General features: G+C 51.5%; 2 protein-coding genes and 1 long non-coding RNA gene across 9 annotated transcripts; 1 reads left to right on the top strand and 2 right to left on the bottom strand.

Annotated features, from left to right (window-relative positions):
• The first annotated feature begins 7,107 nt into the window (after positions 1 to 7,107).
• Positions 7,108 to 33,764, top strand: DTX4 (deltex E3 ubiquitin ligase 4). Of its 6 annotated transcripts, none has more exons than XM_043549304.1 (11): positions 7,109 to 7,221; positions 7,800 to 7,904; positions 9,058 to 9,275; positions 15,690 to 16,413; positions 20,936 to 20,997; positions 21,448 to 21,609; positions 21,880 to 21,920; positions 22,788 to 22,940; positions 25,248 to 25,409; positions 28,700 to 28,789; positions 30,380 to 33,764. In XM_043549304.1, the coding sequence occupies exons 2-11, from the start codon at positions 7,900 to 7,902 to the stop codon at positions 30,611 to 30,613; spliced, it is 1,851 nt and encodes a 616-aa protein (XP_043405239.1). In that variant the 5' UTR covers positions 7,109 to 7,221; positions 7,800 to 7,899; the 3' UTR covers positions 30,614 to 33,764. The 6 variants fall into 6 exon arrangements, with proteins under 6 accessions (XP_037755239.1, XP_043405239.1, XP_043405238.1 ...); XM_043549303.1 differs by having other exon boundaries at positions 7,111 to 7,221; positions 21,880 to 21,941; XM_037899311.2 differs by lacking the exon at positions 9,058 to 9,275 and having other exon boundaries at positions 7,108 to 7,221; positions 7,800 to 8,779; positions 21,880 to 21,941.
• Positions 33,765 to 37,702: 3,938 nt separating this feature from the next.
• On the bottom strand, positions 37,703 to 40,904 carry LOC122466462. Of its 2 annotated transcripts, none has more exons than XR_006291955.1 (3): positions 40,779 to 40,904; positions 39,192 to 39,269; positions 37,703 to 37,794 (listed from the first exon to the last, which is right to left on the bottom strand). It is a non-coding gene; the product is annotated as an uncharacterized LOC122466462 (long non-coding RNA). The 2 variants fall into 2 exon arrangements; XR_006291956.1 differs by having other exon boundaries at positions 37,717 to 37,794; positions 39,177 to 39,269.
• Positions 40,905 to 43,040: 2,136 nt separating this feature from the next.
• On the bottom strand, positions 43,041 to 52,301 carry LOC102936075 (lectin). The gene is made up of 6 exons (XM_007068457.4): positions 52,099 to 52,301; positions 50,200 to 50,318; positions 46,843 to 46,989; positions 45,641 to 45,755; positions 44,545 to 44,617; positions 43,041 to 43,865 (listed from the first exon to the last, which is right to left on the bottom strand). Exons 1-6 carry the CDS (start codon positions 52,145 to 52,147, stop codon positions 43,844 to 43,846), a joined length of 525 nt encoding a protein of 174 aa, XP_007068519.3. The 5' UTR covers positions 52,148 to 52,301; the 3' UTR covers positions 43,041 to 43,843.
• Between the last annotated feature and the right edge of the window lie 14,327 nt (positions 52,302 to 66,628).

Raw genomic sequence — 66,628 nt, 5'->3', positions numbered from 1 at the left:
CCTGCCAGAAACTGAAGCCCTCAAAATTGCTAATCGCTTCTGAAAATCATGGCTGTAGTGTAGACGGAGGTGGAACCAGCCAGTGAGCCTATACAATGGTCACTGGCACAGAATCTCTAGGGTATTTAGGTGCCTAACTCCTCTTGAAACCAGTGGGAGTTAGGAACCTAAATACTTTTGAGGCTCAGGGCCTTTGTCCTCACTCTAAGTCTTCTCGTTGCTTCCAGAGGGCTTTGGCTCAGGCCCAGTAGGGGAGATCTGCAGGCTTGAGTGTTAGCAAAGGGCTAGTTCCCCCCTCAGAGCTACAATGCTTGCCTGCCTGCAGACTCAGACTACCGGGCAGCAGGCTCATGGTTCCTTACAACCAGAAGAGCTCATAACTGTAAAGTGAAATCCTAAATCCTGCAGCCTATCTATGAAACTTATCTGGGGGGACCTGGCATAGGAGGAGGGGAGATGGGGGGGGGTCCAGAACCCCTGGTCTGAGCAGGGAGGCAGGCAAGTGCAAAGTGCCTACAGTAGAGGGGGATAGGTGGGTGGTACCCAGGGAGCTTGTGGGGGAAGGGTGAGATGGAAGGAGCCCCATTCCTGGGGCGTGCAATAAGCTCAGCTGACAGACGCTGTGATGTGTGTGACCCCTTAGAGTAGTCATCCTTGCACACCCCTGTCAGGCTGGGCAGTGCTATTCTCCACTTTGTTCAGCGGGAGAACTGAGGCATAGAAAGGCTAAGAGCCAGACTCTTGGGGAGTTAGGCACTTAGGGCCAGAATTGTAAAGGTATTTCAGTGACTCGCCCAAGGTTGCACAGTCAGTCTGTGCAGACCAGGGAGCTGAACCTGGCTCTTCCGAATCCTGAGCTAGTGCTCTAACCACTGGGACATCCTTCCTCTCCCCTGAGGCACAAACCCCCAGCTAACCCCGCAAAACTCCCTCTTCACCAGCAGTAGGAAGGTAAGTGGCATTGCCAGGCTCTGGTGCCAGTTTACCCGTTGCTCAAACCCATGGTCTTGGCATCACTTGTGCCGTGCGCTCCTTTTCAGCTACCCAAGCTGTTAGCACACACCATCATCCGTATGCATGTGCCTGCCCATTAATTACACACACACGCTGGGCCTGTAACCTTTGGCAGCAGAATGCAGTGCGGAAATATGGCCCTGACCGCCAGCTTTCTCCTGGTGCTAACATAAATTCCCAGGCGCTCAGTTACTGCCACTGTAGTTTACTAGAGACACAAGGTGGGGGAGGTAATATCTTTTATTGGCCCAACTTCTGTAGGTGAAAGAGACTAGCTTTCCAGCTACCCACAGCTCTGCTTCGGGTCTGGGAAGAGCTGTGCGTCGCTCGAACGATTATTCTACAGAGCAGAACAAAGCTGGGTGACAGCTGGGTGACAGTGGCAGCTCGTGAAACTGTTCCTGGGCCCTCCAGCCCCGCAGAAACAATTCCACAAATCCATTGTCGTGTGGAAACAAGCCGGATCCATCCACAAGCCCTGGGCAGCTCAGGAGCTCCACAGCAGAGAGATGCAGCTGCTGGGCAGAGGTTCCCAAGCCATGCAGGGGTCCTGCTCCATCCCATACCTCCCCTGCTCCCTACAAATCAGCACTTCCCCACTAAAAATCCCCACTCTAGAAAGGTGCCCGCAGTAGGCTTGTCCCTTCTTAGCCATGCTAAGACCTTTGCTCCCTGTTAAGCCTTACTACTTCCCAACTCCCTCAGCCAATCCCCCCCACACTCCACCTGGCTAGCTCCCTCCGCACCTCAGCTCCCCTCCCATGGTCCCCCACCAGGCCTAACCCATCCCCCACAACTTCCTTATCCAATCCTCCCCACCTCGCATGTCCCATCCCTCTTTAGCTCCCCTGCCCCTTTCCTCCTCCGCTCCCCTCCCCAGGGTCCTCCCTACCTGGCCTGTAGAATCATAGAATCATAGAATATCAGGGTTGGAAAAGACCTCAGGAGGTCATCTAGTCCAACCCCCTGCTCAAAGCAGGATCAATCCCCAATTAAATCATCCCAGCCAGGGCTTTGTCAAGCCTGACCTTAAAAACCTCTAAGGATGGAGATTCCACCACCTAGGGAACCCATTCCAGTGCTTCATCACCCTCCTAGTGAAATAGTGTTTCCTAATATCCAACCTAAACCTCCCCCACTGCAACTTGAGACCATTACTCCTTGTTCTGTCAACTGCCACCACTGAGAATAGCCGAGCTCCATCCTCTTTGGAATCCCCCTTCAGGTATCTGAAGGCTGCTATCAAATCCCCATTCACTCTTTTCTTCTGCAGACTAAATAACCCCAGTTCCCTCAGCTTCTCCTCGTAAGTCATGTGCCCCAGCCCCCTAATCATTTTTGTTGCCCTCCGCTGGACTCTCTCCAATTTGTCCACATCCCTTCTGTAGTGGGGTGGCCAAAATTGGATGCAATACTCCAGATGTGGACTCACCAGTGCCAAATAGAGGGGAATAATCACTTCCCTCGATCTGCTGGCAATGCTCCTACTAATACAGCCCAATACACCGTTGGCCTTCTGGGCAACAAGGACACACTGCTGACTCATATCCAGCTTCTCATCCACTGCTATCCCCAGGTCCTTTTCTGCAGAACTGCTGCTCAGCCAGTCGATCCCAAGCCTGTAGTCGTGCATGGGATTCTTCCTTCCTAAGTGCAGGACTCTGCATTGTCCTTGTTGAACCTCATCAGATTTCTTTTGGCCCAGTCCTCCAATTTGTCTAGGTCACTCTGGACCCTATCCCCACCCTCCAGCTTATCGACCTCTCCCCGCATCTTAGTGTCATCTGCGAACTTGCTGCGGGTGCATTTAATCCCATCATCCAAATCATTGATAAAGATGTTGAACAACACCAGCCCCAGGACTGACCCCTGGGGCGCTCCGCTTGATACCGGCTGCCAACTAGACATTGAGCAGTTGATTACTACCTGTTGAGCCTGACAATCTAGCTAGCTTTCTATCCACGTTATAGTCCATTCATCCAATCCATACTTCTTTAACTTGCTGGCAAGAATACTGTGGGAGACCGTATCAAAAGCTTTGCTAAAGTCAAGATATATCACATCCACCACTTTCCCCATATCCACAGAGTCCCAAGTCCCATTCCCCCTCAGCTCCCCTCCCCAGGCTCACCCCAGCCGGCCTGCCCCCCTGTCCACTCCTCAAGGCAGATGAGTTGTGCGTGGATTGCATGGGCTCTCTTCTCCTAACTGTTGGGCAGGGGTGCTCTTCACACCAAATCTGGCCACAAAGGGCTCTTCTGAGCTCCCTCACACAGAAGAAGGCTGCCCGATGGGTAGGGCCCTAGCCTGGGACCTGGGTTCCACTCCCTGGATCTGGCACAAACTACCCGTTTGCCCTTGAGCAAGTCACTCGGGGCCAGCTCTGCAAAGGTATGTGAGCACCTAAAGATGCAAAGGTGTCTAGCAGATTTTCAAAAGTGCCCAATCTGGCCTTAAACCTCTCTGTGCCTCAGTTTCCTGTCTGTAGCAAGGGGGTAGATAGCACAGGTGTGATTGTGGGATGCACAAGGGATTGGGGCATAGATGACCCTTAGCTATGTAGCAGCAGATTGTTTGGTCAGTGAAGAGACATGGGTAGGACTGCTGGTTTACATGGAGTGGATCATCTCATCTCAGCTAATAACAATACGACATGGAACAGCTACGGCACCTTTTATAGCTGGATCTCAAAGCACTTTCCAAAGAAGGACCAGGTCATAGCTTCATGGCACAGAGATCCATAGATTCTAGGGCCAGAAGGGACCAGTGTGATCATCTAGTTTGACCTTCTGTCTAACTCAGGCCAGAGACCTGCCCCCAAATAATCCCTGTTTGAGCCAGAAAAACATCCCGTCTTGGCTGAAAAATTGCTAGTAATGGAGAATCCACCACAAGGCTTGGCTTGGTAAATTGGTCCAATGGTTAATTACCCTCGCTGTTAAAAATGTCCACCTTATTTCCAGTCTGAATTTGTCTAGCTTCAACTTCCAGCAATTGGATTTTGTTACAGCTTTGTCTGCTAGACTGAAGAGCCCATTATCAAACGTCTGTTCCCCATGTAGGTACTTACAGGCTGGGATAAGTCACCCCTTAATCTTCTGTTTGTTAAATTCAACAGATTGAGCCCCTTGTCTCTCTCACTCTATGGCATGTTTTCCAATCCTTTCATCATCTCAGGGGAAGGAACTGAGGCCCAGAGAGACAGAGACAGCTCCCGGCCAATGGGAGCTGCGGAGTCGGCACTCCGGGTGGAGGCAGTGCGCGGAGACTCCCTGTTCCCCTCCAGGCTGCAGGGATGGTGCTGGCTGCTTCCAGGTGTGGGGCAGAGTGAAAGAAGGTAAGGGGCCTGCTTTCGCTCCGTTGCCGTGCCGACTGTTAGCGCCCAAACTCTCCTGGTTTGGCTGAGGTAGCCTCCGGGAGACAGAGAGTGATTGCGGGAGACTCCCGGCGAAAGAGGGAGGGTTGGGAACCCTAATCCTCGGAGAGGTGGATTAACTATACTGACGGAAAAATCCCTTCCATTGCTGTAGGACACATCTATACTATGGGTTATACTGGCACAGCTGCAGTACTAGCTAGGCCACTGTAACAGCTGTAGACATGTAGACATGGCCTAAGAAGGCCCTACGCTAGAATGCCAAACTAGGCGGCACCATCTGTAACATCCCTTCCCTGAGCATACACCAGCCATACCTGGCAGTGTATTCACGTCCCTTAAAGGGAACACATCTCTGGTAACGCTTTCTCTGATGGAAGCTCTGCAGCCAGTCCATATCTGGTACAGGTGCCTGACCTGCTAGGAGCACCCCTGCAACCTACTGTGCACAAGGTGTACATGGCAGGCCCAGCGCCTCAGAGGTATTTAGCTGCCTGAGTCACCCAAGGCCTTGGAAAGAGTCCAGAGCAGAGCTGGGAGGTGAACCCAGACGCTAAACCCACTGGAAGGATGTTAGGCCTCAGTGCCGCAGCTGTGGCACTCGCTCATGGCACAGAGCGAGGTGTTTGGGGGCACCAGGGAGCGAGGTGTTTTGGGGGGGCCTAGGAGGGTGGTGAAGCACTGGAATGGGTTCCCTAGGGAGGTGGTGGAATCTCCATCCTTAGAGGTTTTTAAGGCCCGGCTTGACAAAGCCCTGGCTGGGATGATTTAGTCGGGGATCGGTCCTGCTTTGAGCAGGGGGTTGGACTAGATGACCCCCTGAGGTCTCTTCCCACCCTAATCTTCTATGATTCTATGATCTAGCTGGTTCGTGAAGGAAGGGGGAAGCTGAGATCTCAGCTGGCTCCGACCTGCTTTTCAGGGCTCATCACTAGCTCCACAATAATGATTTCCCTTGTTAGGTGAATGATAATGAATCCGAGAAACTTACCAGGTGCCCCTGCTAGGGTTTGTGGGAATTTCCTAGTGGTATGAGAGCAGCCCCAGCCAGGTGACTCAGAACATTCTGACGGGGCTGCGGCAGCCTTCGCTACTGTGAAATTATCGGACCCTTGGCTCCTGGCTTGGGGTCTCAGGACTGCGGGTGGCAGTTGTAGTGCTGCTGATTACTCCCATCCAGCTGGCATCTGCTCTCCCAGCTGCATCTACCGTGCTAGGGAGTTCCTGGGCTCTGTGCTGCTGGGGGTGGGGGGACCTCGCTCACGAGTAGGAAGTGGGAGGCTCTTGGGCAGGCGAAGAGGAAACCGGGGATGGGTCTCCTCCCCATGGTTGCGGGAGATCTTTCTCTGGGCAGCCAGCCCTGTTGGTTGGAAGAGATTGGAGACTCGTTCAGCTAAATGGGGAGCAGAGGAGGAGGGGGAATCAGTTGGCGGGGGGGTGTAACAGCCAGTAGTGAGCAGGGTCGCAGTTAGGAAAGGACTGAGATAGTTAGGGGACAATTTTCCAGCCATGCTATAACCCTAGCATCCCCAGGGAACTGCCTACGTCTTGGGGAGGCATCTTCTTGACCAAGGCAATTCCCCTCTGAGGATCCCCACTGAATGCATCCGATGAAGTGAGCTGTAGCTCACGAAAGCTTATGCTCAAATAAATTTGTTAGTCTCTAAGGTGCCACAAGTACTCCTTTTCTTCCTCTGAGGAGTGTGATTTTTACCTGTTTAACTCAAAAGCTAAGCGAACAGCTGAGAGAAACACTCGCTGTGTGAAAGTAGCATCAAGGTTTCAGGGCAGTCTGGCTGCAGGTGCTGTTGGCAACCAGTCAGGAAAAGCTATTGCAATTCACAGACAAGTGGGGCAGTGAGCTGTATGCATAACCCAGGCTAGCGGCACTCTGTCTTCCTCTAGCGGGGGCATCACTTATAGAGATTTATGACTTCTACAGCCTCGGGGCTGCAGGAGCCCATCCTTTAGCTCAGGCAATCAAAGCCCCTGCTTTATAGCTGCCCAGAGTCACGGCGACTCACGGGTTCAAACCCTGCAGTGCAGCTATCTAGGGCAGGGGTTCTCAAACTGGGGGTCAGGACCCCTCAGGGGGTCATGCGGTTTATTACATGGGGGGTTGCAAGCTGTCAGCCTCCACCCCAAACCCTGCTTTGCCTCCAGCATTTATAATGGTGTTAAATATATTAAAAAGTGTTTTTAATTTATTAGGGGGGTCACACTCAGAGGCTTGCTATGTGAAAGGGGTCACCAGTACAAAAGTTTGAGAACCACTGATCTAGGGTGTCACTGCAATGCATGCTATAGGTAAGACATGCTGGCTTTGTGGCTGTTACCAGGTGCGAAGGGCAATGGGGAGAGAAATGGGCGATCGTTGCTGGTGAGTTGAACCTTCCAGGTTCCAACTTCCAGTCACTATGCAATGGTCACTGTTCCCCTTGGGCCTACGCCCAAGTTTCTAGGAAGCCAGCTCCAACGGAATGACTCAACAACACACAGGGTTGATACTCAGGTCACTTCTCAGTAAAAGCCAGTCCAAATGGCTCTGGCTGTGGGGATCATGTTCCTTTGAAAGGATTTGCACCACTGGCATGCTCGGGTCATAAAGACCCAGACACCTGGATAGCAGTTGCCTATTAATCAGGGTTTGCAGCTGTTCAAACCAGTTCTGGCTGCGCACAGCACTGTATCTGCAAACACTAAGCAGATTGTGTTGACAAATTCTAAGGATGATTAGGAAGGGGAGTGCTGGTTGGGAAGCAGCGAACGAGCCCTGAGAGCTCCTTAAGGGAGATTCTAAAAGGGATCCTGCCAGGCTAAAAAAGCCACAGGTCTGATTTCAGAATTGAGTTAGGCATACAACTGCAGAGCCATGTGGGGAAGGCCCTGGGCTGGGATAGCAGGGGGTTGTGAGTCAGGATCAAGGGGCACAAGCAGAGCAGGGGGGGCAGGGCTGGGATATTGTGGGGGCTGCAGGTTGGGACTGAGGGGTTCTGGGGGCAGGGCTGGGATAGTGGGGGGGCTGCAGGTTGGGGTTGAGGGGCACGGCAGGCTCTGGGGGGCAGGGCTGAGATAGCAGGGGACTTTGGATTGGGATTGAGGGGCAGCAGCAGAGCCGGGGGCACAGGGCTGGCATAGCGTGTGGGGGGGTGCAGGTTGAGGGACACAAGGCTGGGATAGTCAGGGGGCTGCAAGTTGGGACTGACAGGCAGGAGCAGAGCTGGGGGTGTAGGCCTGGGATAGCAGGGGGCTGTGGGTTGGGATTGAGGGGCACTGGCCCAGCTGTGTGTAGGGGAGTCTCACAGACACCCTCAGGCCCACCCAGGGCCTGGAGCTTCCTTTTCTGGGGGGAATCCCCCCACCCCTCCTCTCTTTACACCAAAGTGCTGATAAATGGTTTAACCCCCAGGTGAAATCCCCCTCTTTTGGGGTGAGATGGTTCAACCCAACCCTGCAGCTGCAGTTCCAGCTACGTGGTCAGCAGGTGGCGTCCTGGCGCTGGGCCGGGCATGAGGTAATGTGGTGAGAGTAGGGAGGGGGCAGCGAGGGCCCTCGAGACGCTACGCTCCTGGGAGCTCGCGCTGCGGCTCAGACTCCCCGGCTGCAAAACCCAAGGAAGTTGTTTGGGGAGGATACAATAGGCAGGAGAGAAGGAAGCAACCGGGCCGTGCAATGGGGCGTCGCTTCCTGGCTTTGGAAAGGGGACGTCGAGCTGGGTGACGGCTTGCATTTCCCTGCCTGCGTCCGGGAAAGCCCGGCCACCCAGATTCCTTTAAAACAAGGAGGCAGGAGAGCAACAGGGAGGTGGAGCTGCTGCTCATCCCGTGCAAAGGGAGGGAGAAAAAAACTAGAGCATGAAATTTCGAGAAGGGCTTGTTGCAGAAAGAAGCAGGAGGCGGAGGCGCTGCAACTAGTGTAACTAAACCCCCGCCCCCAAGAAACCCAGAGCGAGCTAATCCTCCTCCCGGGAGCCCCATTGCAGAGCAGCGCCCCATAGCTGGGTCTTGGCGGAGGAGTGCAATGTCTCGGCGCTGCAGGGGAGCTCTGGGGGGGCACGCTGCAGGGAGGGGGGAGTGAGGGCGAGCTGCATCCCCCCTCAACAAGCAGCCCGGAGGGACCCCCCCCCCCCCGATTTGTTGAGGTCGCGGGCAGATGCGGCGCTGAACCCGGCCGGCGGAGCCATGCTGCTGGCCTCGGCCGTGGTGGTCTGGGAATGGCTGAACGAGCACGGCCGCTGGAGACCCTATAGCCCGGCCGTCAGCCACCACATCGAGGCGGTGATCCGGGCCGGGCCGCGGGCGGGTAGCGTGGTGCTGGGCCAGGCGGACCGGCGGCTGGCGCCCTACCTGCTGGATCTGCACTCTATGCACCAGTTCCGCCAGGATACCGGTGAGTGGGGGGCGCCCAGCGTGACCCGGATCGCCCTGCACTGCCGGGCCTGGCTTGACCCGGATCGCCCTGGGGAAGGGGAGCCCGACCCGGATTGTCCCGTCCCTGTCTCGGGTCGTTCTGTTTTCTGCCCTGTAGCGCCCTGGTCCGGATTGAGGGGCACTGGCAGAGCCGTGGCGGGAGCTGAGGGGGGGGGGGGTCGGGATTGAGGGGCACTGGCAGGGCCGGGGTCCCGAAGCGTGACAGTGCCCGTGGTTGGTGCCCGTGGTTTTTTTCAGTCCCCGAGACTTGGAGGCTGGTGTTCCCAGCCCAGGTGCACCTGGGCTCCCTGCGGGGAGGCAGCCCCCGGTTCGCAATGGGAAGGATGTGGGTGTTTCCGAGAACGGGAATGTACCCAGGAAAGGCGGCTTGCCTGGGAATCCCTGGGCGCCTGTGAGCTCACACCGAGCTGGGGAATCCCCACTGCATTCGGAGAGGAGGGGGAAAGAGGTTGCAGGTGGGGCAGCTCCCCCAGCATGCAGGGTGTGGAGCAGTGTGAGCCTAGCCTGGCACCGGGGGGCTGTGGGTGGCCAGTGCACTTGGGTGGGAAGGGAGTGGAACTGGGAGGGGTGGGGGGAAGAGATGGCAGCATGGGGAGTGCCAGCTGGGATGGGGAGACTCCTGACAGCACAGGGGCTCCCAGCTTTATGGCAGCCCCTCCCTGCTTTGTTATAAAGCGGGGAAATGCTGACTCTTGGCTGAAGCTATGCTGCTCGAAAGGGTAGAGCAGAATCTGGTTGTTGGCATGGGGAAGGGTGCTGGCTGGGGCTACTGTGGGGCCACAGTGGTTGGCTCCTCAGCTAGCCTCTCTGGCACTCTCGGCTTGGTGCCCCGTGCAGCCCCGTAGATGCAAGGGTATAAGTTGGCTGTGGGGGCCGAGCTGGAGACGTCAGTGGCCCTGCCCAGAAACAAGGGTGCAGTGGTGGCCTGTGCATGGCCGGACATGATGCTGGGGAAGATGGGCACCATGCTCCTAGCCCTGGATGTTCCCAAGCGGGATGGATCATGGACTGGCGCCGCTCCTGCTGTGGGTTCCTTTCCCCCATGGGGCGTGGCTCAGCTCCCACTCCCCATCCTTCCTGCTGGCCCTGTGTCTGCTCGGTCCAGGCCCTCCAAAATCACCCCACTCAGTGGGCTAGTCACCATGGAGAGAGAGGCAAGTTGTCTGTCCAGGTTCATTGGGGCCAGATTTTTCTCTAGAGACTGTCCAGAATAACCCCTCCACACACACACCACTCCCAGTGATGGAAGGGCCAGGCAATCCATTGCTCACGGTCTGCCCAGAAAAGTGACATGGTGAGCCAGCACGGAGGAGTGGGAGGGAGATGGTGACCCCCAGGTGGATGCCCAGGAGAGGGGCGGTGACCCAGGGTGCGGGCAGCCTTTCTGAATGGGATGTTGGTTTTGCTCTTGGCGTGACGCCCCTCCAGAAGCTACAGGTGTCCGTGGCTGGGGGCTGTGGCCCAATGGTGATTGCACCCGTCCTTGGATCCCTTTTCATTTCCCATGTGGCTGGGGAGGGCGCCACAGCCCTCCAGATGAACTGCCCCTTGGCGGGCTGGTGCTCCTGGCACAGAGAGTTAAGCCCACCCCACTCCCAGCTCTGAGATCTCCCCTGGGGTGATAGGGGAGGGGGGTTCTCCATTTTTGTACAGGCCTGAGATCTGCAGACAGCAGGGCCCCCCCATCCACTTTGGTGGGATGGGGAGTCGGTTTCCAGTGGAGGCACCCCTACATACATGGGGTTCCCAGTGGCAACCCTCTCTTTCCCCAGGTTCCAGCTGAGAGGAAGGCAGGGAGTAATAGTGAAACAGGGGCTCTGATGGAGGGAGGGGGGTGGGGTGGTGGCTGCTAGAGTGGGCCCCCACCCCCCACCCCTACTGCTGGGCTGAATGGGGAATTGTTCTGCCTCTGGCTGGCTTGCTCTGAATGTTGTTGTTTTGGGTCATTAAGGGGTTCTGATGTGGGGGGTCACGACCCCAGCTGAGCCTTGAATAGCTATTGTCCCTTTTCTTCCCTTCTTGAATGGGAGGCTGGCCGCATGTCCCTGGCTTTGGGAGGGGAGGGGGGACTTTCCCACAGGATTGCTGCATGGCGCTGGACCTGCCAGATGCTGAATGCCAGCACTGGCTCCTTCCCCTTCTCATCTGGGATTATAATAAATTACAGATGCTGTTCGGAGCTTGGTTTCTCGACCCACCCCTCCCCACACACAGCTCCCTTGGCAGTTCCCCCTTTGTCCCCCTCACGTCTCATTCTGTGGCCTTTCTTGATGGGGGAGAGTTAAAATATTTTCTACTGAAAACTCAAGACTAATTGGCTGAGGAATTCTGTCAAGCTTGGAGTTCGAAAAATCACGTGGGAAGCGTTGGAACTCCCTTCCCCTGCCATGTTAATGTGCACAATTAAAAATCCAAGCGTGACCTCCCATGGAGATATAATGAAGTATTGGAGCTGACAAAGTGAGGGGTTGTACCCCAAAATTGTAGCACTTTAACTATATACCGGTGCTTATGATGTGATAGCTGTTGCAATTTGGGAAGAGGCAGAAGCTATACCAGTATAAACCATGCTAGGGGTTGTACTGATTTAAATGTGAAGGTAGAATCTCACCAGAATAATTACAGTGGTACCAAACTGGTGTGTAGACCAGCTCTGAGACTTCCTTGTGCTTTACAGCATGCTTACGTGCATGTTACGAAGCACTGTATGTAATTACAGTTAAACTCCAGTTTATTCTTTCTTTGTTCACATGCTGAGCTGCAAAATTCAGTGTGTTCTATTCTACTTCCACCATTGCAGTGTCTGGGTGCCTCACAATCTCTAATATTTATCCACACACATCTGTGTGTGTGTGTCTGCTTTACTGATGCAGATCTGAGGCCCACAGAATCATAGAATATCAGGGTTGGAAGGGACCTCAGGAGGTCATCTAGTCCAACCCCCTGCTCAAAGAAGGACCAATCCCCAACTAAATCATCCCAGCCAGGGCTTTGTCAAGCCTAACCTTAAAAACTTCCAAGGAAGGAGATTCCACCACCTCCCTAGGTAACGCATTCCAGTGTTTCACCACCCTCCTAGTGAAAAAGGCTTTCCTAATATCCAATCTAAACCTCCCCCACTGCAACTTGAGACCATTACTCCTTGTTCTGTCATCTGCTACCACTCAGAACAGTCTAGAGCCATCCTCTTTGGAACCCCCTTTCAGGTAGTTGAAAGCAGCTATCAAATCCCCCCTCATTCTTCTCTTCCGCAGACTAAACAATCCCAGTTCCCTCAGCCTCTCCTCATAAGTCATGTGTTCCAGTTCCCTAATCATTTTTGTTGTCCTCCGCTGGACTCTTTCCAATTTTTCCACATCCTTCTTGTAGTGTGGGACCCAAGACTGGACACAGTACTCCAGATGAGGCCTCACCAATGTCAAATAGAGGGGAACGATTACGTCCCTCAATCTGCTGGCAGTGCCCCTACTTATACACCCCAAAATGCCATTGGCCTTCTTGGCAACAAGGGCACACTGCTGACTCATATCCAGCTTCTCGTCCACTGTAACCCCTAGGTCCTTTTCTGCAGAACTGCTGCCGAGCCATTCGGTCCCTAGTCTGTAGTGGTGCATGGGATTCTTCCGTCCTAAGTGCAGGTCTCTGCACTTGTCCTTGTTGAATCTCATTGAACCAGATTTCTTTTGGCCCAGTCCTCTAAGGGATCCTCTAAGCAATTAAGGGACTTGCCCAAGAACCTGCAAGAAATCTGTGCCAGAGCAGCGAATTGACCGTGGGTGTCCTAAATCCCAGGCTGGTACCCTAACCTCTGGGCTGTCCATCCTCGATGGGATTGCTAATGGGACTCTGTCATTAGTATTGATTAGTGTGGTTCCATTGCTGTGTTTGTTTGTTTTTAAAGTCTCTAGAAGCTTTTTATTTTGGGGAACGCCCTACTCGCAGAGGGCTGGGTCCAGCAGCTGCATGTTTGTTTAGTGCAATAGTGACTGGATGAGGTATCGCATACAGAGCTAAAGGTTAGTTTGTTCTTGAGGAGTTTGATCCTGCAGTGTTGAAGTCAGGGGAAATTGTACTGCTGCCCTGGGTGGTGGCAGGACCGGGCACAAGAGGGGAACCACAGCAGAGCAGTTAGTGTGCCCCAGCAGTCTCTCTCTCTGAGATCTCATGTGATCAGAATAAGCCCAGCAGGGTTTTAAAACTTAACACTGTCCGAGTTTGTGAGATTCACCAACTGAGCTGCGCTGGGTCAGAGAGGGTCCATGCGGCACCCGCGGAGTACTGGATCCGAGTGTTGTCTTCTTGGGTTCCATCGCCTAACATGGTTCGGCTTTGCAGGGACTGTAGTCCCACGTGTATTGCCTTGTGACAATTTTTTTGCATCAGTGTCGTAAAACATTTCCTTTAAAAACTAAGGAAATTCCCAAATGCACAATTGTGTGAAGGCTACAAATGGAGGTTGGTTCTTAAAATGGAAAGAGAAATTTTGTAGTAATTTTAACAACAAAACATCTGAAATTCAGGAATCTCCTGGTTTATGGAACCTCATTTAACTGGACTCTGCACTTTTACCAATGCTTGTCCTCTACCCATGCCCCACTCCCTTCTACCCCTACCCTTCATCCGCATTCTCGGTATGCACCACAAACCTTGAATTACCAAAAATACACAGAATGCCATTGCACCGTGCCAGGGATGAAATGAGTTGCTGCGGCTCAGCCCAATTCTGGGGTGCCCACACACAGAGAACTAGAGCTCACAGGGACCCTCCCAGTACTGGAGTCCTGTGAATTTTGGGTTCTGATTCATGCTGGGAATACTATCAACTACCGTAATGTAGATACGCTTCTACTCCTCCATTCTCACCTCTCTTTGGAGCAGCAACTCACACACAGACTCTCCTTCCATTCAGCCACCTGTCAACAGAGTGACACATCTCTGCTCTTACCCCTCCGCCTACAGCCCAGAAATGATGCTGCCCTGGATACCTGTGGCTTGGCTCTGCTACAAAATGTAGCCACCTCTGAATATAGTCCTCTACGACTCGCATAGCTGGGCTGGGGCTGAGTGCTATGGGCGGTGTCAAACTGCATTCAGGTCCAATGCAACTAATGTCATTGGTGCAAACAGCATTTGGAGGTGATTGTGTGGGAGGAAATCAAAACCAAGGGGACAGAAAGCTCAGGCTACCCTTTCTACCCTGTTGATTGCAATACACCTTGTATCTGTAACCTCCACATGAGCAGCAGACTCCAAAGAGAGGAGGGTAGGGAGGTGGGGTCCGAGTTAAGGCTGTTTGTGGAACCATGACTGTAAATTTTCTATCTTTTACAGAGTTAAAAAAAAAATCATTATTTATAGCCAATAAAGGCCCCAGCTCCAATTGGGCTTCATGGTGGTGGATGCTGCACAGACCCTTAGCTTGTCTTTGCTCCCAAGTTCCATTCGTCTAACTTAAATTGGGTTAGTCAAATGAGTGCAACTTTTGAGTGGACTTGTGTACCAGCTTAGTGCTGGTTATATCTGTTTAGTTTCTGCTTGTAAATCTACTGATGAGGGACAAACTACTACCAGCTGGATTAAGGCCTGGTCTACACTTAAAATATTTGCTGGCATAGCTGTGTTGATTACGAGGGGGGAGGGAGAATCACACCGCTAGTCAACACAACTGTGCTGGTAAAAGCTCCAGTGTAGACAAAGTTACACTGGCAAAAAAGGTCCTTTTGCTGGTTTTGCTTGTTTTGTTCAAAGAACAGGTATAAACTATACCAGCGGAGGAACTCTTGCTGGCATCAGCTGTATCTCCAGTAGGAGGGGTTGCCAGGATCGCTATACCTGCAAACGCTTTCCTTTGTAACAGGGAGGCTAATGAATCGTTCGAACAATTTAGCAAGTCTCGCGGTGGATACTCCATCGCTGATCATTTTTAAATCAAGATGGGATCATTTTATTAAAAGCTGTTCTCTGGGAATTGTTTTGGAGCAGGTCTCTTGGCTGTATTAGACAGGAGGTCAGACAAGATGATCGCAATGGTCCCTTCTGGTCTTGGAATCTATGAATCTGGTGGAGATGAGGCCTGATGGAAGAGAGTCCACACGCACAATTGTGCTGATAAATAAACTGGTATAAAATCAGCCCTTCCCCTTAAGCTCATGCGACTTCGTTTGAAGTGCAAGAAACACTCTTTGCCCCTAAAAACTTAAGTCCAGATCCCCTAAAAGGTATTTAGGTGCTTAATTCCCATTGATTTCAATTACAGTCTAAGGCAATGGCTCTCAACCTTTCCAGACTACTCTACCCCTTTCAGGAGTCTGATTTGTCTTGCATACCCCCAGGCTACACCTCACTTAAAAACTACTTGCTTACAAAATCAGACATAAAAATACAAAAGTGTCAGAGCACACTAATACTGAGAAATTGCTGACTCTCATTTTTACCACATAATTATTAAAAAAGAAATCAATTGGAATATAAATACTGTACTTACATTTCAGTGTAGAGTATATAGAGCAGTATAAACATGTCATTGTCTGTATAAAATTTTAGAGTGTACTGACTTTGCTATTGCTTTTTATGTAGCCTGTTTTAAAACTAGGCAAATATCTAGATAAGTTGATGTACCCCCAGGGGTACACATACCCCTGGTTGAGAAACACTGGTCTAAGGCTCTGACATCTTGCTTTGGGCTGGTTACATCTTGTATCCCCCAGCTCGTACCCCCATCCCATCCCATCCCATGGAGGCTGTGGGCCCCCAGCTTGTAACCCCCATCCCTTCCCAGGGATGCTCTTGGGGAGTGGGGTATGGACAATGTATGTAGCCTGGCTACCACAGACTCTTCTCATCTCTCTGTTTCTCCCTGCTCTCCCTAGGCACCATCCGCCCAGTGCGGCGGAGTTACTATGACCCCTCCTCGGCGCCAGGCAAGGGCGTGGTGTGGGAGTGGGAGAACGACAGTGGCTCGTGGACGGCCTACGACATGGAGGTGGGCATCACCATCCAGCATGCCTACGAGAAGCAGCACCCCTGGATCGACCTCACCTCCATTGGCTTCTGCTACGTCATTGACTTCAGCACTATGGGCCAGATCAACCGGCAGACCCAACGCAAGCGCCGCATCCGCCGACGCCTCGACCTGGTCTACCCGCTGGTCACCGGCACCCTGCCTAAGTCCCAGTCATGGCCGGCCAGCCCGGGCATTTCCAGCTCACCCCCCACCCCACCCTGCACCTGCCCCCAGTGCCTTCTGGTCATGAGTGTCAAGGCGGCGGTTGCGGCTGGGGCCAATGGCGGGACTGGCGCCGCGGTTCCCCAGCAGCAGCAGCGTAAAGCCTCCGCCCCGTTGGGTGGCCCCAAGCCTCCCATCCCAGCACCTGGGCTCAAGCCCCCGGATGGCACAGCCACCACGCGCAGCTCGCTGAAGACCCTGGCCTCCCAGGTGAGCCGGAGGCAGGCAGCCAGCACACCGGCCCTGAGCTCGGCCACCAGCCCGCCTGCCGCCAATGGGAAGACCACACGCGCCAGCCTCAACACCCTCAACCGCACCCACCTGCAGCGCCTGGCCATCGCTCAGTCCCGTGTGCTGATTGCCTCCGGGTGAGTGAGCGAGCAAGCGAGGTTCCCCCTGGGGTTCTTAATAATCAGCCCAGGTCCAGGGTACCCACATCACAGAACGCCAGCCCTCCAATAGCTGGTGCTAATCAGCTTCTTAGCCAAGGGTCAGTGAAGTGGGCTATGGAGGCCGAACTCCCTGGTGGCTGTTGGCAGGACTGTGCATGCGGGAGGGGGGAACTTGCCCTGGGGTAACCTGTCCAGTACCCACTCTGGGAATGGGCTCCGAGGGCTGCCCCACTGGCCCTTTCAGCTGCGTTCAGTTAACATCCATTGAAAGGAGAGCCTGCATCACGGGTCCCGCTGTTTGTTTCCGGTGCCCTGCACCCTCGGCCTTGTCCATGGACATCTGTGCTGCCACTATAGCATGGGTCCGTCTGTCACGGCTGCCCATCTGGGACCGTGCATCTGTTGTTTCAGTCTCGTGCTGTGTGTGTACTTTCATTCTGGTGTTGCTGCTGTTTTACTTTAAAGGCCTTCGGCAGTCAAGACACCAGGCTGGCATGGGATGGGAGGCCAAGTGTTGTCGTAGATCAAAATCTGGATAGGAGTCGGAAAGCAAAAAGTAGGGTCCAGTGGTCAGTTCTCATCCCGGCAGAAGGTGAACAGAGGGATATAATTTCCATACTGGACCGTGTGGTATTTTATATATTTATTAGTGATCTGGAAAGGAGGGTGGACAGGAAAATGTGCAGAAGACACAAAGGTATATAGGTTAGTTAGGACCAGAGAGGGCTCTGAGGAACTTCAGAGAGACCCAAACAAGCCTGGGGAATGGCCAATGTGATGATAAATGAAGTTCAGTGTCAATAAATGCCGTGTAATGCATACTGGAGGGGAAAATTTAAACCACTCGTGCACCGTAAATTAATTGTATCAGCTCAGGAATAAGTTGTCATTGTAGATAGCTCAGTGGAGACCTCTGCGCAGTGTGCAGCTATGGTCAGAAAAGCAGAAAAGCTGTTAGGATGCTCAAGGAATGGGATGGAGAATAACACAGAGACTTGTAGTGCCAATACATCAGTCAGTGGGGTGGCTTTGCCTGGATGCCTTTGACGGCACAGGTCACCCTGTCTCCAGAAGGATGTTGTAGAATTAGAGGGGTTCAGAGAAGGGCGGTGTGAATGGCTAGGGCCCTGAAAAACTTCTGTGAAGAGAGATTGCAAAAGATTACCTTAAAGAGGAGCTGTATAAGAGAGGACGTGATGGAAATATGTAAAATACTGACAGGTCTAGAGAAGGGAGATCCCTGTCTCATAACATAAGAACAAGGGCGAGTCAGTGAAACGGAGAGGGGGGGAATTCAAAATTGATGAAAGGAAATACTTTTCCACACATTTTGTCATTAGCCAGTGGAACTCACTGCCACAGGATGTCGTTGAGGCCAACGACCTAGTAAGGTTCAAAAAGGAACTGGACATTTTCACTGTTAACAAGAATACCCAGAGTTATAACAGTCAGTGATAACAAAGGTAGCAGGGATATTAAACCTCCTGCTGCAGGGTTTAAGCCAGTCTCTAGTAGAGACCACGATGAGACCTAATGTGGGGGGAAATTATAACCTGTCTGCTCCTGTAAGGCTCATGTAGCTTCTTCTGCAGCATATGGTGCCAACCACTGTCAGAGACAGGAGATTGGGCTAGCTGGATCTGGGGTCTGATCCAGACTGGCAGTTTCCTTGTGAGTCCCAGCCCAAGTGTGCAGGGTGCATTTACGCCAGGTGACTGGGGTCTAGACCATGTCAGCCAGTCCCAGGTTCCAGCCATTAAGACCTGGGAGTTTCGTTAACAATTGGCCTGGGGATTCCATAGTATCTGTGTTTTAGCTGCCGTAGGTAGAGGAAACCACAAGGTCCAGATCCCAACTGGTATAAATCAGCTTGAGCCCAGCTGGGGATCTGGCCCACTGATTCCAGTGGAGCTACATGGGCCATCGCTCCATTGACTTCATCTTCTGATCTACACCCACTGAGGATCAGGCCCAGAATCTTTGTGGTGGCTATTTGTCACCTCCAAATCTATACGGCACAAACCTCCAGGGTGGTGGAAAGTCCCTAAGGAAGAAATAAAGCCCCCTGTAACTGTAGCCCACACCTCAGCCCCTCTCTATCTCCCTCTTCCCATCCCAGCCCCTCTCTTTCCCCCTCGATAAATACCAGAGACCTCTTTAACGATAAAATGGGGGAGGCCCGCAATCCCCTTTTGAATCTTAATGAGGCTATGGGACATTCTTTCACTCGGCCCTGCAGGGGGAGGGGGGCGCTATCAAAAGGCCTATAGAAAGCTTTTCATGCCGCTGCCTGATGAGGAAAACATTTCGCCCCCCTCCCCAGAAATCCCTTTCTTGGCCATTTAATTAGCGTGGTTCTCGCCCTTTGTCTGTCTTTTCCATCGGCCTTCTGTCGCCGTTCGCCCAGGCCTGTGACCCCTCCGGGAAACTTTCCCATGATAGAGAGAAGGAGGAAAGGGCCACGGGAACAAAAGGAGCTGTGAATGGTTCAGAGACTCAGGCAGGGTTTCTAAAGATTGAGAGAAAAGGGACATGGGGAGGAGGAGCGCGGGGGGGGCATGTCTCTAGAGTAGAGGATTCTCTGGCTAGGCCTTGGTCTGTCGCTACGGCAACTGTTGTCCGGCTAGGAAGGTGCCCGGGTTCTGGCTCGCCCTCCTCTGTTGCCGCCCCCAGGAATTAAATAGATCCCCCTGCTACCCCCCCGCCCTAAGCCATGTCAAAAGTCCAGCCAGGAAATGGCACATTCCGACTCGGCCGGGCGCGCTGGTGCCCTGGCGTTGTGCCACCCGACCCGTGTCTCGCCGGGGAGCTGTCTCTCATTCCGCAGCCTCACACGGCCGTTTGTCCCTTCCAAGGCCGCAGAATGGGACACGGGCCACCCCCAGTGCAAAGTGTGTGGGGCTGTTTTGCCATCATCGCCCCCTAGAAGCCCCACTTCTTCCCCTGACTCTCCAACGCCACTTAGCCCTTCAGGGGCATAAGCATTGATGGAGAAAGTGGGCAAAGCAGGCCTCACTGGGACACCAGCAAAAAGCGCAGGGCATGGAGGAGAGAGAGAGAGGGGCACCAGTTGTGGGCTCAGGTGACCTCATTGGCAATGAGCGGTACCTGCCCAGCCAGCAGTCTGCGATGGTGCCTATGTCTGCAATTTCCTGGGGTCAACCTGGTTGGCAGCAAACACTGGACACGAGGGTGGGTGGCGTAGTGGGACCTCTGCCCCCTGGGTTCTGCCTTGTACCCAGAGTCCCCCTTGGTGGTATATTTCCCCGAGTCTTGTTGCAGTGTTGTCTTTTCCATTTCGTAAGTCCATCTCAGGTGGTGCAGTCGTTAGGTTCGGTGCCAGCCCAAGGTTTTGTGATATTCAGTCCCGGCGTCTTGGTCTGGGCCAGAACAGCACTGCCACCCCCAAAGCTTGGCTGTGCTTCCAGGTCTGAAAGATTGTAGCCCCACCAGCCCTAGAAATGATCTCTTGAATGAGTAGGAGATGTGCGTATAAAAATCCCATTGCCTGGATTATCGTGATGCTCCTGCCATGTCAGTCCTGGCGGAAGAGCTAACCCCGGAAAACAGGGCTGTGTACCATCTGGGTGTAACTGGAGCTTTCTGCTGCTCTCAAGCTGCCACGGACATGTCTGAAGTGCGTGGGTGGGTGGAGCAGTGGCCTGAGGTGATTTTTAGGGCCAGGTACAGAGGTTAGAAATACGCTGGAGTGCAGTTGTCATCAGGACAAGGAAATCTTGGGGGCAAGGCCTTGTGGGGACTAGCGCTCTCTAGCCTCTGCCCCACACTCCCCTCAGCCTGTCATTGTCTCTGGTGGCTGTATTTCCAGATCAGATGATGAGTGTCTCCCCCACCCACGCTCTAGCCCTATGCTCCTACCCAGATTGGGTGCACACCCTGGCTCGCATGTGCACATGCTGGCCCTTGCCAGACTGGGTTGGCCCACAAGGTGTGTGAACTGCAGGATGTTAGCCGGAGGTAAAACCTGCTGGTCTGGTTGGGTCACATGAAAAATAACAGCTCCCATCCCCTGCAAGGTGCAGCCTGGAGAGGAGAGGACAAGTGGCTGTGGTGGGAGCTGGGTGCAAGGCATCCTGGGAAAGGGAATGTGCCATGTACCCTTGCTTTGCCAGCCCTCTTCTCCAGTGGGAGGTGTCTTGTGAACTTCAGGCTGAGCCATATTCACTCCCTGGTTTGCTGAGCCCCTTGTCCTCGGATCGCTCAGCCTGCCCCAGCCCCAGACCATGTCCCCTGCTTTTCAGGCTCTCCGTTGTCCATGGACGTTCCCGCTCCCTCTCTGTTTGGAGGGCTCCTGTTTGCTCCTCACTTGCCCCCCCCACTCCCTAGCCAGGACTCCCATGGTGGGGGGCGGTGGCCTGAGACAGGGGAGCCTCTGGGGGGCGGTGGGTCCATGCATTGCACCAATCAGTGGGTCAGGGGCTTTCCCCAAGGGGATGGACTCACAGTGAATTCTGACCCCCCAATTCCTTCCCCTCAGGGTTCCCACCGTCCCAGTGAAGAATCTCAACGGCTCAAGCCCTGTTAACCCCGCGCTGGCAGGTGAGGGAGCCAACCGGTTGGGCCAGCCTAGTGTGACTGAGCAATAAAGACCTCCGGGGGCAGGGGTGCCGACTTACACTTCTGGGGCTGGTGTGGGGAGTGAGCTTTGAGCAGCACCTGTGTAGAAAGGGATGGGGGGTTCTGGGCAAGCCTGTACCCCAGAGGAATGGGGACAGACAGTGATATTGGTCCATTTGTTGTAAGGGGTGGGTGGGGAGGGTCCCTGTTCTAGGTAGGGGATGGAGAGCACCATTGGAGGGCAGGACAGGGGGCTCATAGGCTGCGGTTTAGGAGCGAGTGGGGTTGGGATGTCTGTTCTGTGAGGGTGCTGGGGTGCGGGGGATTCACAGGGTGGGTCTGGATCTGTTAGAGGCGGGGTGGGGCTTGTGGGGGTGCCTGAGATTCCTCGGAGCTGGCTTCTCAGGGCCTTTCCTCATCTTTCTCCGGCAGGGATCACCGGGATCCTCATGAGCGCGGCGGGGCTGCCCGTCTGCCTCACCCGCCCCCCCAAGCTGGTGCTGCACCCCCCACCCGTCAGCAAGAGCGAAATCAAATCCATCCCGGGCGTGGCCAACACCTGCCGCAAGACCACCAAAAAGCAGGCCAAGAAAGGTGACTGTGAGCCCTTACTCAGAGCCTCTGGGAGTCCGCATGCCCCTAGCGGGAGCCCCTTTCTGTCCCCATGTCCTGCTAATCTCCCCACCAGGGTGCCATTCACCCCAGCCTTATTGCACAGCTTCCCCTCCCTCCAGGGCTCTGTCCCCACTCAACCCTCCCTTCCCCATGGCGCCCCTTTCCTAGGGTGCCTCATGTCTCCCCAGACATGTTCAGGGCAGTGTAACTCTTGCTCCCATGTGCCGGTTCTCTTCCTACCTGCCCCAGGTAAAACCCCGGAGGAGGTGCTGAAGAAATACCTGCAGAAGGTGCGTCATCCTCCGGACGAGGTGAGAGCGTGGTGTGCCAGGTTGCCATCTGTTGGGGTGTAGGGTCGGTCGTCTGTCTTGGGCTAGGTCTTCACTGCCAAAATCTCTGTAGTTCTGCAGTGCATTAGCGCTCTGGCTGTACAATCCTGGAGAAGACAAGGCACAGGTAGATTTGACCTCAGTGTAGCTGGACAAAGTCAATGCTCTACCTCCGCATCCCTCAGGTGACCTCCGCCAGCTATAGCGAGATCAGAGCCACGTCTACACCAGGATCGTACAGCGAGCTGGAGCTGTCCCTGGTTGGTTATCTTGCCATGCAAACACACCCTTTTGGGTGAATTGTGAGGAAAGGTTGCTCACGCTGTATGTGAGGTGTAGGGGGTTGCATGCCGTGTGCACGTTGTCTGGGTGGGTGTAAGCACATGGCAGAGTTGCACTCGGGGCATTTCATAGCTGCTTGCTTCTGGCTGTTGGTGTGTCCTCGGGAAGGGGATCCTCGCTCCGGCAAACAGGGCTAGGCTGATGCGACTGGAGCTCACATCTGCCTGTCCTTCCACAGAGCAAGGCCAGCTCTGGCTTCCCCCGCCAGTGGGCCCTGACCCTACCCTGATGACGGGGCTCTGATTCCTGGTTAGCCTCGCTGCCCCGCTGAACCTGCGTGGCAGTAGTTCTTGCCCAGTGGGACCTGGGCTGAAAAATGCTCCTCTCTCTCCCCCCCAACGTGGCTCATTCACATTGGCCTGCATGCTCAATCGCTGCGAGCCTGGGCTGGATTCAGACCAGGTCCGTCTCTCCGTCTGACTCAACTTTCTCCTCTTACTGCCGCCGCCTCCTCTGCTGCTCCCTCCCCCCCCCCCTCCCTCCCAGGACTGCACCATCTGTATGGAGCGCCTCTCCACCCCCTCTGGCTACAAGGGACCCCAGCCAGCTGTCAAGCCCGACCTAGTGGGAAAACTGTCCAAGTGTGGCCACATCTACCACCTCCACTGCCTGGTCGCCATGTACAACAACGGCAACAAGGTGCGTGGGGGGCTCGGCCAGCTGCCACTACGGGGCCCTGGCTAGGACTGGGTCCTAGCATAGAATGTTCCCTGGGGTTGGACGCTGAGCCAATCAGATCGCTTGCCTGGGGCTGAATCCTCCCTCCTGATAGGCTGTAAGAGCCCAGTGTTCTCTCTGCCATTTCTCCTGGTGTCTTCCATTGGCTCTGTGGGACAGGAGGGCTTTGCTTAGTCACTTTGCAGTGAGCGCCGATTGACCCTTCCTGAATGCTTGGCTGTCTCAGTAAACGTTAGCAAGTCGAGTAGAAACCATTCTCAGCGTGGGTCTTCCTCATATCTGGCCATCCCTGCCCCAGACGGCCTCTTCCATTCTCTTCCCTTAAACCATCAGTGAATTTTACACAGCTTTCCCATGGTTTTATCCTGTTTCGTTAGGACACCTGTCTGTGCTGCAAAGATTATCTGGTTTGCTGCTGGGCGTGAGGCAGTAGTTAGAGATACAGATGGGGAGTCATGAGACCTTTGCTGATGTGTAGATATGGTTGGAAAATGTCCTCTCACCTGCTGGAGAATTTTTGAGTTTTTGGCAAAAAAAATCTAAAGCTAGAGTATCTTGGCTACAATCCAAATATTTCCATTTGGAAAGTAAGCTGTGGTGCCTCCTACAAGTTACTTTGTAGGTGCCTTATGATGCCATTCTCCTCTATTGGCCAGGCTACCTGCTTGGACTGTGTCTCCCCTGTTGCATCATGGCCTCCTTGTCTTGGTGAGGGGAGGCGGTTGCATCAGGACTGGTGTATAGCCACGATGCATCATGGGAGTTGAAGTCCAGCTGAGGAGCCCAGACCATAGAAGAGAATGGGAGCATGAGACCGCTGAAATTCAACTCCAGTAAGGTCCCTGCTCTGTGCTTCATTTTCCCCATCTGTACTACAGAAGGTATTGTGAGTAGAGCGGGGTGAATCACTGCATTTTTTTTGGTTTGCTGACCGTTCTGGAAAGTTTAAAAAAAAAAAAAATGGTTTGGGTCAAGCTGAATTTGAAAATTCTGAAAAAATTTGCCACATCAAAAAAGTTTGTTTTGGGTCAAATGAAATGTTTTAGCAACCCAAGACATTTTGTTTTGGGCATTTTTAAAGGCCTAGAGCAGTGCTGCTCAACCAGGGGTACGCGTACCCCTGAGGGTTTGCAGAGGTACATCAACTCATCTAGATATTTGCCTAGTTTTACAACAGGCTACACAGAAAGCCCTAGCGAAGTCAGTGCAAACTAAAATTTCATAGAATGACTTGTTTATACTGCTCCATATACTGTACACTGAATTGTGACTATAATATTTACATCCCAATTGATTTATTTTATAATTAATGGTAAAGATGAAAGTCAGCAATTTGTCAGTAATAGTGTGCTGTGACACTTTTGTATTCTTATGTCTGATTTTGTAAGCAAGTAGTTTTTAAGTGAGGTGAAACCTGGGGGTGGTACACAAGACAAATCATCCTCCGGAAAGGGGTATGGTAGTCTGGAAAGATTGATAACCACTGATCTAGAGTCACAAAATGGACAGAGAAGGAAGCATTGGTGCCACCTCCCTTAAAAGCTTTTTCCCAGGAGTTAGGACACTCCTCTGGATTGTGGGAGACGTGAATTCAGTCCTCCTCCCTCCCCACCACCTGATCGGAAGAAAAGATTTGAAGTTGGGTCTCTCACATTGCAGAAGAGTGTCCTATGGGCACTTGGGCAGGTCTCTCTCTCTTTCTTCTTGAAAATGATTCACGCAGATGACCATTGATCAGTGCGTCTTGGGAAGAAGATCCATTCAATATATTCTAGGGAAGGTTGAAGTTTTTCTGATGAAAAATGGCTTTTCAAACCAAACAAATTTTTGTTTGGTTTGAAATTTTCTGGGGAATCAAAAATGTTTTGCATCATTTTGATTTTCATTTTTGGGTTTTGTCCCCCCACCAAGAAAAGCGAGGGAAAGGCGTGAAGAAGGAAGAAACATGAAACTCAGAACAAAACTTTTCAATTTTAAATTAAATGGGGGAGAAAAGGAAATTGTTTAGTCAAAAAATCTGAAAAAATTCCATAAACGTTTTTGAAAGAAACAAAGAATGTTTCATTCTCAATCATTTTATGGGAAAAACCATTTTTGATCATTCATATTATTTCCTAGACAAGGTGCGGGGGGAGTGTGTATGGTTCAGTAGAGGGGTGTGTGGCGGGATTGGAGGAATGTCAGTCTGACAACAGTAAAAACGAAGGAGGAAGCTCTCCTGATTTGGTTTCTTTCTCTCCTTTCTTCCTTTCTTACTCTTGTTCTCAGGATGGGAGCTTGCAGTGCCCAACCTGCAAAACCATATATGGGGTGAAGACTGGGACTCAGCCCCCCGGGAAGATGGAATATCACCTCATCCCTCACTCGCTGCCTGGGCACCCTGACTGTAAAACCATTCGGATCATCTACAACATCGCACCAGGGGTCCAGGTGAGACCCCAGCTCTACAGGAGGGAGGGGGCGTGTGTGACACTTCCCGGAGTTATCTGGAGTTGGGAGGCACTTCGCTACCACCTGCCCTTAGCGTGAGGAAACCTTGTCTGTGCCTACAGGGGGCCTGCTCCCTGCCTCCACAGGCAACAGACGCAATCCCCTCTAGGCCTCGTCAGCCCTCCATCACTCAATGGCATAGCGATAAGCACACTCCAACCTTAAACCCTCTGAGCATCTCCCTGGAGCATCCAGCCCCCGCTCCACCGGACACTCACAAAATTCACAGATTCGCTGCTCCCAGTTTACCAGTTCCACCTCCAGTCACGGCTCTGTGAAACACACAGCACTGAGACAAGTGTGTCGTGAAAACAAGCCAAAGTTTATTTAACAAGGCATAAGAACGGCCATACTGGGTCAGACCAAAGGTCCATCTAGCCCCGTATCCTGTCTTCCAACAGTGGCCAATGCCAGGTGCCCCATAGGGAATGAACGGAACAGGTAACCATAAAGTGATCTATCCCCTGTTGCCCATTCCCAGCTTCTGGCAAACAGAGGCGGCTACAGACACAATCCCTACCAATTCTGGCTAATAGCCATTGATGGATCTATCCTCCATGAATTTATCTAGTTCTTTTTTGAATCCTCTTATAGTCTTGGCCTTCAGAACATACCCTAGCAAAGAGTTCCACAGGTTGACTGTGCATTGTGTGAAGAAATACTTTTTTGTTTGTTTTAAACCTGAATTTCATTGGGTGAGCCCTAGTTCTTGTGTTATGAGAAGGAGTAAATAACACTTCCTTATTTACTTTCTCCACACCAATCATGATTTTATAGACCTCCATCATATCCCCCCCTTAGTTGTCTCTTTTCCAAGCTGAAAAGTCTCAATCTTTTTATCTCTCCTCATATGGAAGCTGTTTCATGCCCCTAATCCTTTTTGTTGCCCTTTTCTGTACCTTTTCCAATTCCAGTATAGGCACGGAGATTCAAATGAAAGCAAGTAGAAATTTTAGAAACAAAAGGTTACATCTAAAGTAAAATCATAACGTGTGTTCGATAACCTAGACCGAGTCAGCTAAAGCTCCCCCCAAAGCCCTACCCGTGTGTTTCAGCCAGGCCTGGCTGTGATCCTTTTCCCATGAGGCAAGTCACGCTTGTGTCCTCAGTAAAGAATGCCAGGGGTACCTCTGCCCCCCCAGATATCCCCTGACAATCTGTCATCTGTACTTGTAAACAGGATCCCTTGTATATTTCCTTACTTGATTAGCAGCTTGGCTATGTATGCAAATAGATCTGTATTGTGGACAACAGACAATGCTCAGACAAGGAGGTAAGCTCAGCCTGGAATGGTCTGAGGCACGTCACCTGTTTACCCACTGTGATGGGTTCCCCCTGGAAGTTTGGTACCACTGAGCCCTCTGACCCAGCAGCCTGGGCACTCCTTCTCACACTATGCTGCTGTGACAAGCAGCAGACTCACTCCCGGTCCTGCACTTTCTCCAGCATTCACGCAGGTAGGGACACGCCCAGCTACAGTTACATGCAGGCTCTCTGACCAGCCACTGCATGAACCAACAATAGAGAGGCTACAGCCAAAGTAACCACCAGCTTCCCAGCTAGAACCACCACCCCCGCCACCCACCCACACACTGGAGTATAAACCCAAAATTATACCATCTTGCACTGTAAGCTAACAGAGTTCATCCCTCCCTAAATGTGGAGAGGAAATGCAACAGCCCCCTGAGCTAAGATTCCCAAGCACTTCACTCCAAACTTACTGATTTAGATTAAAACATAAAATAAGTTTAACTACAAAAGATAGCAGATCAAAGCAGATTACCTAGTAAATAAACAAAAATGCAAACTAAGTTCAACATACTAGAAAGATAGGATTTGAATTAACAATCTCTCACCCTGATGGATGATACAAGGAGGCTGCAGATTCTTAAGGCACAAGCTTGCTTTGCAGCTTGGAATCCCCAGGTTTTCATACACAGGCTAGAAATCCCTTTAGCCTGGGTCCAGCACTTCCCCCAGTTCAGTCTTTGTTCCTCAGGTGTTTTCAGGAGTCCTCTTGTGTGTGGAGTGAAGAACAACAGATGATGTCACTCCCTGCCTTATATAGCTTTAGCATATGGCGTGAATCTTTTGTCCCAAACTCAGTTTGTGGAAAAACACTGACATCCCCAAGATGGAGCCCAGAGTCATGGGGCCTGGTTAAATACCCTTGCATACCTTGCTGAGTTATAGCAGCCATTACTTACAGGCTGCCTGGAATGTTTACAGGGGAAGATTAAGTTTTTCCATGGTCCATTGTCTTTGCTGATGGGCCATCAGCACTGTCTGGCTTCTTCATTGTTGTACCAGAAAGGCTAGTTGTGGGTGTCACCCAGAGTAAGCAGGATGGAAATACAGCTACATAGTCAATATTCCTAATTTTATATACAAAAATGATTCATGCACGCAAATAATCATATTCAGCAAATTATAACTTTTCCAATGACACCTCACATTACCCGTCTTGGACAAAATGCCTCATAATTATGTCCTTAGCATATTGTCATATCACTGTGAAGAATATGGGGTGCAATGTCACACCCGCCTTAACTCACATACCTTGAGAACATAATTTTCAGTATAGATGCATAACCCCTTAAATATTATCCGTACATACATGTCACAGCGATCGTGATGACCAGTGGGCTGCTGGCGCTCTGTAGAGACCTCATGTGCCACCCTTTGGTGAATTATTATGCAGATATCTAACTCGGGGGATCCCTATAAAATCCTGTGTACCCCCTCAGCCCACTGGCCTCAGGAGATCCCTGGATCAGAGCAGATGGGTGTGGAAGGCACCTCTCGTTAGAGCAGTTGCTGTATTGTTGCGTGTAGCCGCCTTGGTGCAGCCATGGAGAGAGATCTGTGATAACTCCATACCCCCAAGGGCTGTCTCTGGTTGTGACCCAGTTCCTGGAGGGAATGATCATGCTGGTGCAGCAGCTGTCTTGTGCTTGGTGATGGCGTGTACATTAGAAGCAGCCTTCTTTGGAAATGCTGCCGGACAGGCAGGCTGCATGGGGAGCTCGGGGTAATGTCTCTCTGCAGGGCCACGGGCCCCTGGCGGGGGGGCTTGTAGCAGATCCAGCAGTGGGTGATGGGGGCACTGGAGGGCCCTGCAGTTGTGTAGCCTTGCAGCTGGTGATGCTGTGATGACTCAAGATTAAACAGCGCTTATGCACCCTCTCAAGATCCCAAAGGATGCAATTTCTCTCTCTCCCTCTGCACAGGGACCAGAACACCCAAACCCCGGGAAAGGCTTCACAGCCCGCGGATTCCCTCGACACTGTTACCTCCCGGACAGCGAGAAGGGCCGAAAGGTGAGGGGTGTCCTGCCAGTGTTCCCTCTGATTTTTCCCACACATATGCAGAATGAATTTTGTTATGTGCACCAATATGAAGGCAATGTGTGACACATCACCTTCATATTGTGCACATTACAAAATTCATGTGGTGGGCGTGGGGCCGAGGGGTTTGGAGTGTGGGAGGGGGCTCAGGGCTGGGGCAGAGGGTTGAGGTGCGGGCTCTGGCTGGCAATGAGGGGCTCAGGACTGGGGCAGAGGGTTGGGGTGGGGAGGGGAGAGGGCTGTGGGGTGGGGCCGGGGATGAAGGGTTTGGGATGCAGGCTATCCCAGGGCTACAGCAGGGAGAGAGGACTCCCCACCAGCTCTCTCTCACCCCCCCGCAGTAGCACCTGGGCTGGGGGGGTGGCAGGGGAGAGGTGCCTCTCCCCACCACAGAAGCTCCAGGGCTTGGCTGGGTTGGCCTCTCCCCACCACAGCCCTGAGCGCCTGCGCGGTGCTTAATAGGCTGCTGCGTGGCCGTGCAACTTAGAGGGAACTTAAGTCTTGTCCTATGTCTCCCAAACCCAGGACATTCGGACTGGGGGGGGATTCTGCCTTCGGTCAGTGGTTCATTAGGGCAGTGTGGGGTGGGGTGAGGTGAGCTTTCCCCAAGAGAGCAGCTGGTTTGGGGCGGGACAATAGCCAAAGGAAGAACCACACACCCCTAACATCCCAGGTGGAAAGTGTTCTCCAGACCCGGAGAGGGGACAGAGCATCCCTGCAGAGTGGGGTTATTGTCCTGTGGAGCTGAGAGAAGGGGCTGTCATAGGACAGGCTGCCCCCTCCTCACTGGAGAGCCGATGAGAGAGGGAAATGTGTAGGAGATATAGGGTTGCCGGACTAGCCCAGGGGTCTTTGGATGATGATGGCGATTCAAACAGGATCATAGCCTGGTGCGTGCGTCCCCGACACAAGCTCCTCTTAGGAGATGAGCTTCAGCTCTGGGACGTACCAGCTTCTTTCACTTGGTCTCCTGCAAAAGACCTAAGATGCCAGGAGCCCACCATTTCAGTGACTTCTCTAATGGACAATCGAGGCCTTTTCAGAGGCTGTGGGTTCATGCCAGAGAAAGCCCCGGTATATTCCACAGCGAGCCAGACCTAAGACCAGCAGCGCTCTGTGCACAAGAGACCAGATACAATGTCAGTTGCAGACCATTTAAAACAAAAAACAAACCCCCAAATCGAACCCTGGAGTTTTTTATTGAATTTTGATGTGAAAATAAACTCATGTTTGTTTTGTGCTGCTTCTGAATGTGCTGGTCATAACATGTTGCTGCATTTTGTATGGAAAACTCAGTGCCTTGCCTGTCATGAGAGGCAGCTGGAGATTTTGGTTGGGGAGCCAGGTTGGTGGTTGGTGGTGGAGAAGCACATCAGCTGGATGAACAGCTGTGAAATAACAGAGTTATCATGTTATCTATCATCATTATGTTTCAGAGTTAATGACACAATGGGATGAACCACGCCACTCAAGCTTGGGAGAGGCTGTGTGCAGACTCCAGCCTGTCTTGGGGTGGGCTCTCAGCTGCTTGTGTATTAACCTTTCCCTCCTGCACTCCCCCAGGTGCTGAAGCTGCTGCTCGTGGCCTGGGACCGCCGCCTGATCTTTGCCATCGGTACCTCCAGCACCACCGGCGAGTCCGACACGGTGATCTGGAACGAGATCCACCACAAGACGGAGTTTGGTTCTAACCTCACGGGCCACGGCTACCCAGACTCCAACTATCTGGACAATGTGCTGGCCGAGCTGGCGGTGCAGGGCATCACGGAGGAGAGCGCGGCCCAGGAGAAGGACTGAGAACAGGGGGAGGGGAGGAGATGGCATTTCTTTGTGGCGGGAGCAGCGCTTTGTTACGTGGCGGTGCCACACACTCGCCGCCTCCTCCTCTCTGCCCCGGTGCCTGCACCCTCCCCCACCTCCTCCTCCCGCTGCTGTGACGCTCAGAAGGCACCAGTCGCACCATTGAGACGTGTGGCTTGGGGTTGGAGCAGAGGAGGAGGCCCACGGTGCCTCATCAATGGGCATATCTGTGGGGCTGGTCTCCCAACATGGGCGCCGCCCGCACCCAAGGTTACGTTAATCTTGTTGCACTTGGCTGGGAATGGAGGGGGGATTGAACCGCTAAACCCTGTGAAAATGAACTGCCTCTTAGGGCACTACCCTGCGGGAAGTGCTCCTGTCCCATAAGGCAGCTCCGGCACCGCATGGGAGCCGCTGCAAAGGCCTGTGGGAATGCCAAGGATTCAAACCGGTCCTAGTCTTGCCCGGTTAGGAGACTGGTTGCGTGTTGTTATGTCACTGCTGCTTTCATGTTGTGGACTCAGTGTGAGTTGGAAATGTGCTGTTTGCAGGTCTGGTACCCCCCTCCCAACCCACCTCACCCTCCCAGGCCTGCCTGCCTCCCCGATCCCACCGCACATCGGGTCAGAACCAGGTCTGCTGCCTGCTTGGATCTGAGCCTTGGGGAAATGAGATGGAAATCCCGTCTCCTTGATATGTTCCACACTGGGTCAGGACCAGAACTAGCTGGGTACGAGTCTCCTGGTGCCGGTCCATAGTGGGCTGGAGCAGAACGAGTTCCTTAATGATTCATTCCAGCCGCTGTGTGAACAGTGCTAGAGCAGGGGATGGGAATCCGTGATGGATGGATCAGAACCAGACCCGGTCTTCTCCGGGTCCCTCTTCCCCTCCCACTCCCCCTAATCCATTCTCACCTGCGTCAGAACTAGTCCAGGTGGCTCAGTTTTGTGCAGTGGGGTGTGCGGGAGAGAAATCCCTCAGTCCCTGATCCCTTCTGTACGGCTCAAAACCAAGTCTGGTTCTCCCTGTCTCAGTAAGTGTAGTTGACTCCAGTCCCATCCAGAACTGTGTGAGCTGATCTCCTTGTACCTGTGAAGGAGCCATACCCCCGGGGTGGCTCTGTGTGGTCAGACCTGGTGGGGGTGAGTTGTTATGTGGGGAGGGGAGGTCTGATTCCCCCCCCCCCGCATAAGATGGGTTCTTTGAACTGTTTGTATGGGGGAGTTCCCCTGGATACAGATCTGAATTTATATACCTCATGTTTTGGGGGTTTGTCGTATATATGTACGTATATCTATCACATCACGCTTGAAGATGACGTTGGCGCTAGGACGCTTAAAGGAAACGGTACTTAAGTTACACCTGGAGGCCAAGTCCGCTGGCACTGGCCGTTCACCACGGCATGGGGGCGAGGCAAGCTGGGCGGCCATCTTGAAAGAGAGGCGCTCAGTCAGGCTTGGTCACATTGCAAAATGGCCACCGCATGCCCCTCAGGAAGGTGGGAAAAGGGCACAAATACACTCCTGTTAGTGTGACTCTGTGCTGTTCGGAGGTGGGGGGGCAGGGGGCTGATTGGAAACATGCCTGATCTGGGGTTAGCCTCCATGTTGGGGAAACAGGAGCCCAGTAAAATCTATAGTTCATCCATAACCCTGCTTGGCCTCTGTGGTGCTGTGACCTAGTGGCCTCTTTGCAGCTAGTGAGTGGGGTGCCAGGTCCCATCCCTGTAGTGAGATGGGGAAGGGGTGGGTGAGGTGGCTCCCTGCTGGGATCCTGACCCTCTCCTGTCTTGTTGCTTAGTTCTTTGGCTTCTTGGGCTTTCCTGGCTTGGGGATTTTCCCCTTGCAGCCCTTGTGAAGTCCCTGTGGGGCAGAGGAGAGGGGAGCAGGTGATGTGGCTGGGTGGGGGTAGGTGAGGCAGGACTAGGGAGGGATAGGAGTTGCGATTGGCTGCAGATGGAGTTTGCCGGAGTGGTGGCAGGAGCAGGGAGAGGAGGAGGGGAAACCCAGAGGCTTCACAAGGCCTGTTCACCCTACCCCAGAGAGATCACAGCAGCCCCCAAGCTGGGATGCCTGAGGAACTGATCCTGTCCCAAACTGCCTGGAAACCCCCTTCATTGCCACAACAGCCCCTTTTAGTGAGGGGCTGAGATCATCCTGTCCTGAGCACCCCTTTTGTCCCCCAGGGGTGCCAGTGCCCCAAGACCCACCCTTTTCTGTATTTCCCATGCACTTGCTAATGATGGGGGAGTAGTCCTACCCCCAGACTAGAACAGAGGGAAAAAGGAAAAAAAAACACTAAAAAATGGAAATGTTTTGATTTTTTTACAAGGCAAATGATGCTTTTTTGCTTCAAAATTGCTTTCCATTTTCTCTTTTTTTTTTTTTTTTTTTTTTAATCTTTAAAATGCTCTAAACTTAAAACTATCTTTTTTTCTTTGAGTTGCCAGAATTTTTTGGTTTCTAAATTATTATTTTTTGAACCACCAGCAAACTGAAAATGCTGTTAATCACATAGCTCTCCCCCCAACCCTTGAGATTCCCCACTGTGCATATCTGAGCTCCCTGCCCTAGCCTCCCCCACATCCTCTATCCCCCCCCAAGTATACCTCAGCTCCGCCCCAGTTCCATATTCCCCTTCCTAGCCAGTAAGATTGTCACATGTTACCCACCCCCTACCCCTGCTGCGCTAGCAAGGAGTGGCCTCCAGTCTGACTTGGTTTCTGGGGTAGGGGAAGAGGCTTGGAAGGGGTCTCCTACAGGCCCCGGTGATTGTTGCTCCCAGGGAGGGGTGGGGTGTTGATTGTCTCTTCCTCCCTCCCCCTCCAGCTGTGCTTTTGTTTTATTTCTAACTGTGGTTTTATACTTTCTCTAGAAGGACCTGGGTGGGGTAGGGTGGCTGGGCTGTGGGAAGGGTCATCCCTCCCCTCTCTTTGTGTGTCCTCGTGGCATTGGATGCGGGGTGTGCGGCTGGGGTGGGGCAGTGTCCTGCTGTATATTGTGTTCTGTTTGTGAACGGTGCGCTGTGCCCGTCTCTCTGGTGTGTTGCCACACGATGGCGCTGCCCGCTCGTGTGGGGTGGATGTGCCAGTTTAATAAACGGAGAGCTCTCCCACCAGGTGGTGGGGGCGTTTGCTGTCTGCATCACCCGGGCCTGTCCGTGTGTCTTTTGTTACCCGTTTGTGGCAAGTGGTCATGTGAGAGCCTCTTCCTTCCAGGGGGATGGTCAACCCAAGGCCAAGAGGGAGTTTCGGAGTCTGATTCTCATTCACCAGCAGAAGTTGGTTCCACAAGAGAGATTCCCTCGCCCACCTGCTCTCGCTGATAATCTGGGACGAGCATGGCTGCCAACAATCTTTTCGTATCAGTGAGTTGAGTTGAAACAGTTCTCTGGTTTGGTCTGTCTGAGCAGGCACTGCCCCTCTCACTCTCCAGAGGTGATGCCCCCCTCAGGAGCTGTGAGTGTTTAATTCCCTCTACCCCAAGGTAGAGGGCTGAGTTCACAAGTGGTAGAACAAGGTGGGTTATACTAGGAGTCACCCCTAAAAACCTGGGACTGTTTGGCCCTGCTCTTCCCTAGGGAATCTATGAAAAATCCCTCTTGATCTAGGAATCTGTTCACCCAAACACATGCTGGATTTCATAAACTACAACACAGTATATACATATATTTTTTTACAATTTTTTTTAATGCATTGTCCCCTGTGCAATTAACTGCTGGCTGAAATAAAAGAAAAGCTGCATCTTTCTAATCTATTGTGGAAACCTGCCAGAGGTTAGAGAGAGAAGGTAGTGGCTGACTCAGGATACTGGGTTCCTTTTTTATAATGGCATGTGAGCCGACTGTGAGTACTCAGAAAAGGGTAAGGGGGGGAAGGAATGGGGGCGAGAGAGGGGGTATTTTCAATAGAACTCAACCTCAAACCATTTTAGTTCTTGCTTTTATGGATGCCCCCTAGGAGCATGCTGGAAAAACTTCCTATGGATGGACAAAGGCCACGCTGCTCTTTGTGTGTGTCTCAATTTTTGCCCAAGAGCAGGCTCTTTGGCTTTTATTGGGGTTTGCTCTGCCTGCCGGGGTGCAAAGGAGGTCTGTCCATCCATTACCACCACCCTCTCCTGCGGTATGAACATCATCCTGCCTTTCCAGCTGGGGAAACTAACATGGGGCAGGGGTGGGGATGCAGAGCTGTGAACGGAGCTCTGTGCTCTGCCAATCTGCTGCTATAGCCCAGCAGCCCTGTGGCAGCCATCTCCATGCAGAAGAGAGCTAAAGGAGGTCTGGGGCCTGTAGCATGAGAGAAAGGGGGAAGGAGAGCTGGGGGTGTGAGTAAGGGAGGTTCACCTTGTTGAAGGATGACCCTAAAGACACCCCAAACTACACAGCACCCCTGGTGGGGTCATGTAAGCATAGGTGAGACAAGGGGCATTAAGCTAGTGTGGCTGGGCAGGGGGTGCCAGGGGTTAGAGAGAGGCAGGCTCCAGACTGAGGGTTCCTGGGAGGGGATGGGGGCTCTGAAATACAGAGTGCATGTATTTCCCCCTCCCTTGGTGTTGGCTCCCTGGCATTGCTGCATGGGAGGGTGGGTGTCTACGTGCCTATAGACTGAGATGGCTCTGAACTCCCCCCGCCACCTTGCAGGAGATAGATGACATCCCCTATTTAGACACCTCAGCGTTGCAACCCTGCACTACTCCTCCTGGAGCTGCCCATGGAGAAAGGCTCCTGGCTCCTACCCTGGCTGGTTATGCTTTCCTCTCTACACCTGAGCATTGGGAAGGGGCTCATGACTGGGGGGGGGGGGGGGGCAAAAAGTGATACTCCAAAAGAGCTAGGTTCCAGGACAATGAGTCAAGTCCCTTTAAGGGACTTCAGGTTGGGCCCTGTGGAAATTGAGGCCCACATCTCATTTCGGAGAATTGGCAAAGGGGATTCAGGGGGGTGGGGTGGAGGTGAAAGGAGCAAAGACGCTCTAGGCTGGCCCATGAGGGGGGCCTTTAGAGTGATCCCTGCACGGTGTAGTGCCTGGGTCACAGGCCGTCCCCCCACCCACAGCCTGATCTCAACTGTGGCTCTTTCCCCACCACCCTGCTGGGTTAATTCCACCCCCACAGGTCAGCCCTGGGGGAAGGCTAGGGAGTTGCCCTCGCTGTCTCTGCGTTGAATCACTGGGCAGTTCAGAGCACAGACACTCCACCGGCTCTCTGAGGTGGACGTCAGCGTTACCCCTGCCCTGACTCCTGTGCACACATATCTCTAGCTCCAGGGGGCTTGGACCCTGCGACAGCCTGGGAGGGAAGGGATCTCCTGTCTCTGCCCAGCAGAGGAGGAGGAGCTTGTGGCTCTGCCATGCAGCGTGGGGAGGGAAAGAAGAGTTCGGGTTCTGCCGAGCGGGAGCTCACGGTTCTGCGCAACGGGAAGCTTGTTGCTGTGCCTGGGGCCAGAGGGGGCTTTTCCCAGTAGGAGCCAGTGGGAGTTAACCTGTCTGGCTCTCCAGGTCAGGCTGGCATCTCCCTCCCAGCTCAGTAGCAGTGCCATACGCAGAGCTGTCTGGGACCAGGCTCTGTCCCTCTTCCACCGTGCGGTAACCTTTGGCCTTGTGCCTCCGGGAGCCGTACGCGGCCAGGCCAGTGGCCGTGCCGGCAAGGCCCCCTCCACCACCCAGCCCTGTGGCAGGGCACGGCTCAGCGGGATCCCTGAGCCGCCACAGCTGGGTGTGGGCGTCTTTGACCCAGCAACGCTCTCCCTTGGCATTGGTCTCCAGGACTGTGTCAATGCCCACCAGGATTATGGCGAATATAGGGAGGGAGCTGCGCCGGGGGCAGGGCCCCTCCAGTGAAGATCCCAGACTGGATGCAGTACTCTACTTGGCAGCTGTTGCTGATCAGAGCCAGGTGCTGGCTGAATCCCACCAGGCAGTGCTTCAGGTAGGGGTCATCCATGGTCCCCTGGTGGGCACCCCCAGGGGGTTCCCTGTCTTGCAGCTGAAGAGCCCCCCCGAAGGGCACAGAATACCTGTGCCCCATCTCATAGTCCCTGCTGACACACAGCTGGTGCACTTATGCTGACAGGAGTGTGGGGGGGGTGCAGCCCCAGCTTGGGGGGCAGGTGAGGCAGATGGGTAACCTTGCTGCATTCATGAGGATCTCTGGGGGACGCAGCAGGGAATCCAGAGTGCCAGTGACCACATGGTGGCAGCACAGGCCAGGGGTCCCAATAGCATATTGAGCATCAATGGATCTCAAAGCGCTTTCCAGAGCAGGTCAGCATCATTGTCCCCGTGCTACGCATGAGAAAACCGACACACTAAAGAAGTGAAGTGACGTATCCCAGGCCAGAAAGCCAATGACATAGAACCAGGTCTCTCCAGCCACAATCTAGTGCCCTAGGCCACACAGTACCCCCTTGGATTTCACTGGGAAAGAGCCTCTGGGAATCAAGATGGCTGAGAAGAGGGGTGGGTACTAACATAGGCTCCCCCAGTGATATAAAATCAGCCCAGAAAGTTGCAGCATTGGCTTTTACGCTCTGGCAGCAGGGCTCAGCTGGTTCCACTGGGGCTTGAACCCAGGCCCTTCTGTACGTAAAAAGAGCTGCAACCAGGATTACACTACAGCATCAAATACCACAAGAAAACTCCATTGATCTAAGCAGCTTCTAGGTCTATGGATGGATGATATTTTAAGGCCTAGATCTTCAAAAGGTATTTTTAGGCACTTAACCTGCATTAAAAACACTGGGAGTTGAGCACTGAAGTCTCTGTGAAGATGTGGGCCTAAGTCCCTTGCTGCATAGCTCTTTAGCTGCTAGAGCCTGTAGGTTCCTTGCAGTCCTTGGAGCCATTTCCCAGCCTGGTCTTGCATGTAAAGTGCATAGATCCATCTCCATGATTGGCCATGGGGAGCTGCAGCAGCTGTATTGTGCATCGACTGGAAGAGAGCGCTAGAGGACACAGGGGCTGGCAAGACAAAGGCAGCAGGAACCACGCCTTGGTTTTTAATCCCCGTCCAGAAATGAGGGCACGGACTAAACCTGCCTCATGAGCCCAGCTGCAGCTCACTTCCGGAGAGCGAAGAAAGGAGAGACCAGTGCAGGGATGTGTCATTGGTCGCACAAAGCAGGATTATGCTAAATTCGTACAACAGCTCCTTCTAGCTGTGGTTGTGATCCATGGACTTCTAACCATTCATAAACAGAAAGAAAACAGCCACAACTAGTGCCAAACAAATTGGCTTCCACCTGGTGTGAATTCCAGTTTTGTTACTGTTGTTTACCAGGACCCACACCCCATTTGGAACTCTATAAAGTGCATAGAGACATCTAATGTCCGAATACCGCCCTGCAGGTACAGATCATTACACTGGTAACAATACAGCTTTACTTATGATTAGGGTCTACTGACATTGTGGAGAAATCACATTTTTCACAGGTTGATCACAGCATAAATAGTAAATTTTGTGGATGTGTTCATACAGTATATACACAAGTATTGTACAACTAATGTTTGTAAGTCGCCTTGGATAAGGGTATCTGCTAAAATTCAGAGTTAGAACCCCAATACCCTGCCTTGTTACCCTTACTTCTGCGCTGCTGCTGGCAGCAGCGCTGCCTCCAGAGCTGGGTGCCTGGTCAGCAGCTGTTGCTCTCCGACCACCCAGCTCGGAAGGCAGCGCAGAAGTAAGGGTGGCAATATCATGACTGCCCCCGCCCCCCCCAGTAGCCAGATTTCACAATCTGTGACAGGTTTTTCGTGGCTGTGAATTTGGTAGGACTCAATTTATGATGTCATATAATTGTGGAGTAATAAACAATTGAACAATATTAGAAATAGGATAAGGGCAGGGTGTGTAGATAAAGGCACTGAGAAGTCTCTTCATTTTTCTGATTGTGGCTGTCACAGCTCAACCTGTGTTGGGAATTAAGGCTATGAAGCGTGAAGAAATATACAACGGGAGCCTTGTCTGATCTGGATGACAATGGCAGACCAGAAACAGAACAATATATCTGATGAAATCCAAAGATTTCAGGATGCAAGCACCATTTGTTTTACCCATTTCTTTTATCTCCCTAATCCCTAGGGAGCATTCCACAGGATGGGCCTAATGGGGAATGTATTTTATTTATTCCATTAAAAAAAAAAAAAATACTGCATTAAGACTGAGCACTGGCAAGGCAGCAGATGCCAGAGCTAAGGGGCTATGCACAACCTTAACTCTAATTCCTTGGGTATTTGCCTGACTGCATCACAGCCTGTAATCCCAGGGTCATCTACTACATCACCTTACCACCCGAGAGCTCTGTAGTTAGGGCTGGAGACCAGATTAGTCATCCTAGTGTTTACAGTGCACTTTTTATCAGGAAATTTCAATGCATTTCACAAAGTAATTAGCATCCCCCTTTCACAGATAGGGAAACTGAGGCTCAGAGAGGGGATATGACCTGCCCAAGGTGTTGCAGCAGATCCAGGACTAGAAGCCATATCTCCTGAATTCCAGTCCACAGCACCATCCACTAGGCCACATAATAGAACACCCCCTCCCCCACCTTCTTAAATACTTACATTTTCTACACTTACTTGTGCTCCATCACTGTGCACAACAGTGGTCAGCTGGAGGCAATTGGGGCCGGGGGAGGATCCTGAGTGGCTTGACAGCTGGAGGAAGTGTAGAAACTGAAATCAGGTTTGCCTGTGTAACCCACACACCTTGTGGGTGTGGTTCTCTGTCCCCTCTAGTGGCACAGAGACCGTTTGAGATTAATGAATCTGCTACTGCTTTAGCTATGCACCATGTGGCTTTCAGCTAATGCAGTAGAGGCTCATGCATTTAGCTCCAGAGGTCCCAGGTTTGATCCTGCTTGCCGACAACCAGGGTCTGGATCTGGAAAATGCTACACCCTCAATGCCCAAAGCTCTCAGTATTGTTGCTCCTCTCGCTCTGGCAGCTCTCCCCTGCTGCTCCTAAGTCTTTCCTTTCCTTCTCAGAGTCAAGCAGCTCCCAGTAGACTGGCCTAGGGCCCCCGGTGCCCTCTCTTAAACCCAATCAGGAGGCAGCTGATCAATCCCTGTAACAAGGGGTTTCCCCAGTTGCAAACACAGGGGCTGGGTAGTTGGTTTAGAAGCCTGTGTGTGCTGGAGACAGAGAAAGCCAGAAGCTGCAGATGTGAGCATGGCCCTGAGAGGAAGGACCTGCTGGGCTTCTTGGGCAGAGAGCCCGTTGGAGAGGCAGGTGTGGGGATTTCTGGCAATGAAGCTGCCTGCTGCTGTCAGGACTGTGTGTACATTCTTTGGAGATAGTCAAGTCTATTCTTTGGTGACATCTTGTGTCACATCATGGACTGACCCATGGTGACAGAAACAAGGCCCCAAACATCTGCTAATGGCTTGGGCCAAAGGGCCAACCCTGGTAAAATGAACATCCTGTGGTGCAGTTTCTTCCTCCAAAGAGTTTGTGGCCACAGCCTTTAGTGGGGCGTTGCCGCCGGCCTGTCACTCTGGGCTGAAGCTTTGTGGTGAATGCCATAGTCCCTGGGGGAAGCACTGCCATTTATTTCCCAGCACCGAGCCAGCCCTGCAAACACTGGGCCACTCAATCCTGCAGGGCCAGGAAGGGCCCAAGTCCCAGGTGAGGCTGGCTGGCAACCAGTCTGAGGCAAACACCTCAGCAGGAGCTGGGCACCCAGAACAGGACAGTGAAGCACAAGGCTACGGGTGTCCAGCGCAGCTACCGACACACTAGGGTAGAAGGATGCAAAGCAACAAGCGCTTGGAGAGATGCTGTCTCTGGGATGGGGAGTCACAGGGCGCATCACATGACTGGCTCCTCCTCCTGGTCACCCTGGGGAGGAGCTCCAGGCCGGCCCCCCCATCTGCAGCTTGCACCCCATCACTGCATCTGCCTCCAACCCCCCTCAGGAACCACAGCGCCCTCTTCGCGACTCGGCCCTCCAGCCGTGTCACCATCCATGTTCCCCCTTCTGGGGGTTAGTATTCCCGCCTAACAGTCCAGTCACTTCCCCAGTGGCGGGGAGGGGAGACCCAGGCCCACCCACAACTCCTGGTCCCAGCCCAGGGACCCTGTAGATGGCAGCCACATGCTGCACCCCAACCAACTGCTCAGCACATTTTCCGGGGCCACTTCCCCACGACCTTCTTCACGCTTACCTCAGGGTCGCAGCACGTCCGTCCTAGCAGCCAGCTGCGAGTTCCCTCGGTCCCCGCCAGCACTGCTCTGTTCATGGCGCCACAGGGCTCTCCGCCTGCTAGAGACACGCTTCTTCCTCCTCAAGCTCTCAGCAGCCACTGACCACCTCTGGCCCAGGGGCTTCTTTTATGTGAGCCCACTGGGCCCTGATTGGTCACTCCCTGCAGCCCTTCCCAGATTGCCTGCGTCCAATGCAGCCTCTCTAGGCTGATTGGAGGACTCACATCTGCTGCTCGCATGCAGGATTAACTCCTTTTACAGTGTGTGAGGTAGACACCCCATCACAAACCATCCCCCTCAAGACTGCATCGCTCAAGGGGTTGGGTGTCTCCTACCCTGCAGCTGCCTAAGCTGCATCCATAGCTCACCCCTTTCTCTGTCTGCCTCCCTCAACAGGGGACACACGTCTTCCTGGTCCTGCACATCATCACTAAACTTTCCCCTCTGGTATGCTAGGTCTCCCTCTGCCCTTTGCAATGGCTAGTTTATCTTTCACTTGCCCCACTGGGTCCCCCAGCACCTTTACATTCAGAGTCTGAGTCCCCCCACTCGCCACTGGGGAAGTGACTGAACAGCTGCCTGCCGGCCCCCAAGAAGGGGGGAGCACAGATCATGACTCAGAGGATACCCCGGTCCTTCTGCCGTGAGATGGACCCGAGAGCAGATGTGATAGCAGGGAAAGCACCGTTGGGAGAAGGTGCACCAACCTGCCAGCAAGAGGTGCCACTGTGGTGAATCACACCTTGTCACAGGGGGCACAAATCACCCCCCACCGGCTTCCTGGAGACTGCTCCAGAGACCGCACTGATTTTCCTGAGGTGCCCCTTGTGGGGCAGATGTTGGTTGAGGTGTCCCTCTGCTGGCTGTCCGGGGCCTGGAGAAGAGCCATAGGAGCCCAAGATCCAGCGCAGACCTACCCAGCGAGCCTATGTGTGCAGTGCCTTGCAGAGAGTCATGGAGTTTAAGGCCTGAAGGGACCATTAGATCATCGAGTCTGAACTCCTGTATATCACAGGCCTCAAAGTTCACCCATTTCCCCCTGCCCTGCACCCAGTAACAAGTGTCTGGCTGAAGCATCTTCCCCCAAGGCCTCCCGACTGAGTTTGAAGGCCCCCCCCTTCCCTTGGCAGGCTGTGCCAGGGTTACTCACCCAGCCTGGCAAACATCCATGCCTTGTTTCTAACTCATGTGTGTCTGGCTTTAACCTTCCAGCTGTTGGTTCTTGTGCTGCCTTTCTCCACCAGGTTAGAGACCCCGTCGATACCTGGGCTGTTCTCCCCTGGGCAGAATGTAAAGGCTGCCATCAAGTCAGCCTCAGTCTTCCAATGGCCTGATGCAGGTGGGGATCCAGGTGGGCTGAAGAGGATGAGCCCCTCATTTTTCTGCCGTGGAGTAAACGCTGCCTCCCTGCAGAAGAAGAGTCTCCATACGGGGCACCTTGTAACATGAGGCTGTAAGGTTGGGCCTGCAGATTTCACACATCCCTTAGCCAGGCAAAAGCCCCAGTGTCACCGGCTGGATAAGGGCCCTGGGGTTCAGTCCATTGTGGTTATGGTCAAGAGTGGACGCAGCCCAACGCTTGCCAGAGCAATTCCACCTCAGGGATTCAGCAGAGCCCCGTTGGGTCGTGTTGGTGACTTGAGATGGGAAATTCAGCTAGGGGAGAGGGTAGAAATCGCCCTGTCCCTTGAAATCTCAGAGAGTCAAGAGGAAATCTGGAAGCCTGGCTTATCCCCAAGCAACGCGGCAAGTGAGTGTTCCACCTGGCAAAGCTGCTGTGGTTTTATAAACCTTTCCCCACAGGTCGCTGCCCTTTCCTCCCCCCACCCCACCTCACTTTGAAGGTTAAAAACATCAACCATTCAGGAGCAGAACTGAGCCTTACAGCCTCCACATTGTCACGGGCATTATTATTTATTAGGTGTATTATGGTAGCACCCGAGCGCCCCAGTCATGGACCAGGACCGCATTGTGCCAGGCACTGCACTTTATTAGATGTATTACAGTAGTACCTGCGAGCCCCAGTCAGGGACAGGGCCCATGGTGCCAGGTGCGGTACCTTATTAGGTGTATGACGAGAGATCACCTGGGAGATCCAGTCATGGACAGGACCCATGGTGCAGGCGCTGCACATTATTAGGTGTATTACGGTAGCATTTGGGTGCCCCACCCATGGACAGGACCCCATTGTGCCAGGCGCTGTACAATGACTACTACATTCGTTCTCTGGGCGCGCAGCTTTTTTATTGATCATTTTGTTTTAGCCCAGAACATTTGTATGAATGACCTGGTACATGTATAAAGCAGGAGGAAGGGGAGGGAGAAAGACAAGCAGGGATCGGAGCAGGGAGCTCGTTAAGCTTGTGTCAGCAGAATCGCCGAATGATGCCATGCCAGTGAGAGCGCAGTGTACAGCTGGGTGGCTCTGGAGTCCAAAGAGACTGTGACCCTTGTTCCCCCTGCCTCAGGCCTGCTGCAGGTTCCCATTGGAAAGTGTCTCCCAGCAGGCGCCCGCCAGCTGGGACCGAGGGGGAATCCAGTTGGGTGACATTTTTCAGACCAGCCCCTTTTCCGGTGAAAAATGCAGATTTGGTGAAACCGAACCATTTGGTGAATTGTTTTGGCTTCACTAAAGTGTGTCTGTCAAAACTAAAAACCAACCTGAACAAATCTAAACGTTTGGCGTGTTTGGTCTGAAACTACTTTTCCTTTTGAAATGGCCTTTAGTTTGATTACAAACAAACAAAGTTTTTAAATGGTCACACTCAAAACAAAATTTTCGTCTGGTGCAAAATGATTCCCCCACTTCTCCATTTGCAGAATATTTTTTAAACATTTACCCCCCCACCCCAATTTTTCAGAATTCTCAGCAAACCCCAAGACCTATTATTTGCCCAGTTCTACCAAGGACACAAAAGACGGGATAAGGACACAGCAGTAATTGGTTCCAGATGTGAAGCTACAGCATAGGAAGGTGACGCAGCCTCCACTGCAGGATACAGGCCATGTCTTCCACCACACCCTGTTACCAGGATTGGTCCCTGAAGCTGTGGGAACAGGCATTGCCCATGCAAAAGAGGAAGAGAAACAGCTGTTGGTTGTGGTGCCCAGATGTGGCTGGGACCTTTCCTCTCTAGGGGCGCCAGTTCTGATCTGGCCCCAGGGTGCTGGTTCAGGGGATGGGAAATGGGACATGGGGCCTTTGCCCTGTAGGGGGTGCTAGCTCCAATGTGGCCCCAGGGCAGTGGTCCTGGCGGGTTTAGGGGGGTCAGGGAAGGGGATACGGGGCCTTTCCCATTTGAGGCTTTAATGCCAGTATGGCCAGTTTCAGGTCAGCAGTAACTAAAGATGCTCCTGTCTGAAGGCGGTTTAGTGGCTCCTGCCTGAGCTGGAGGATCTCAGCCTGAGAGGATGGTGCCCATCTCACAGGAGTCACCCACCCTTGGGCCAGAGGAGCCCTGGAGACTAAGCTCCCTAGAGACGTCTCTTCCCGAGCAGGCGGTATGCAGGCAGGACACTGCCATCGCTGTATGTGGAGCTCACTGGGACAGACTGTGTCTTCCTCCGTGTTTGTACAGTGGCTGGCACAGTCTGAGCACAAGTGCAATATAAACAACAACAGGGCCCCGTGGGTGCCTGAACAGTCACCGGGACACCTTCAGCCACTGCTAGAGTTTGCCTGTCTGGAGAAGAGCCCGCCCTGGTGGGAGCAAAGCTGGATGGTACCTGTTCCGCAGGGTGTATTTGCAAACGAACGGGAAGGACCAGCTGCCGCTAAAGTCGTTCCAGGTGACGAAGCCTGAAAGAGACGGAATCAGAAGGAATCAACCCAGGAACAAACCGCCCGCTGGCAGGAACAGGCACATCCATGACTAGGAAAGTCATCTGCATGTGAGAGCTAATGTCACCACTCTACCTGTGCGGGCATCTGTTGGGTCATGACTGGGGTGATAGAAAGATAGATAGATAGATAAATAGTGGAAAACCCTAGTGGGAACTTAGATGAGGCCTGAAAAGAAAGGCTGAGAGCAACATTGCCCTGCTCCATTGCCACCTTGCATCTTGGGTCCTCAATTTCTCCAGTGCAAATTGGTGTAACTGGGTGACCCATGCCTGCCAATAGTGGGGGGGGGGGGGGAGTGAGGGCAGCCAGCTTCAGTAGTGTTACTGAGCATGCTCAGTACAAGCCAAGCAGCAAATCTGGGGCGGGTGGGTGCGACCCTGCTTGACCCCACTACACATCCCCTGTTTCCATCCATGTAGCTGTGGTATACCTGAGGGCACATGGGGCAGGCCGGAGCTGATCCCAGTCCGAGGTGATCACACACTGTTCCATTTGTGGAGTTCACTTTGAAAGTGGGTCACAATGCACTGGAATTGTCAGTCCTCAGGCTTACGTGCATGTGCTGATCACTGATCGGGGTGTATTGGGGAGGGCTCTCCCCAGGAAACTGGCCAGCCACTAGGATGGGCTTTTGTTTGGATTGGGGTGGTCTTGGGAGGGGGGAGGCAGGGGTTGTCTTCCTCCGAAGCATTTGGCGTAAGCCCTAGTCAGAGACAGTCAGAGGCAGAGGTCAGTGGACTGAGCTGCTAGGGCAGGGGTAGGGGACCAAACCAGACAGCTCAATGCTTTGATCGGATGGTCCAGCCAACCAGCAGGAACTGAAGCTGGGCGATGATCTTCTGGTAAGAGTCAGGGGGTTGAGATAATGAGCCAGCCCTGACCAAACAGAGCCACCAAGCATCTGCCCCCGCCCCCCCCGCACACACACACACACACGCGCGCACACACACACACACCATCCCAGGACAAAGCTCCCACCTTTTTCCAGGATCCAGGAGCCCAGGTAGTTTTCTCCCGGGAGGCCATCGGGCTGGTCTGCAGGAAATGTCTTGAAATTGTATTTGGAACCATCCGTCCACATGAAAGACCCCTCCTAGGGAAAAGGTGATGGTGTTAGTGACTGAACCAGGGGCCAGGAGTGGAGCAATAGCCACTCAAGAATCAGCATTGTCTCTAACACCTCAGCTGCCCCTAATATCCCAGCTGTGGAGGTCCCTTCTCTAGGTGTCCCCATGTCTTTCCTCACTGCAGCCCTCTCCAGCACAGACAGAGTCAGCCTCACACCACCCCGGAGAGTGGGGAAGGGTCCTCCCCATGTTACAGATAGGGGAACTCAGCACAGGGTAGATTAAGTGACTGCACCAAGGTCACACAGGGAGACAGTGGCAGACCCAGGAACTGAACCCAGGACTCTCAAGTCCCCTTGCACTGCCCTAAGCGCTGGGCCATCCTTCTGTCTGTCGGGCTGGCAGAGTGAGCAGCGCCGACCTGGCTTGGAATCAGCTCTGTTATAACCCTCAGCTGCAGCCCTAAGCTGGCACTGCGTTCATCATTGCGTGCCAGTGTCACCTCCACTTTGGGATCGCACCAGCCTCCACCAGATCGCAACACGTCTTCCCAACATGCAGCAGCCATGCCATGCCCAGCCCCAGCTCTCCTGCAAGCTCAGACGGCAGGGCCTGGTTCTTAGAGAGTGAACATCAGCCGGAGGGCGGCAGTGACAAAACAGCCGTAGTTTCCACTGCACCTTTTCTACACCCTGTGTCCCAGCATGCTTTGCAGCTCAGGAACAGTAACATCTACCTCTTTTCTCGCACTTTTCATTAGTAGAGCTCAAAACACTTTACAGAGCAGGTCAGTAGTGTTATCCTAATTTTACAGATGGGGAAACTGAGGCACAAGGAGAGGCTGTGACTTGCCTAAATCCACCCCAGTGGCAGAGCCAAGAATAGAACTGAGGACTCCTGGGGCTTAATCCAGGCAAACACTCATTGCTCTACTTCAGATTGAAATAACAAGCCCACAACTTTAGACACAGGAAGCCAAATTCTTCTCTCAACTCCACGGATGTCCCCGGGTATAAGTGGAAAGGCCAGTCTGACTCTCCGTCCCTGGCAATTGCTCTGAAGTTGCAGTTGCTCTGATCGTGGGTTGTGCCAGACGGGTGAGGCAGGAGCTACCTTGAAAGTGTCATGTGCGCCGATCCAGTAGGCCTGCCCTTTAGTGTAATCCAGCGGCTTGCCCATCAGGTGAAAGATGAAGTCATTTTCCTCTGCGCTGTGGATGGAGGCCAGATGGGAGTTCCTGCCAAGGCTTTGACACGCCACCTGAAAAGGCACCGCAAGGACAGCTCACACAAGGCTGCAACCTGCACACCTGACCCAAAACACTGAGAAATCAATGAAAAAGGGCCTGTGAACATCAGTGGGTCAGGGCCCTAGAGAAGGAGAGTGGTCTTGTCGTTGAGGCAGTGGGCTAGCCATGAAGAGAGATGGGCTGAATTCCCAGTTCTGCCACAGACTCACCAGATGGCCTTGGGCAAGTCTCGTAGCTTCTCAGATCTTGGTTTCCGCCACAGGGAGGGGACTTGTCCATTTGCTACAGGGACAAAGCACCCCTCCCGCAGCGGTAGTAAGTTGTGCCATTATAGTATTTTGAGTGAAGACTGGGGTGCCAGAATGTGGGGGAGGGGGGCAAGGGGACATGCCCCCCACTTTTAAAAGTGAGGGAAGAAGCCATGTGGAGCCGTGGCCTAGTGGGGGAAGGGCTAGCACAGGAGCGGGGTCTCTGAGGAAGGGGCAGTGTGGGGGGCGGGGCCATGGTTCGGGCACCTATGCCCCCCCCCCCTTTTAGAGGTTTCCACCACTCTTGGTGTAGGCACAGGCTCAGAGTGTCAACATTTGAAAAGTCTGTGGGGAGGACAGGCAGAGCTAAGATCAGGAGCTGTGTGATGCCGGAAGGTGTTAATGGCTGCCATCCACCAACAATTCGAGAGGCGGTGGTTGTAGCTACCTGCTCTGCTAACCAGATGGCAAAGACTGGCCCTGTGTCCTCCATTTCCCCCTTTTTTGTTTTTTCTGATTTTCCCCCAGGTCAATAGAACTCTGGGCATCGATGCCTGGACAGTTCCGTGACGTATTGGGACAGATGGCATGCGGCCTTCAAGTGTTATCACGTTGCAGACAGACAGACCCACGGAGAAATGCCCTCGAGCGGAGTATAAGCTTATGGATTCAGAGATCTTGGTGGGAGGGGAATAATGGCCATTGGAGGAATGTTTAGAGGAGGTGAACAGAGGCCATCTGGAAGGCTGGGAAATTCCCCCAGACTTGTTAGTGTGGCGGAGGAGGGATTCCAAGATTCCCCCTAGCAGGGGTCACACCAGCTGCTTAAGGAGCAGATTCACTCACATGGCTCAGGATTTAAAGAGAGACGTCAGTGGACCCCTTTGAACAGACGCTGCACAGGAGCCCACTCCACCAACAGTGCCACTGATCTCAAGGGAACCACGTACAGCACCACCTGGGGCTGGCCAGAATCCAGCCCTTAGTAACGTGCCCTCAAGAGCATTTCCTGACCCCTCCCTCTCTCCCCGCTCAGCAAAGAAGCCCAGCTGTTAATACTCCCTAGCGCTTGTAAAGTGCTTCTCATCCACCGATCTGGGCCAGAGCGCTGGGCGACAGCAGCTGCACCAGCCCTCTGACCACCGGAGCACCAATTAACTAGCCCCAGAGTAAACCGGAGGGGCAGAGCTGTGCCTAATTGACAGATCAGAGATGGGCTGCAGACAGACAGGGCTAATGAGCCCATTTGCCCAGAAAGCAGAAAAGGCCCAGGAAGGAAGTGCCAGGGGAGAGTGTCTGCGCTGCAATCAAAGACCTAGAGCATGGCCATGGCTGGCCCAGCTCAGCTGACTTGGGATCCTGAGGCTCGGGCTACGGAGCTTTAAATTGCAGTGTAGACGATCAGGCTCCATCATCAGTCCAGCTCTGAAACTCTGCGAAGGGGGAAGGTTTCAGAGCTGGGCTCCAGCTCAAGCCTGAATAGCTACAAAGCTATTTGTTGTCTTGCAAGCCCGAGTCTGCTGACCTGGGCTCAGACACTGTGCAGTGGGGTTTTTAATCGCAGTGTAGACATACCCTCAGCATTAGTCCCAGGCAAGATCTCTGAGGGAGAGCGCTCCTCCCTCTCCAGTCCTTGCTCTAAGGCACTGAGGATTATGAGCTAGTGCAGATAAGGTGCTGCACTCTGCTGAAAAGGTGAGGCGGGAACACTGTAAATCAGTGGTCTCCAAACTTTTTACACACAAGATCCCTTTTTGAATTTAAGATCAACCCAGGATTTACCCCACCCCTTCCCCAAGGCCCCACCCCTTCCCCGAGGCCCCATCCTGCTCACTCCATCCCCTCCTCACTCTGTTGCTTGCTCTCCCCAACCCTCACTCACTTTCACCAGGCTGGGGCAGGGGGTGGGGGTGCAGTGCAGGAGGGGGTGCAGACTCTGGACTGGAGCTGAGGGGTTCCGAGTGTGGGAGGGGGCTCCAGGCTGAGCCTGGAGCAGGGGGTTGGGGTGCAGGAGTGAGGGATGCAATCTCTGGGCGTGAGATAGCATGCAGGAGTGGGCTCCAGGCTGGGGCAGAGTGTTGGGGTGAATGAGGGGGTGAGGGTGGTGGGAGGGAGTTTGGTGCAGGAGGGGGCTCTGGGCTGGTGCAGAGGATTGGGGTGCAGGAGGGGATGAGGGGTGTGGGCTCTGGGAGGGAGGTTGGGTGCAGGAGGGGCTCCAGCCTGGGGCAGGAGTTTGGGGTGCAGGAGGGGGTACAAGGTACAGGCTCCATCCAGGAGGCACTTACCAGAGGTGGCTCCTGGTAGGTGGCACAGCAGGGCTCAGGCAGGCTGCCTGCCTGCCATGGTACCACACCACTCCCGGAAGCGGGTGGCTGCTGGCACATCTCTGCATGCCCCTTGGGGGGAGGAGGGCAGCGGATCTCTGTGCATTGCCCCTGACCACAAGCACCACCCCCGCAGCTCCCATTGGCCAGTTCCCGGAGCTGCTTTCCCCTGCTCCCCAGGGGCCACGGACACGTGCCAGCAGCCAGCAGCTACTGGAAGCAGTGTGGGGCCACAGAAGACAGGCAGCTTGCCTGAGCCCCGCTGTGCCATGGGACTTTTAGTGGCCCAGAGATTGCGATCAACTGGCAGAGGCTCCAGGATCAACCAGTCGATCATAATCGATGGTTTGGTGATCACTGCAGTAAATCAGCTACACGTAGTGTTCCCAAGCAGAGCATCTCCAAGTGCTTTGTGCACTCAGAAAAAGATAGGAGCAGAGGCCGTGCACTGTTAAAAGATCTCAAAGCACTTTACAAAGGAAGTCAGTATCTTTACATTTTACAGATTGGGAAACTGAGGCACAGAGAGGAGAGTGACTTGCCCTAGGTCACCCAGAAAACCAGTGCTGGGAATAGAATCCAGCTCTCCTATGTCCCAGGCTGGGGCTCTTTCCACTAGGCCTTGCTGCCTCCCTGCATTCAGACTTGCCTCAGCTTCGGGCCACTTCGTCGGTTCCATCACAGCCTTATAGCAGGCGTCTTGATACTGCACCCAGCCTTCAGCACAAAAGCCACGGGTGCAGAGACAATTCTCCTGGGAGCAGGCACCTAGTGTCAAGATTGGGAACCACAAGTGCAATAAGCATGCAAGAGAGAATAAAACATTAGTGCAGCATATTTCACGCATTGGTCCCAAAGGCAGGTAAATACTACACCAATTGCTCATTGCAGGAGAAATCAGTGATACGGAGTCTGAGTAGTTTCTTAGTGCACCTTGTTTATTTACATTTATGCACCAGCAGTCCTGGAACAGAGGTGGTCACAAACAGCACACATCCAAGCCCCTCTGTCAGGGATCTCAGTCCACTCATCAGTGCCAGGTTCCCAGGGAGCAACAAACCCTCCTGCTCTTTGCAACAGTTGCCCACCAAAAATAAACTGCATTACAAAACTAAAAAGACTATGTCTGCCAAGACTGTACTCTGGCTCACATGCTAAGATTGTGTGTAACAGCACCATCTGGTGGCACCACCATAGCAGTATCATTACCCTCATGCAGGGAGAAGAGTGAGCTAGGGGTTGCTATAATTGTTAATGATTTTCACCGATTGCTTCATTTATCAATAGTAGTTTTTCATACACAATAATTATTAATATAGCAGCAGCATTTTGCTTCGTGCTTTACAGTGAATGAAAAAGAAGGGGTCCCTTGCTTAAAAACTACATGGAACAAACATAAAAGGTGGTGACAGACAAGATTCATAGCTGCCAAGTCCAGAAGAAACCATGGTGATATCTAGTGTTACTGCCTGGATAACACAAGTCAGAGAATTGCCCTGAAATAATTCCTACAGCAGATCTCTCGGGAAGCATCCAATCTTGATTTTGAAATGGCCAGTGATGGAGAATCCATCATGACCTGAGGAAGAAGGGAACGGAGAAGAGTTTTGGGTGGAAGGAAATTAAAATAATATGAACCACGTTATTTAGAGCTAACTTGTGGCAGTGAAGAGCTGGGCTGCCCAGCGAGCAGAGTGGGACCTGAATCAGTTGGCACACTGCTTCCCCCTTTTGCTCCAGAAGGGGGCGCTGAACCTGTGCCAGCCCTGACTCTGTGGCAGATTAATCCCGCTGATGCTTTTATTATTATGATTAATTATATTATGGGAGCGGCTCGGAGCTCTCTTCATGGACCAAGACCCCGTTGCACTAGGCACTGTACAAAGAAGCAGCAGACAGCCTGCCCCAAAAGCTTACAACCTAGGCCAAGAGCTGGTTGCAGCTGTATGGAGGAGTACAAGGAAATAATGTGACCAGATTGGGCAGGGGTCTCAGCATGCCAGTGGCATAACTGATGTCAAGTTTTTGTAGCTGTCATGGCAGGGGAGAATTTTGAAGGAAGACAAGGAGGCAGTTTTGTGCATGTTCACAGGGAGTTCCTCCCAAGCATGGAGTTAGGATGACTTTGTTGGACAGAGGAAACTCTGGGTGCATAGGAAGAGGGAGGTCATTCCAGGCAGAGGTGCATGGAAAAGGGCACAAGTGGGATGGGGAGACAAACGAAGCTTCAAGGTTAGGGTGAGAGGTGGGAGGAAGAGGAGAAGACAGGGAGCCAGATGCCCTCTGCTTCACCTTCCAGCTCTCAAGCCTGGGGTGAGTGAAGTGTTCAGACCCCATGGACCTCTCAGTCCTTGGACTCTTTGCCAAAATCCAGCAAGGGGAAGCAGTGGGTGCTGAGCTGGCAGAAGGGGTGCGTGGTGAAGACATCTCTCTACCAGGACCAGGGCTCCCCATGGACTCCATGAGGCTGTCTCGGTCAGGTGGTGGTGCCTAGAGAACACTGTGGTTGGGCTGGGGGTTAGCAGCAGGGAAGGATAACCCAACTCACCCCAGGCAATGAAGATGAGCACGAGGTAGAGGGATGTCCTGGGCTCCATCTCTGGTGAGGATGGGGGTCAGCAGGCAAATCCCAACAGACCCTCTGGCTAGCAGAGACTCCCCTCGGGTTGGGCTCTCTCGCTTTGCTCACGGTGGAATAATGAGGACACAAATGGATGCAGGAACTTTTGTATCAGTTTTGTATCTGCACAGCTGTGATTCATCACAGGAAATCCCGCTCCTCTGACCTTTCTCTGTGTTCCTGCTGTGTCCCTTCTGGCTCCAACAGCCTGGTTTAACCCTCTCTCCACATGGAGGCCAGTGGAGTAAGCCCTGCAGCTGCTCACTTTCTTGTGGTGGGCAAATGTACTAGTTGTCTTCAGGCAGGAAACTGGACAACATGGGAGAGAGAAGGCACAAGGAAATCTCCCTGGGACCTGAGCAATAGCCACCCCACATCCTGCAATTCCTTTCTTTGCTGTTAGGGGAGGGCAGAGTGGCTGCACAGGTGGAAAAGAGAGAAAGCAGAAGCCCGGCAGTGGAAAATTCAGCTCTTAAAGGGAAGTGTGCACATGGATCATACCCACTGGGATGAGTTCCCCCCAAGCCTACTTTTAACTAAGGAGAGCAATTTGGATGGGGAGGACAGAAATTGGGTAGACACACTGGTTAAAAAACAACACACAATAGCATCAATCCCGGAAGATTTTGGAAAATGTAGGGGACAATTTCCTGGTGCAAGTGCTGGAGGAACCAACTAGGGGCAGAGCTCTTCTTGACCTGCTGCTCACAAACTGGGAAGAATTAGTAGGGGAAGCTAAAGTGGATGGGAACCTGGGAGGCAGTGACCATGACATAACAGAGAATAACAGAGACTTGGTGGGATAACTCACATGAGTGGAGTACTGTCATGGATGGATGTAAACTGTTCAGGAAGGACAGGCAGGGCAGAAAAGGTGGAGGAGTAGCACTGTATGTAAGGGAGCAGTATGACTGCTCAGAGCTCTGGTATGAATCTGCAGAAAAACCTGAGTGTCTCTGGATTAAGTTTAGAAGTGTGAGCAACAAGAGTGAGGTAGTGGTGGGAGTCTGCTATAGACCACCGGACCAGGGGGATGAAGTGGATGAGGCTTTCTACCGGCAACTCGCAGAAGCTACTAGATCGCACGCCTTGGTTCTCATGGGCGACTTTAATCTTCCTGATATCTGTTGGGAGAGCACTACAGCAGTGCATAGACAATCCAGGAAGTTTTTGGATAATGTAGGGGACAATTTCCTGGTGCAAGTGCTAGAGGAACCAACTAGGGGGGGAGCTTTTCTTGACCTGCTGCTCACAAACCGGGAAGAATTAGTGGGGGAAGCAAAAGTGGATGGGAATCTGGGAGGCAGTGACCATGAGTTGGTTGAGTTCAGGATCCTGACACAGGGAAGAAAGGTAAGCAGCAGAATACGGACCCTGGACTTCAGGGAAGCAGACTTCGACTCCCTCAGGGAACTGATGGGTAGGATCCCCTGGGGGACTAACATGAAGGAGAAAGGAGTCCAGGAGAGCTGGCTGTATTTCAAGGAATCCCTATTGAGGTTACAGGGACGAACCATCCCGATGTGTAGAAAGAATAGTAAATATGGCAGGCGACCAGCTTGGCTTAACAGTGAAATCCTTGCTGATCTTAAACACAAAAAAGAAGCTTACAAGAAGTGGAAGATTGGACAAACGACCAGAGAAGAGTATAAAAATATTGCTCAGGCATGCAGGAGTGAAATCAGGAAGGCCAAATCACACCTGGAGTTGCAGCTAGCAAGAGATGTTAAGAGTAACAAGAAGGGTTTCTTCAGGTATGTTAGCAACAAGAAGAAAGTCAAGGAAAGTGTGGGCCCCTTACTGAATGAGGGAGGCAACCTAGTGAGAGAGGATGTTGAAAAAGCTAATGTACTCAATGCTTTTTTTGCCTCTGTCTTCACGAACAAGGTCAGCTCCCAGACTACTGCACTGGGCAGCACAGCATGGGGAGGAGGTGACCAGCCCTCTGTGGAGAAAGAAGTGGATTGGGACTATTTAGAAAAGCTGGACGTGCACAAATCCATGGGGCCGGATGCGTTGCATCCGAGAGTGCTAAAGGAGTTGGCGGATGTGATTGCAGAGCCATTGGCCATTATCTTTGAAAACTCATGGCTATCGGGGGAAGTCCCGGACGACTGGAAAAAGGCTAATGTAGTGCCCATCTTTAAAAAAGGGAAGGAGGAGGATCCTGGGAACTACAGGCCAGTCAGCCTCACCTCAGTCCCTGGAAAAATCATGGAGCATGTCCTCAAGGAATCAATTCTGAAGCACTTAGAGGAGAGGAAAGTGATCAGGAACAGTCAGCATGGATTCACCAAGGGAAGGTCATGCCTGACTAATCTAATTGCCTTCTATGACGAGATAACTGGCTCTGTGGATGAGGGGAAAGCAGTGGACGTGTTGTTCCTTGACTTTAGCAAAGCTTTTGACACTGTCTCCCGCAGTATTCTTGCCAGCAAGTTAAAGAAGTATGGGCTGGATGAATGGACTATTAGGTGGATAGAAAGCTGTCTAGATTGTCGGGCTCAACAGGTAGTGATCAATGGCTCTATGTCTAGTTTTCAGCCGGTATCAAGTGGGGTGCCCCAAGGGTCGGTCCTGGGGCCGGTTTTGTTCAATATCTTCATAAATGATCTGGAGGATGGTGTGGATTGCACCCTCAGCAAGTTTGCAGATGACACTAAACTGGGAGGAGAGGTAGATACGCTGGAGGGTAGGGATAGGATACAGAGGGCCCTAGACAAATTGGAGGATTGGGCCAAAAGAAATCTGATGAGGTTCAACAAGGACAAGTGCAGAGTCCTGCACTTAGGATGGAAGAATCCCATGCACCGCTACAGACTAGGGACTGAATGGCTCGGCAGCGGTTCTGCAGAAAACGACCTCGGGGTTACAGTAGACGAGAAGCTGGATATGAGTCAGCAGTGTGCCCTTGTTGCCAAGAAGGCCAATGGCATTTTGGGATGTATAAGTAGGGGCATTGCCAGCAGATCGAGGGATGTGATCGTTCCCCTCTATTCGACACTGGTGAGGCCTCATCTGGAGTACTGTGTCCAGTTTTCGGCCCCCACTACAAGAAGGATGTGGAAAAATTGGATAGTGTCCAGCGGAGGGCAACAAAAATGATTAGGGGACTGGAACACATGACTTATGAGGAGAGGCTGAGGGAACTGGGGATGTTTAGTCTACGGAAGAGAAGAATGAGGGAGGATTTGATAGCTGCTTTCAACTACCTGAAAGGGGGTTCCAAAGAGGATGGCTCTATACTGTTCTGAGTGGTAGCAGATGACAGAACAAGGAGTAATGGTCTCAAGTTGCAGTGGGGGAGATTTAGGTTGGATATTAGGAAAAACTTTTTCACTAGGAGGGTGGTGCAACACTGGAATGCGTTACCTAGGGAGGTGGTGGAATCTCCTTCCTTTGAGGTTTTTAAGGTCAGGCTTGACAAAGCCCTGGCTGGGATAATTTAATTGGGGATCGGTCCTGCTTTGAGCAGGGGGTTGGACTAGATGACCTCCTGAGGTCTCTTCCAACCCTGATATTCTATGATTCTATGATCTTTAGGTAAAATGTGTTACCTTTTGACCTGAAAATTGTCCACGTTATCTGCAGAGAGCTAATTTGGGATTGGTAAAATCCTGGAGACTGTAGCCATGGCGGGTGGGGGTGGCGAAGGGGAGATTGTTTGGAAGAGAAGCAGTGACATTTATATTCCTGCTGCCCCCATGCAAGTTAAGGAATCGTGTGAAGAGCCAAAGAAAGGCCATTTCTGATGCAACTACATTCAACTGTCCAGGGAAAAGCCATCAAGATGCTGTACATAAAATCTGCACTAAAAAAATCATCAAGGAGGGGATTGTGGCTTGCAATCACACTGTTGAGCCACTATGGTGTGAGTGGGAGAATAATTGCACTGCTAACTCTCCTTTCTGTGCCTGCAACCCTGAGACTCTGCCTGCACAACTCAGAGAAGTAGCACTTAGCCAACCAATACCTCCCGTGCAACAAATACCAACCTATGCTCTCCAACACAGAGAGCTTTGCTACCATTGTCCTCTCATTCAGTATATTCTAAAGAGCAGTTGAAGATCCAGACCATCTGGCAGAACGGGTTAAACGACAGATGGAAAAGTTCAGCAGTGTTCTCTCTCTTTCTGGGATTAAGTTGAAAAACAAAATAAATTTATCTCAAAGGATATCCGGAAACATTGAAGGGAAATATTGTTTTAAAACAATCTGCAGGCCCTTGCGGTCACATGGGTTTGATTTATAAAGAAGTGAGTAAAAAAAGCTGAAAATGTCTGAGAACTTAAAAACTGGATAACAGCTGCAAATCCCAGTGATTATTGAACCTATAAACAAAAGGAGAACTCGTAACCATGTTTATAACTGTTTCCATTGCTTCACACGTACTCAGGCAATCTAGGCTTCCAAGTGACATGCAAAGACTGAGTCACAATCCTGGGATCTTATTATAGAGATGTCCCTTTGGGCCAAAGTGTTTGTCGCTATTTAGTGGAGTCAGGGACTAGAAAGTAACTAAACGTAACAGTGTGTCAGTGTTAGGTTCGGGATATTCAGGGCAGGTCTAATGCTGCATTGGTGCAGATAGCACTTCAGCGAAGATGCTCCTACACCTATGGGAGGGTTTCTCCCATCAGCATAGTTAATCCACCTGCCATGTTGATGGGTAGAGCTCTGCGCGGATACAAATTTATATCTGCGGAGGTGGATATCTGCAGATATAATCGGTATCCATGGAACCGCAGGGCTCTCCCAAGAACTGCAGCAGCGAAAAGAGCAGAACGTAGAGCCTAGATAGCACTTCAGCGAAGATGCTCCTACACCTATGGGAGGGTTTCTCCCATCAGCTAAATCCCCAACTAAATCAGTTATACCAATATAGGTCTGTAGTGTAGACCTGGACTCAGTTAACCCCTTATCGATCTGCACAAAATGAAAGCTGAGAAGGAGGGAGAAGAAGAGAGACTTGAAGAAGGTGGTGAGATGCTGGAAAGTAAGAAAGCAGATTGAGGGGGGAAACAGCTGAGGCCTTACTATTCTGTGAAACACAGACCTGCAATAATGCGATGGGTCAGGTTAAAACCTCATTGAAACTGATGGATGTGAAAGCACCATACATTTAAGACAGCTGTAAGAGACAGTTACGGAGCCCCACCTAAAACAAGGCACAGTGGAGTCCGCCCAGAAACTAGTGCTGTGTGGTCAGGGGTTCCACGGGCTGTTGTTTGACCTGGGTGTGTGCGTGAGGGTGAGACAAGTTTAGGTGCCTTCAGCATAATAAAGTTCCCAGGCATGGGTGCGGGGAGGGGGGAGTTGGCAGGAAAAATTGCCGAAGCAGTGTCCCAAACTCTTTAAACACTAAGAAAATATCACTAACACTAAAAACTGCCACAAAACCAAGTAGATGCTGTCATAAACATACAGCTAAGGACAGCATAAAATCCCTCCTTTAACTGTAAGGGGTTAAGAAGCTCAAATAACCTGGTTGGCACCGGACCAAAAGGACCAATAAGGGAAGAAGATCCTTTCAAATCTGTGGGGGCAGGTTTTGTTTGTGCGGTCTTTTGTTGTTCTCTCCGGGACAGAGAGGGACCAGGGCAGGAAAAACCATCTCCTAAAACCCTACCTGGAATAAGCATCTAGATAACAAAAATTGTAAGTAAAGCAAGGAAATGCATTAGATTATCTTTTGTTTTAGCTTGTGAATTTTCCCTATGCTATGAGGGAGGTTTATTCTTGTTTTTTATAACCTTAAAGTTTTGCCTAGAGGGGAATCCTTTGTGTTTTAAATCTTACTACCCTGTAAAATTATCTTCCAACCTGATTTTACAGAGGTGCTTCTTTTACTTTTTCTTTATAATAAAGTTCTGTTTTTAAAAACCTGATTGGTGTAAAAACTCAAGGGTCTGGTCTGCGCTCACCTTGTTTACCTATTTGGTTGGTATATGATTCTCAAGCCTCCCCAGAAAAGGGGATGAAGGGGCTTGGGGGGATATTTTGGGGAAACAGGAACTCCAAGTGCTCCTTTTCCTGAATCTTTGTCTAACTCACTTGGTGTTGGCAGCAATCCCGGCCAAGGACAAGGAAGAATTTGTGCCTTGGGAAAGTTTTTAACCTAAGCTGGTAGAAATAAGCTTAGGGGGTCTTTCTTGCGGGTCCCCACATCTGTACCCTAGAGTTCAGAGTGGGGAGGGAACCCTGACAGATGCTAACTAGGAGCAAGAATAGAACAGTCTTTTTTGCTATGTTTGGAAAGTGCGTCACAAGGGACGAGAGAACGGCAGAAGCTCCGACTCGGATCATGTGGCAGTGAGAAGGAACTGAAGGCGCAGCCAGTTGGCCCCACCCCTTGGTCTAAACCATGAAGCAGTACAAGGGCGCATGCGCAGACCAATGGACACGACTACTTTGAACAGCTCCGGCTCCGGGCACGTGGCTCGTACCCCTCCAGTGGACTACAATAGGGACCATCACTCGAAGAAGAAGCAGAGAAAGGAAGCGAAGCAGCAGCAGTAAGAACGGGGAGGCCCTGTGTCAGAGACCAGGACATGGGCGGATGTGCCTAGTGGTTGGAACAGGAGTCAATGGGCAGGAAGAGGAGCCCAAGGTCAGAACTGGAGTCAGAGGCCAGATGTCAGAGCTGAAGTCAGAAATTGGAGCCGACGGTCAGGACCAGGTTACCCGCAAAGCAGAGCTGGGTGTGAGGCAGGGGCAGGGCTGGGAACAAACAGGCACAGGAGACAGCACCAGCACTGGACAAACGCTAGTGTGAGCAGCTGCTGGGTTTAAGAGCACAGCCTGCTAGCTTCCTCCGCCAGTCAGATGGGGCCCGCTGTCAGGCGGTCCAGCGGATGCAGCTCCTTAGGCTGTCAGGAGCCTGAGCCACCCCAGCTGCAGGGCCTTAGTCCTGACATCCTGGGAGGAGCCCAGAGAGAAGTCCTGGCTCAGGGTTGCTGGCTGAAAGCAGCTTGGGCCTGTGAACAAGAACCCTGTCTTCAGTTACTTTGGTTCCTTCTGTGGGCAGGGTCTGTGGCTTGTAAATTAACCCGTTTGCTGGCTGTTCAGGTCACAAGGGGTCACACCCAAATGTGCTCCTGAAAGGGCTCCGACAGGGTGAAAATGTGGGCGCAGCAGCGTGTCCGGCTAGCTGAAGTCGGGCGGCCTGTGGGCCAGGTCTACATGGACAAGCTGAGCGGCACAGCTGTACCGATGCCCCTGCGCTGCTGTAAGCTTACTCGTGGAGCCGCTCCACGCCGACAGCAGAGAGCTCTTCTGTCAACAGCATTAATCCAGCTGGACGCGCGGCAGCAGCATTGTTGGGGGGAGAGTATCTCCCACCCACATAGCGCTGTGCGCACGAGCGCTTGTCGGAAACACTTATGTTGCTCGGGGGGGGGGTGTTTTATTCACACCCTTGAGCGACAAAAGTTTTGCCAACATAAGTGCTAGAGACACAGTCCTAGAGAAGAAGTAGAGACACAGTCTATACAGGTACAGACACAGTCCTAGAGAAGAAGATTCATTTCATCTTGGGGGTAGGTGTGAAACCTCAGCTCCACCCTGAGATTGGGGTGTGGATCTCTCCAGTGCCCCAATTTATACAACCCAAAATGCCATTGGCCTTCTTGGCAACAAGGGCACACTGTTGACTCATATCCAGCTTCTCGTCCACTGTAACTGGTGGGTCCTTTTCTGCAGAACTGCTGCCTAGCCATTCAGTCCCGAGTCTGTAGCAGTGCATGAGATTCTTCCATCCTAAGTGCCGGACTCTCCAACATTGGGTCACATTCACAGGGCTCACCAGCACAGCGTTGGCTGCTTTGAACGTCTGTTTTCACATGGCCTAATGCAAGGTCAGGCATCTAGGCATAAGTCGGACGGAGACAACGGCTGGACTGGCTCATGGAAAGCAGCGGCACTGAAAAGGGCTTCAGCCTCATGGCAGATAATCAGCTGAACATGAGCTGCCAGGGCAATGCTGTAGGCAAGAAGGCAAACGCAAACCTTGGCTGTGTAAGCGGGAATATCAACTTGGAGTCGGGAGGTGGTGTTACCTTTGTGCATTAGCGAGACCATGACTGGCTACTGCGTCCACTTCTGGTAAAGGTGGTGGAGTAGCACTGTATATCAATGATGAGATAGAATGTAAAGAAATAAGAAGCGATGAAATGGATATGACTGAGTCTGTCTGGGCAAAAATTAAATTGGGGAAGAAAACTATTAGAGCCTCCCCTGGGATAGTGCTTGGGGTGTGCTATAGACCGCCGGGATCTAATTTGGATATGGATAGAGCCCTTTTTAATGTTTTTAATAAAGTAAATACTAATGGAAACTGTGTGATCATGGGAGACTTTAACTTCCCAGATATAGACTGGAGGACGAGTGCTAGTAATAATAATAGGGCTCAGATTTTCCTAGATGCGATAGCTGATGGATTCCTTCAGCAAGTAGTTGCTGAACCGACTAGAGGGGATGCTATTTTAGATTTGGTCTTGGTGAGTAATGAGGACCTCATAGAGGAAATGGTTGTAGGGGATAATCTTGGCTCAAGTGATCATGAGCTAATTCAGTTCAAACTGAATGGAAGGATTAACAAAAATAAATCTGCAACTAAGGTTTTTGATTTCAAAAGGGCTGACTTTCAAAAATTAAGGAAATTAGTTAGGGAAGTGGATTGGACTGAAGAATTTATGGGTTTAAAGGTAGAGGAGGCCTGGGATTATTTTAAATTAAAGCTGCAGAAGCTATCGGAAGCCTGCATCCCAAGAAAGGGGAAAAAATTCATAGGCAGGAGTTGTAGACCAAGCTGGATGAGCAAGCATCTTAGAGAGGTAATTAAGAAAAAGCAGAAAGCATATAGGGAGTGGAAGAAGGGAGGGATCAGTAAGGCAAGCTACCTTATTGAGGTCAGAATATGTAGGGATAAAGTGAGACAGGCTAAAAGTCAAGTAGAGTTGGACCTTGCAAAGGGAATTAAAACCAATAGTAAAAGGTTCTATAGTCATATAAATAGGAAGAAAACAAAGAAAGAAGAAGTGGGACCGCTAAAAACTGAGGATGGAGTGGAGGTCAAGGATAATCTAGGCATGGCCCAATATCTAAACAAATACTTTGCCTCAGTCTTTAATAAGACTAAAGAGGATCTTAGGGATAATGGTAGCATGATAAATGGGAATGAGGATATGGAGGTAGACATCACCATATCTGAGGTAGAAGCGAAACTCAAACAGCTTAATGGGACTAAATCGGGGGGCCCAGATAATCTTCATCCAAGAATATTAAAAGAATTGGCACAAGAAATTGCAAGCCCATTAGCAAGAATTTTTAATGAATCTGTAAACTCAGGGGTTGTACCGTATGATTGGAGGATTGCTAACATAGTTCCTATTTTTAAGAAAGGGAAAAAAAGTGATCCAAGTAATTATAGGCCTGTTAGTTTGACATCTGTAGTATGCAAGGTCTTGGAAAAAATTTTGAAGGAGAAGGTAGTTAAGGACATTGAAGTCAATGGTAAATGGGACAAAATACAACATGGTTTTACAAAAGGTAGATCGTGCCAAACCAACCTGATCTCCTTCTTTGAGAAAGTAACAGATTTTTTAGATAAAGGAAACGCAGTGGATCTAATTTACTTAGATTTTAGTAAGGCGTTTGATACGGTGCCACATGGGGAATTATTAGTTAAATTGGATAAGATGGGCATCAATAGGAATATTGAAAGGTGGATAGGGAATTGGTTAAAGGGGAGACTACAACGGGTCCTACTGAAAGGTGAACTGTCAAGTTGGAGGGAGGTTACCAGTGGAGTTCCTCAGGGATCGGTTTTGGGACCAATCTTATTTAATCTTTTTATTACTGACCTGGGCACAAAAAGTGGGAGTGTGCTAATAAAGTTTGCAGATGATACAAAGCTGGGAGGTATTGCTAATTTAGAGAAGGACAGGGATACCCTACAGGAGGATCTGGATGACCTTGTAAACTGGAGTAATAGGAATAGGATGAAATTTAATAGTGAGAAGTGTAAGGTCATGCATTTAGGGATTAATAACAAGAATTTTAGTTATAAGCTAGGGACGCATCAACTAGAAGTAACGGAGGAGGAAAAGGACCTTGGAGTATTGGTTGATCATAGGATGACTATGAGCTGCCAATGTGATATGGCTGTGAAAAAAGCTAATGTCGTCTTGGGATGCATCAGGAGAGGTATTTCCAGTAGGGATAAGGAGGTTTTAGTACCGTTATATAAGGCACTGGTGAGACCTCACCTGGAGTACTGTGTGCAGTTCTGGTCTCCCATGTTTAAGAAGGATGAATTCAAACTGGAACAGGTACAGAGAAGGGCTACTAGGATGATCCGAGGAATGGAAAACTTGTCTTATGAAAGGAGACTCAGGGAGCTTGGCTTGTTTAGCCTAACTAAAAGAAGGCTGAGGGGAGATATGATTGCTCTCTATAAATATATCAGAGGGATAAATACCAGAGAGGGAGAGGAATTATTTAAACTCAGTACCAATGTGGACACAAGAACAAATGGATATAAACTGGCCACTAGGAAATTTAGATTAGAAATTAGACGAAGGTTTCTAACCATCAGAGGAGTGAAGTTTTGGAATAGCCTTCCGAGGGAAGTAGTGGGGGCAAAAGATCTATCTTGCTTTAAGATTAAACTCGATAAGTTTATGGAGGAGATGGTATGATGGGATAACATGGTTTTGGTAATTAAATATTCATGGTAAATAGGCCCAATGGCCTGTGATGGGTTTTAGATGGGGAGTGGTGGGTGAAATTCTGTGGCCTGCGTTGTGCAGGAGGTCAGACTAGATGATCATAATGGTCCCTTCTGACCTAAATATCTATGAATCTATAATCCCCAAGTAGGATGTTGAAAAATTGGAAAGGGTTCAGAAAAGAGCTACAGGAGTAATCTGAAGTCTGTAAAATCTTACAGGGGTATGTCTGCACAGCCAGGATCCAGGAGCCTCCGAGCCCAGCTCAACAGACTTGGGTTCACACAACGCTGCTAAAAGAAGCTGTGTAGACAGTGGTGTTCAGTTGCGGCTTGGGCTCTGAAGCCCACCCCAATCCCTAAGCTTCTGAGCCCACAAAGTGACAACATCTGCACAGCTGTTTTTAGTGCCCTAGCAAGAGCCCTGCAAACCCAAGTCTGCCAACTCGGAAGCTCGCTGTCATGGGCTGTGTAGACATACCTGTAGTGACATATAGGTTGCGCAATCCATCTTGTTTATCCCCAAGAAGGTTAAGAGGTGACTTGATCATGGTCTATAGGTACCTACATGGTACATGGGTACCTACATATTTCTTTCATGTGATCGGAGGGCTCTGTGAGGGCAGAGAGCCCTTGTAGCTGATCTTCCACCAATGATATTATCCCTTCTGTTTCATTCACCATCTCTGTCAGTGCTTGAGAGAAGTTAATTGAGGTAACAGTGGTACTGTGAGCATTGTGGCCTAGACATCTACTGTGTCTGCAGCAATTTTCTCCAGCAGGGCCATCAACCTCTTGTTCAGGAGGTGGAGGTGGGAGCTCCATTTTTCATGTTTTTGGGCTATTTGTAGAGTAGTTTATTTGTCAGTAGACAAATCGTTGCCTGGTGACTTTCTGGAGATTTTGGGACACTTGTTCCTTTATTGGGGGGGGGGGGAGGGGAGGAAGAGGTCGGTCGGGGTCCTGGACTCTGGCTGGAAATGAATGTTAGCAGACAGCTCTGGAACTCATGGGATCCCGTATGCCACACTGCACCCCCTGGAGTTTTCTTTTTTTTAAAGATACCAAGGTCAGAAGGGACCTTTATGATAATCTAGTCTGACCTCCTGCACAATGCGGGCCACAGAATCTCACCCACCCACCCCTGCGATAAACCTCTCACCTATGTCTGAGCTATTGAAGTCCTCAAATCGTGGTTTAAAGACTTCAAGGAGCAGAGAATCCTCCAGCAAGTGACCCATGCCCCATGCTACAGAGGAAGGCGAAAAACCTTCAGGGCCTCTTCCAATCTGCCCTGGAGGAAAATTCCTTCCCGACCCCAAATCTGGCGATCAGCTAAACAATGAGCATATGGGCAAGATTCACCAGCCAGATACCCAGGAAAGAATTCTCTGTAGTAACTCAGATCCCACCCCATCTAACATCCCATCACAGGCCATTGGGCCTATTTACCATGAATAGTTAAAGATCAATTAATTGCCAAAATCATGTTATCCCATCATACCATCTCCTCCATAAACTTATCGAGTTTAATGTTGAAGCCAGACAGGTCTTTTGCCCCCACTGCTTCCCTTGGAAGGCTGTTCCAAAACTTCACTCCTCTGATGGTTAGAAACCTTCGTCTAATTTCAAGTCTAAACTTCCTGATGACCAGTTTATATCCATTACTTCTTGTGTCCACATTGGTACCGATCTTAAATAATTCCTCTCCCTCTCCAGTATTTATCCCTCTGATATATTTACAGAGAGCAATCATATCTCCCCTCAACCTTCTTTTGGTTAGGCTAAACAAGCCAAGCTCCTTGAGTCTCCTTTCATAAGACAGGTTTTCCATTCCTCGGATCATCCTAGTAGGCCTTCTCTGAACCCGTTCCAGTCTGAATTCATCCTTCTTAAACATGGGAGACCAGAACTGCACACAGTATTCCAGGTGAGGTCTCACCAGTGCCTTGTATAATGGTACTAAAACCTCCTTATCTCTACTGGAAATACCTCACCTAATGCATCCCAAGACCGCATTAGCTTTTTTCACGGCCATATCACGTCGGTGGCTCATAGTCATCCTGTGATCAACCAATACTCCATGTTAGAGAGCTTATTCCTTCACTCTCCCACTTCCCTGGTCCTTCTCGCATGAACAGAGAGCAACAATACCCGAAGTCCGAAGGTGCAAACAATTCGATGTTTATTGGGGTGAACTTCCAGCAAGCTTAAATACAAGTTCCTTTTTCCTTATTTTCGAATCCCAACTTACTTCCTGTTTGCCCCTAATTTATATAGTAATATTCTTAGCTATACCTTAACCAATCATTCTACTGAAATTTAACTAACCAATCCTAACATATTGTAACATGATTAGCTAACCAATTATATCCCACCACCTTAATTAGATTACACCCAGCAAAATTAATTATACAGCAGACAGAAACAATCACAGGACCAGACAGAGATTATACAGACAAACAATAGCAAAGTGGGAAAACAATACAGAAGTGAGGATTTCACATCCCAGCTATTGATAAGTGAGTTCTTGCCAGACAGGATGCTATCAAGCTAAGTTTCCTTTTACATTTTCTAGGCACTTCCCTTTCTTTGGAGGTGATAAGAATTATCAGGACAGGATTGTATTCAGGACAGGATTGTATTCCTAACAGCCCAATAGCACCTTCTTTCAATGTGGCTAGTTTGGAATGTGAGGATGTGACTGTTCGCTTCCTGGCTTATGGCTGCCTCTGCTGCTTAGCCAAAGGCCTTAGCCTAAGAACAGGGCCTCAAACTGTCACAGTGAGAGAAGGCCCTTACACCAGCAGACAGTGATTTTGATTCTTTCTTTTATACCTCTAGAACTAGCCAAGTAATAAGAATACCCCTAAATTCTTAAAGTACAGGCCTTTACAGACAGGCCTGAATATCTATATCCTAACACTCCATGGTCCTTCTCCTCCTCTGTTACTTCTAATTGATGCATCCCCAGCTTATAACTAAAATTCTTGTTATTAATCTCTTTAAATGCATGACCTTACACTTCTCACTATTAAATTTCATCCTATTACTCCAGTTTACAAGGTCATCCAGATCTTCCCATCTCTCTCTAAATTGGCAATACCTCCCAGCTTTGTATCATCCGCAAACTTTATTAGCACACTCCCACTTTTTGTGCCGAGGTCCGTAATAAAAAGATTAAATAAGATTGGTCCCAAAACCGATCCCTGAGGAACTCCACTGATAACCTCCCTTCAGCCTGACAGTTCACCTTTCAGTAGGACCCGCTGTAGTCTCCCTGTTAACCAAGAAGGTTTATGACAGGAGAAGGCTTTTTAATTTAGCAGACAGAATGAGACACACTAGTTTTAAGCAGAAGCTAGACCAATTCAAACTGGGAATAATATGCAAATATTTACTAATGAAAGTAATTAACCACTGGGATAACTTAACTAGGGACATGGTAGTTTCTCAATTTTAGTCTTTAAGTGTAGGCTTTTGTGGATCACAAAACTGAATATGGGTCAACAATGTGAGGCCATTGTGAACAGGCTGATATTCTGGGGTGTATTAACAGCAGTGTTGTATGCAAGACACGATAAGTAATTTCCTACTCTACTCAGCACAGGTAAGGCCTCAGCTGTAGTCCTGTGTCCAATTCTGGGCATCACAGCTTAGGAAGCATGTGAACAAATTGGAGAGAGTCCAGAGGAGAGCAACAAAAATGATAAACAGTTTAGAAAGTCT

The sequence above is a fragment of the Chelonia mydas genome, chromosome 6, assembly GCF_015237465.2.
Source record: "Chelonia mydas isolate rCheMyd1 chromosome 6, rCheMyd1.pri.v2, whole genome shotgun sequence".
Lineage (NCBI taxonomy): Eukaryota > Metazoa > Chordata > Testudines > Cheloniidae > Chelonia > Chelonia mydas.
This window is presented reverse-complemented; position numbering and strand designations above follow the sequence as displayed.

What these genes read in the sequence shown, in the direction of transcription:
- DTX4 (XM_043549303.1), top strand. An exon ending in CGTGTGCTGATTGCCTCCGG is followed by an intron (nt 16,414 to 20,935) that starts GTGAGTGAGCGA and finishes CCTTCCCCTCAG; the next exon opens with GGTTCCCACCGTCCCAGTGA. An exon ending in ACATCGCACCAGGGGTCCAG is followed by an intron (nt 25,410 to 28,699) that starts GTGAGACCCCAG and finishes CCCTCTGCACAG; the next exon opens with GGACCAGAACACCCAAACCC.
- LOC102936075 (XM_007068457.4), bottom strand. Translation starts at nt 52,147, where the DNA reads ATGGAGCCCAGGACATCCCTCTACCTCGTGCTCATCTTCATTGCCTGG. An exon ending in CGAAGTGGCCCGAAGCTGAG is followed by an intron (nt 46,990 to 50,199) that starts GCAAGTCTGAAT and finishes GTGCCTTTTCAG; the next exon opens with GTGGCGTGTCAAAGCCTTGG. An exon ending in GCGCACATGACACTTTCAAG is followed by an intron (nt 45,756 to 46,842) that starts GTAGCTCCTGCC and finishes CCTTTTCCCTAG; the next exon opens with GAGGGGTCTTTCATGTGGAC.